Source organism: Mirounga angustirostris, unplaced genomic scaffold, assembly GCF_029215605.1.
Source record: "Mirounga angustirostris isolate CCGP_5_RB_7025 unplaced genomic scaffold, mMirAng1.0.hap1 SCAF_4, whole genome shotgun sequence".
NCBI classification, from domain to species: domain Eukaryota; kingdom Metazoa; phylum Chordata; class Mammalia; order Carnivora; family Phocidae; genus Mirounga; species Mirounga angustirostris.
Genome location: NW_026991712.1, coordinates 118,481,043 through 118,553,131, shown reverse-complemented (window position 1 = coordinate 118,553,131; position 72,089 = coordinate 118,481,043). Strand labels below are relative to the sequence as shown.

The window sequence follows — 72,089 nt, the reverse complement described above, 5'->3', positions numbered from 1 at the left end:
ACCCCATAGAAATAGGATAGGGCCAGTTACATAATTATGGGAACCTAGCACAAAATGAAAATGCAGGACCCCTTGTTCAAGCAGCAGTAAATAATATTATTAAAGCTACTAAAATACAAAGCTCTTTCCTTTCTTCTGTGGTCTTTCTCAGCTTGTCCTGGTGTTTTCGTTATTTAAAGTTGTTCTAAAAAAAGATAAATTACAATTTTAAAGTGCTTATATGACTTTACTATTCATCTTTATATGTACAATGGGAGTCCTAAATGCAAATGTAAGAACACCTAGCTTGTATGTGGAACACACGATCTGTATTTTGTAGCTTATACATGCATGTATATTTCATTCTTGCCAGCATGAAACACAGTGCGCAAAACCAACCAAGTTTTTTTATTTCACATCTTGTTATGTATTTTCTACATTTGGCTTCCCTGTGAGTAAGGAGGACTGAAAGAAAAAGGGTGGCCCTATTTTTCCCTTTCCTTCTATATCATCATTTTCAACATAAGTAGTTGGCTAACAAAGGGAAGTAACAAAAATAAGAAAAAATACAATAAAATTTCTTGGTTGTTTGTATTTCATAGAATATCATTGCCTTCTTTCTTGTTCAAAGAAAGTTCTGGGTTGAACTGAAAGCTCGGCCTCTCAGAGCTGTCAGGGAGACACCTACTCAATTGTAGACATAATATGTTCACCTGGTACTCACTTTGAGTCTCACTGAACTCCAGTGCATTGTGGGTCCACCCGAATTCTGTGCTTATGGGACATCATGAATGCTTTATGCAAACCGAGTTGCAAGGAATGGCGGATGCACATACTGCATGTATTTCCTCTACTTAAATGCATGACTTCATTTACAAAACACAAGCTCAAAGACAAAATTAATAAGAATTCCAAGACAACTACAGCAAAACATTAAACCAAGCACAGGACATTTCTGAGTAGAGGGTCATATGTGACTACACAGATCACATCTGTGAAGCCAGACCTGGGAAAACACAAACATCAAAGAACCAGAGCAGGGCCTTCTAAAGGAAAAAAATGTCATGCCAAAAGGCATATAGGGGCGCCTGAGTGGCTCAGTCAGTTGGGCATCCGATTCTTGATTCCAGCTCGGGTCATGATCTCAGGGTCGTGATACGGAGCTCTGTGTTGGGCTCCATGCTGGGGATGCTTAAGATTCTCTCTCTCCCTTTTCCTCTACCCCTCTTCCCTCCACCCCACTCACACACTCTCTCTCTTAAAAAAAAAAAAAAAAGAAAGAATAAAGAAAAGCTATATGGATGGCAAATAAGGCTTGGAGTTAAGTAAGTTGCCTGCAACAATTGGTAAGTGACTTCGGTAGTACTTAAGCTCAGTTAGTTGAAATCTGGACACCAACCTCTTTAATTAATTTACCTTAGTCCCTCATGAAACAGAAACTTAGTTGTGTGAACTGGATCAACACTGTACAAGCCTTATATTTTCAGATGTTCTTTTCCCCATAGCCAAGAACTTCCAGGCTGATTCATTGGCAGACTGGCTCCAGCAACATAGTTGCCATGATACTACTGCTGTGCATCAAACATTAGCTTGATGAAGAGAGAGGAGGCAAGTGACTTCTTAGTAGTAATAATTAGAATACATAGAATAATAAAAATAACAAGAATACTTATTATTATTTATTAGTAATAAGGAGAATAGCAAACATTTATTTAGCACTTACTATGTGCCAGGTACCGTTCTAAGAGCTTCTGCTCTGTTATCTCACTGTTCTTCACAGAAACTTCATGAGGTTGGTAATATTATTATCCACACTCTACAAATGAGGACGCAGAGGCAAAGAGTGCTCCAACAAATTGAGTATGGTCACACAGCTAGTTAGTGACAAGTGGGCATTTTGAACCCAGGCAGTTCTGCTACTTTGAATCATCTTTCTCTTTTCATAGATCCATCTCTATATTAGTGAAGTCTGTTTGCAGACAGGTGTAACTAAAGCAACTGACCCAGACAAGATGATCAGTAAATATTTCTAGAAAAATAGTACAATGAACTTTAACAGCCTTTTATCTGACATAACTAAAATCTCATGTTAAGCAGTTTTTCATGCATTTTGTTTTTCAGAAAATAATTTTTAACTGTTTCCTTTATAGACCTAATTTTTTAATCATGTAGCCAAGGCTCCATAAGGAAACACATTTTATTTTTAATTCAATGTCCTGTGTACCTTCCTTATCTACACTTACATTATATCCAGGAACCAGAAAATAAGAGGAAAACCCTGCAGACTCACAGAACTATTACAAGAAACTGTTCTCAACATAGCTATTAACTTTAGAATTGAGTGTCAATCAAATTTGCTAACTTAACGTACAGAGGTCATTGCCTAAGTTGTTTCTTTGTTTTGTTTTTCTGTTTTAACACTGGTTAGTATGTGGATCAAATTTTCTAATATAACACAACCTAGTTACTGTCCAGTAGTTTGTACTATTGCTCTGTTTTACTACAGGACAGGACTGGGTATATGTGGGAACTCATGTATCAAATGTGCATATCTGGTACTGAGCTGGCAGTTCTGAATAATGAGCTGTGACAAAGGTAACCAAGAATAACAAAGGTCCTAAGCACCAGGATTGATTGTTTTATTCAGTTTCCTCAACTGGAAATAAGGGTATGTTCTAGCCCTAATTTTCTGTGTGCTATGAGCAAACCCATTGATTGGTAACAACAAAATCCATACTACTAAATTAAAAATATATATGGAACACTATTTTTACTTTTCAAACTAACAAGATATCTTTAAATGTTAATATTTATAAAGTGCAATGAGGTGTATACTCTCACATACTATCCTGTGAATTATAAGTTATAAATGGGCACTGTCTTTCTAGAAAGTAATTAGCAATGTCAAAGGCCATAATTATCTTCACCCCTTGACACATCAGTTTATGTCCAGATATCTATCATGAGGAAATAACTAAAATTGCCAACAAAGATGTTTATAGCAGCATTATCTGAATGATACCCAAATTGGAAAACAATTCCAATGTCTAACAATAATAATAAAGTATGATGTATTCATGTGGTGAAATTCTACTCCATTTTAAGTGAGATTTATAAAATATTTTACTGACATAAGAAAATGAATGTCAATTTAAATATATGTATATAACCACTCACTAGTTATGGAATATTGGGCAAGTTACTTATCTCTCTGTACTATAGCTTCTTTATCTGTAATGTGGGAATAATAAGTCCTATCACAGGATTGGTGTGAAGATTAATTGAACAAATATAAATAGAGTGGGTAGACCAGGGCCTGGCACAGAGGAATCACTAAGTCAATATTAGTTACCTCATCACCTCCATCATCATCTTCATCCTCATTCCAAATACCACCAGCATTTTTCATAGAGCTAGAACAAACAATTCTAAAATTTGAATGAAACCACAAAAGACCCTGAATAGACAAAGCAATCCTGAAAAAGAAAAGCAAAGCTGGAAGCATCATGATTCCAGACTTTAAGCTGTATTACAGAGCTGTAGGCATCAAGACAGTATGGTACTGACAAAAACAGACACATAGATCAATGGAACAGAATAGAAAACCCAAAATAATCTTTTGGTAGAATGCTTATAGTATGTTGTTTTTACATGTTTACAAAATTGAATATACAGTATAGTCTTAATAGTTTAACAAAAAAAGTGTATAGGTATATATAAAATAGTAGATAATTAAAATTTCCTTCTTTAAGCCTTGTAATTTTTTCCAATTTTTAATAATAAATATTTATAATCAGAACAAAGATTTTACACATAAAAAAGAAACAATCTACATAGTACAAAAGCCAAAACATGTTGAGAAACAAAAAACAGAATTCTGAGTGATCCCAGAAATTCAAAATGGCAACAAAGAATGAGCACTGGGAAGACAGAACAAAACCAGAAATGAGGAAAATGGAGAATTTACAGCTCTGCAGCATAAGGACAACATCTCAGCAGTGCCTTCAGGGCCACTGTTCCATGTTAAAGATACATGGGACACCACACACCTCTACAGAGATTAGCAAACTTCCAAGAACATTGTATTAGTTTCCAGAGGAGACTCCAAAGGTTGATTTAGAGAATGATGATCCCAAGTTTGCACTGAACAAATCCTAACATTAATTAGAAGATGCCACGGAGAGGCAAGCCCAAGAAACACTCAGAGAAGATGCCAAGGAAATGAGCTTTCTCCACTCCTTTGCCCCATCACTGATTACCATATGAATTTATTTAATATTGCTTACTAAAAATAACTGAAAATATGTCACTTCCCTCTGTGAAAATATGTTTTTGCCTCAATAAAATCTGTTCCTTTGGATGAAGACTTATCCTGGTGCCTACTGGAGGGCATTCATAAAGACTGTTGCCACATGCACTCACTCAGGTCTCATTACATTACCTAAGTTATTTTTAATACATCCTACTCAATGTATTCTCTTTTAGAAAGATAGGCATGAAAATAGTTAAAACTAAGTTTTCAAACTATATGAATTAGGCATCAGTTATCTGGAAATTTCAATGACTTTATTCCTGATCCATTATAGACAATCAAGGCTATCATATACCCTACAAATAATAACAAGGAATATCAGATTGGCTGACACTGCCTATACCACAGCCTAATGCATCTGCCAACCAGGGTGTTTTCCATTCCAGATTTTAGGAAATCATCCCCCAGATAGTTTCAGAATCTGATCTGGATTGAAAAAGTTGCCAGCAAAACTAATTACACATTGGTTCCTTAATCTGTATTGCATTTTGCACTTTCCAAGTTATTAGTCCTGCATTATCCTTAATCTGAAGTCAGGCTGGTTCCAAGTTCTCTCAGGGACTTAGTTCCTGAGCAAGAAATGATTCAGTTGCTTTTCAGTAAATATTTGGATCAAATGGAGAGGGCTCTTGGCTACTCTAGTTTCATTATAAATCAAATGGAGAGTTGCTGCTTTGGAAATCATACAACCATGTGTTCAGAAAACGAAAGAGAAATGATTCAATATAGGACAAACCATATTACTTAAAATTACTGTACCAGTGGAATAATCCAGGTCAGTGAGATTTCAGGTCACATATATAATTCAATCAAGCTCAATGGTACCTATTTCTTCAGTCTGTCTATTGCAATATGGTTCCTTTATCTTTCACTTCTTCTCTCTATGAAGTGTCCTATAAATCATAGATTCAATGGCACACAAATAATAAAAACAGTATCATTTGGGACACATCCAACAGTACTGGATGGCCTTCCACAGGTTTGAACGATGTCTCCCTGAAGTGGCACAGAGCATTTGGTTGTTGTATGGGCAATTGTACAGGGCAGGAAAACTGGAGAAGGCAGATACAAAATTGCTCATTTGCCACAGTGCATGAACCTATTTTGTTATCCAGAAAAACTCTCAATTCCCCATTTATCTTTGTATATAAATGAATCCCCTCAAAAGTCTGCATTTAAAACTAATTAACCTATTCCCCTCCTGCCACTCCATAAACAGTTATTAAATAAAGTTATCTTAATAGATATGATTCTTGGGGCACCTGGGTGGCTTAGTCAGTTAAACATCAGATTCTCGGTTTCTGCTCAGCTTATGATCTCACAGTCGTGAGATCAAGCCCCACATGGGGCTCCATGCTAGGGATGGAGGCTTGATTAAAATATTCTCTCTCTCTCTTCCTCTGCTCCTCCCCCCCAACTCATGTGCCCTCTCTTTTTCTCTCTCTCTCTCTCTCTCAAAAAAAAATAGATATAATTCTTAAATCAGGAGACCTAGCATCTTGCTAAATCCTTATCCACCATGAGCTACCTGGTTGGAAAGCCTAATGAGTCTGAATCAGAATCCTGAAAATGGTTTTGGATACTTTACATTCTTAAGAGTTCTCTGCTTGAAAAGCAAAAAATTCACCATCTAAAATGATTTAAATCATCAACTAAAAAAGTAGGTCTAACAGAAAAAAAAAATCTATCATATTTTGATTAAATTCATTGATAATAAGTGACATAAATAACTCTATGTAAAAAGTCAGTGTTCCTCTGGAATTGTCCTTAAGTATTTGGGAACTTGTAATTGATGCTTATTTTGACTAGTATCCAAGACACAATCTGATTTTTTTAAAAGTCCTGACATGCAGAGAAGATAAAGAAAATGGTTGATTCCTAGAAATGTTTCTTGTTCCACCCAAAGAACAAATTCTTTGTTCAAAAAGCATTTTTTAGACTTTATCTGGAACCATTAGAATATTGGTAAATTCAACAAGCTGTTATTAGCTTGATGTACAAAAGAATTCTTCCCTTTTATTCCTCTCAGAAGGAGCTTCTACATCATTAGACACAGCCCCAAGGACTGAGGACCCAGAGTCTCACACTTGTTGACTGGTTGACATAGGTCACTGTTATACAAGCCCAGAAAGTGTATTGATACCACCACAGGACCACTCTAGGAGTTACCATGGTCAATGTCCAAACTGCTTAATCAGGACCATGGGGGAAAACATAGTAAGAGTGGGGCCCAAGGAGAAAACAGGTTGCTGGTATAGAAAATAGGATTTTCAGGAGCCAGTAATTAGTCTTCAGGCTGTAAGATAAGAGTAGGTAAGTTTGCTATAAAAATGATGGAACAGTAAAGGAAACTGAAATGTCTTTTTCTTTGCCTATGTGATAAACTATCCCAGAGAAAAATAGTGAATACTCTTTCTCTGTAAAATATGCCCCGCAAAAAGAAAAGTCCAAAACTTTTCAAAATAGGGGAGTGGGGGGATGGGGTAGCCTGGTGATGGGTATTAAGGAGGGCACATGTTGCAATGAGCACTGGGTGTTACACGCAAATAATGAATCATGGAACGCTACATCAGAAACTATGATGTAATGTATGGTGACTAACAACATAATAAAAAAAAATTTTATTTTATTTTATTTTATTTTTTGTAGTTTTTATTATGTTATGTTAGTCACCATACAATACATCATTAGTTTTTGATGTAGTGATCCACGATCCATTGTTTTCGTATAACACCCAGTGCTCCATGCAGTACGTGCCCTCCTTAATACCCATCACCGGGCTAACCAATCCCCCCTCCCCCCTCCCCTCTAAAACCCTGTTTGTTTCTCAGGTCCATAGTCTCTCATGGTTCATCTCTCCCTCCAATTCCCCCCGCCCATTTTTCCCTTCCTTCTCCTAATGTCTTCCATGTTATTCCTTATGTTCCACAAATAAGTGAAACCATATGATAATTAACTTTCTCTGCTCGACTTATTTCACTTAGCATAATCTCCTCCAGTCCCATCCATGTTGATGTAAAAGTTGGGTATTCATCTTTTCTGATGGCTGAGTAATATTCCATTGTATATATGGACCACATCTTCTTTATCCATTCATCTGTTGAAGGGCATCTCAGCTCTTTCCACAGTTTGGCTATTGCGGACATTGCTGCTATTAACATTGGGGTGCATATGGCCCTTCTTTTCACTACATCTGTGTCTTTGGGGTAAATACCCAGTAATGCAATTGCTGGGTCATAGGGTAGCTCTACTTTTAAATTTTTGAGGAACCTCCACACTGTTTTCCAAAGTGGCTGTACCAACTTGCATTCCCACCAACAGTGTAAGAGGGTTCCCCTTTCTCCACAACCTCTCCAACATTTGTTGTTTCTTTCCCTGTCCATTTTGGCCATTCTAACTGGTGTAAGGTGGTATCTCAGTGTGGTTTTGATTTGGATTTTCCTGATGGCTAATGATGATGAACATTTTTTCATGTGTCTGTTAGCCATTCGTATGTCTTCTTCAGAGAAGTGTCTGTTCATCTCTTCTGCCCACTTTGACTTGATTATTTGTTTTTTGGGTGTTGAGTTTGAGAAGTTCTTTATAGATTTTGGATACCAGCCCTTTATCTGTAGTGTCATTTGCAAATATCTTCTCCCATTCTGTGGGGTGCCTCTTTGTTTTGTTGACTGTTTCCTTTGCTGTGCAGAAGCTTTTTATCTTGATGAAGTCCCAAAAGTTCATTTTTGCTTTTGTTTCACTAGCTTTTGGAGATTTATCTTGGAAGAAGTTGCTGTGGCCGATGTCAAAGAGGTTACTGCCTGTGTTCTCCTCTAGGATTTTGATGGATTCCTGTCTCACATTGAGGTCTTTCATCCACTTTGAGTTTATCTTTGTGAGTGGTGTTACAGAATGGTCGAGTTTCATTCTTCTGCATGTGGCTGTCCAATTTTCCCAGCACCATTTATTGAAGAGACTGTCTTTTTTCCATTGCATGTTTTTTCCTGCTTTGTCAAAGATTATTTGACCATAGAGTTGAGGGTCCATATCTGGGTTCTCTATTCTGTTCCATTGGTCTGTATGTCTGTTTTCGTGCCAGTACCATGCTGTCTTGGTGATCACTGCTTTGTAATATAGTTTGAAATCGGGCAACGCGATGCCCCCAGCTTTGTTTTTCTTTTTCAACATCTCCTTGGCGATTCGGGGTCTTTTCTGATTCCATACAGAATTCTGATTCTTCCATACAAATTTTAGGATTGTTTGTTCCAGCACTTTAAAAAATGTCATTGGAATTTTGATTGGGATGGCACTGAAGGTATAGATTGCTCTGGGTAGCATAGACATTTTAACAATGTTTATTCTTCCGATCCATGAGCATGGAATATTTTTCCATCTTTTTGTGTCTTCTTCAATTTCTTTCATGAGTGTTCTGTAGTTCCTAGAGTATAGATCCTTTACCTCTTTGGTTAGGTTTATTCTGAGGTATCTTATGGTTTTTGGTGCTATTGTAAATGGAATCGTTTCTTTAATTTCTCTTTCTACAGTTGCGTTGTTAGTGTATAAGAAAGCAACTGATTTCGGGCGCCTGGGTGGCTCAGATGGTTAAGCGTCTGCCTTCGGCTCAGGTCATGATCCCAGGGTCCTGGGATCGAGCCCCGCATCGGGCTCCCTGCTTGGCGGGGAGCCTGCTTCTCCCTCTCCCTCTACTGTTCCCCCTGCTTGTGCTCTCTCACTCTATCAAATAAAAAAATAAAATCTTTAAAAAAAAAAAAAAAGAAAGCAACTGATTTCTGTGCATTGATTTTGTGTCCTGCCACATTACTGAATTGCTGGATGAGTTCTAGTAATTTGGGGGTGGAGTCTTTTGGGTTTTCCACATAAAGTATCATGTCGTCTGTGAAAAGAGAGAGTTTGACTTCTTCTTTGCCGATTTGAATACCTTTTATTTCTTTTTGTTGTCTGACTGCTGTTGCTAGGACTTCTAGTACTATGTTGAACAACAGTGGTGAGAGTGGGCACCCTTGACGTGTTCCTGATCTTAAGGGAAAGGCTCTCAGCTTTTCCCCATTGAGGATGATATTCGCTGTGGGTTTTTCATAGATGGATTTTATGAGCTTGAGGAATGTTCCCTCTATCCCTATACTCTGGAGAGTTTTAATCAGGAAAGGATGTTGTATTTTGTCAAATGCTTTTTCTGCATCAATTGAGAGGACCATATGGTTCTTCTCCCTCCTCTTATTAATGTGTTCTATCACACTGATTGATTTGCGAATGTTGAAGCACCCTTGCATCCCGGGGATAAATCCCACTTGGTCGTGGTGGATGATCCTTTCAATGTATCGTTGGATCCTATTAGCTAGGATTTTGTTGAGGATTTTGGAATCCATATTCATCAGGGATATCAGTCTGAAATTCTCCTTTTTGATGGGGTCTTTGCCTGGTTTGGGGATTAAGGTAACACTGGCCTCATAGAATGAGTTTGGACGTTTTCCTTCTATTTTTTGAAACAGCTTCAGTAGAATAGGTATTACTTCTTTGAATGTTTGGTAGAATTCCCCAAGGAATCCATCAGGCCTGGACTCTTGTTTTTTGGGGAGGTTTTTGATCACTGCTTCAATCTCGTTACTGGTTATTGGCCTATTCAGGTTGTCAATTTCTTCCTGTTTCAGTCTTGGCAGCTTATAGGTTTCCAGGAAGGCCTCCATTTCATCCAGATTGCTCAGTTTATTGGCATATAGTTGTTGATAATAATTTCTAATAACTGTTTCTATTTCCTTGGTGTTAGTCGTGATCTCTCCCCTTTCATTCATAATTTTATTAATTTGGGTCCTTTCTCTTTTCTTTTGGATAAGTCTGGCCAGTGGTTTATCAATCTTATTAATTCTTTCAAAGAACCAACTTCTAGTTTCGTTGATCTGATCTACTGTGTTTCTGGTTTCTAATTCATTGATTTCTGCTCTAATTTTAATTATTTCTCTTCTAATGCGTGGCTTAGGTGTCGTTTGTTGCTTTTTCTCTAGTTCTTTAAGGCGTAGAGTTAGTTGGTGAATTCGGGATTTTTCTATTTTTTTGAGTGAGGCTTGGATGGCTATGTATTTCCCCCTTAGGACCGCCTTTGCAGTATCCCATAGGTTTTGGACCGATGTGTTTTCGTTCTCATTGATTTCCATGAATTGTTTAAGTTCTTCTTTGATTTCTTGGTTGACCCAAACATTCTTGAGCAGAGTGGTCTTTAGCTTCCAAGTGTTTGAATTTCTGCCAAATTTTTTCTTGTGATTGAGTTCCAGTTTTAGAGCACTGTGGTCTGAGAATATGCAGGGAATAATCTCAATCTTCTGGTATCGGTTGAGACCTGATTTGTGACCCAGTATATGGTCTATTCTGGAGAAAGTTCCGTGTGCGCTCGAGAAGAATGAGTATTCTGTTGTTTTAGGGTGGAATGTTCTGTAAATATCTATGAGGTCCATCTGGTCCAATGTATCATTCAAAGCTCTTGTTTCCTTGTTGATTTTCTGCTTAGATGATCTGTCCATTGCTGAGAGTGGAGTATTGAGGTCTCCTACAATTAACATATTGTTATCAATATGACTCTATTTTGGTTAACAGTTGGCTTATGTAGATGGCTGCTCCCATGTTGGGGGCATAGATATTTACAATTGTTAGATCTTCTTGTTGGATTGACTCTTTAAGAATGATATAGTGTCCGGGCGCCTGGGTGGCTCAGTTGGTTAAGCGACTGCCTTCGGCTCAGGTCATGATCCTGGAGTCCCAGGATCGAGTCCCGCATCAGGCTCCCTGCTTGGCAGGGAGTCTGCTTCTCCCTCTGACCCTCCTCCCTCTCATGCTCTCTGTCTCTCATTCTCTCTCTCTCAAATAAATAAATAAAATCTTTAAAAAAAAAAAAAGAATGATATAGTGTCCTTCTGTGTCTCTTATTACAGACTTTAGTTTAAAATCTAATTTGTCTGATATAAGAATTGCTACCCCAGCTTTCTTTTGAGGTCCACTGGCATGGAAGATAGATCTTCATCCCTTCACTTTCAGTCTGGATGTATCTTTAGGTTCAAAATGAGTCTCCTGTAGACAGCATATGGATGGGTCCTGTCTTTTTATCCAATCTGCAACCCTGTGCCGTTTTATGGGAGTGTTTAGGCCATTCACGTTGAGAGTGATTATTGAAAGATATGAATTAATTGTCATCATGTTGCCTGTGAAGACGTTGTTTTTATAGATTGTCCCTGTAAATTTCTGTTGTAGATCACTCTTGGGGTTTTTCTCCTTTTATAGAACCCCCCTTAATATTTCTTGCAGGGCTGGCTTAGTGGTCACATATTCTTTCAACTTCTGCCGGTCGTGGAAGCTCTGCATCTCTCCATCCATTCTAAATGAAATCCTTGCCCGATAAAGTATTCTTGGCTGCATGTTATTCTCATTTAGTACCCTGAATATGTCTTGCCAGGCCCTTCTGGCTTGCCAGGTCTCTGTGGATAGGTCTGACGTTATTCTGATGTTCTTCCCTCTGTACGTAAGGAATCTCTTCCCCCTAACTGCCCTTAAGATGGTTTCCTTGGTTCTAAGATTTGCAAGTTTTACTATTACATGCCGGGGTGTTGGCCTGTTTTCCTTGATCTTGGGAGGGGTCCTCTCTGCCTCCAGGACTCGAATGTTTGTTTCATTCCCCAGATTAGGGAAGTTCTCAGCTACGATTTGCTCAAATACATCTTCTAGCCCTCTCTCTCTCTCCACTCCCTCCGGGATTCCAATGATTCTGACATTGGAACGCCTCATGGTGTCACTTATTTCTCTGATTCTATTTTCATGGATTCTGAGTTGTTTTTCCCTGGCCTCCTCTTTTCCCTTTTTATCTATTATACTGTCTTCCAGATCACTTATTCTCTCTTCTGTCTCAGTTACCCTAGCTGTTAGATTATCTAGATTGGATTGGATCTCATTAATAGCATTTTTAAGTTCTGCCAATTCACCTTTTATTTCTGCCCTTAGAGACTCTATGTTGCCATTAACTGATTTCTCCATTCTAGCCATTGTCTTCACAATTGCTAGCCTGAATTCCATCTCTGATATCTTGGTTATGTCTGCATCCATTTGTAAATCTGCAATGTAAGTCATAATCTCTGAGTCTTTTCTGTTTTGGGGGCTCCTCCTCCTAGTCATTCTGTTGATGGGTGTTTGAGGGAATGTATAGAGTCGAAATTATTGACCAGAACCCAAGCAAGATGCACCTGTTTTCTTGGGACCTTAGGGTTGTTGGCCTCTTGTTTTCCCAGCCTGTCTTCTGCGGGAGGGGCCTGCCGCGCTGTTACTCAGGCAACCCTGTTTGGGCGGAGCCCTGCGCCCCTGTGGCAGGGGATGGGCTCAGTGGGAATCAGTCTTTGGGCTTTTGTTCTCTGGCGCCAGGGCTTTCCACATCTCTTCAGCAAGTCAGAGCAGAAGAGACCGTTTCCAACCTCTGCCTCAGAGCAGAGAGACCTCAGTCTGTTCTTCAGTGAACTCTCCAGGTCACACTGTCTCCGTTTCTGTCCCTGCTGCTATAAACTGCAGCGGCCTGGGTCGTGCGCCCCTCCCCAGGGCTCCCAGTCCTCCCTCCAGATCGGGGCACGTCTTGGCCCTTTGTGCTTCTAAAACCGCCAGCTGCTCCCAGTTCGTGCGCGCATACGCGCGGTATTCCGCGCTTGGGGTTTCCACCCCGGGGGCTGCCCTAAAGTTCCTTCCCAACGCTACAGGTCTGCGAGTCTGTGCCCCGTCCGCAGCACCTGAGGCTGTCACTCACTGGTGGTGTAGGATCCCCACGTCCAGGCACCCTCCTGCTGCCGTTTATCCTCCGATGTCTGCCCGCAGAATCACAGCTCTCTGCTTTGTACCTCAAAACCAACTGCCTGCGATATTCCGTTTGTAGAGATCCAGATCTTCTTACATCTCAGGCTGGTTTCGTGGGTGCTCAGAGTGGTCTGGTAGATATCCAGCTCAATTCCGGGGACCAGTTGAAATAGGGTCCCCTACTCCTCCGCCATCTTTCCCCCCCCTCAAAAAAATTGTATTTTATGTGCAAAAACTTAGAATGATCTTGCAGACATCTCCTTGAAACACATCCAACAACTTAAAACCACTGCTAATTTTCCCAGCCTCAGAAGAAAGAGAGAACAGTTGTTCCTAGTTAATGTGTCCTATGCTTCTCAAATTTGACTAATCACTTAGGGAGCTAGCTAAAATGCAGATTATGGTTCAGTGGGTTCAGGGCCCAAGAGTGTTCAAAAAAAAAAAAAAAAGAAGTCTTCATTTCTAACAACCTTCAGATGATACCAGAGGACCTCAGTTTGAGTGGCAAGGATTGAGACCGCCCCACCCTTCTCATCTTTCCTGTCTGACCCCGCCCTCCTTGCTATTGATTCACCAGTATAAGCGCTTGACTCAGAACAAGCTAATCAGAGCTCTTCTCCAGGATTTCTTTGAACCGGAACTAGGGAAGATGATCCTTGTCTCTCCGGCAGCGAAGCTATATATTGTGAGGCTCAGGACTAGTTTCTGTCCATTTTTCCTGCTGAAAGGGGGAAATTGCTCTGGGATGATGAGGCCAATAGAACAAAAGATGGGCAAAAACCCTGGCTACATTCATATCCCTAGTTTCCCCAGTTACCACTGAACCTGAGCTCTAGGGTCAACCTCACCTTCGCAACACTATGTGAAATGTGCCTAATATTCTTTCCTATATAAATATATATGACTAACTTATTTGAGTTGGTGTTCTGTCACATGCAACCAAAGAGTATGCCTAAAACATTCATACAATTAATATTTCAGAACATAATTTATCTCAATCCTCTTTTTCAAGTTGAATAAACCATTCATTGTAATCTTTATACACAGAACCTATTTCCTAAATTTTGATTCTTACTTACTGGTCTGAGTCTAGTACCATCTAGCACCTGGAACATATTTGCTGACTTGGATTCATTTAGTCACTAAGCACAATTCATACTGTATAACAAGTACCATGCTGGAGCTGGGACCACATGGTCCCTGCTCTTCCAGTGGCTTACAGTTTACTCAGGGAGAGAGACAAAATAATTTAATGTGATGTGACATGATGTGATATAATTACAGGAGCTAAAGGAGAAAGGATCACAGAAGAGGTGCCACCTCGTCTACGTCTTGAAGGACAAACAGAAAGAGAAGAAGGAAATTTCAGTCAGAAAGAGCCAAATAGGCAAAGGCATAAAGATGAGAGTTAGAATGTTCCCTTTAGCGAAATGTAAATGTTTCCGCATGCCCAAAGCAGAAAGAGGAGAGGGCAGGAGGCTGAGAAGGCAGAAAGCAATGAGGAAGTAACTAAGCTACAAATCAAGGAAGGCCTTAAATAAAATGACAAAGATCTTGTGCTTTTTCTTGTAGGCAATCAGGGAATGATAGTAAAATAGTTGCAGCAGGACAAGATCATGTTTTATTTAAAAAGATTGTGCTGTAGAATATATTGAGAGGAAACAGGATAGAGACAGGAATTCTCTGAGGATCTCTGAGACTGCAATCTGAGCTAGTGAGCTACTATGCAAAATTATAGAGAGGCAAAATAAAATCTTTCAGGGTCAACTGATTTTGTCTTTTTCATATCCCTGTTGCAAATACCTTTATTACATTTTCTTTTACACACAGATAATTTGGGAATTGTTATAACATTATCATTAAAATGTGTCCCTGTAGACAGCATATTACTGCATCTTTTCAAAATCTAAGCTGAAGTGAATTTAATGAATTCACACAAGGTTTATTTGTTAAAAATTTTTTCTGCCATCTTCTTTTATATTTCCTATTTCACCTATTTCCTTTTTGTTTCTTCTGTTCCCCTTCTTTCCTAACTTCCATCAGATAGACTGAATTCTACTCAGCTGGTTTGAAAATCAGACATTATACATTTAGCCTTCTGGTGGTTATCACTACTTAATAAGACCCATTCGTATATTTATTAGTCATCTATTTCCTATAGTAATAGAATTCGAAAGCTTATCAATATCCACATTCCCCTTATCTCCCTCACTTTCAACAGAAATGCCTTAGCAGTCTTTATCTCTCTCTGCACTCCAACAGCAACCTGCCTCATGTTGATATTTTCTAGAGTTTAAATTATAAATAGATAGGTTTTTGTTGTTGTTGTTCTTTGCTTATTTAGGCAAGAAATTTTACTAAATTATTTACTAGCATTTAGTTCCCATATCTTATTTTTTAATGTTTTAAGTTTTTATTTAAATTCTAGTTAACATACAGTGTAATATTGGTTTCAGGAGTAGAATTTAGTGATTCATCACTTAGCATCACTTATATACAACACCCAATGCTCATCACAAGTGCCCTCCTTAATCCCCATCACCCATATTTTATTGATTCATCTTTATTTGTTTTGCTTCTTGCTGGAGAATTTCCTCCAACATCTGTTTTCAGAGTGTGTATTAGGTAATCTAAGGCCTAGTATTTCTGACATTATTTTTACTTCATTCTAATATTAAAGTGATTAATTTAAAATATGAGGTTTTTTTCTTTCAGTATTTTGAAAATAGTATTCCATTGCTTCTTGCACTTAGGATTTCTGCTGAGAAGTCTGAGCTAGATGTATAGTTGGTCATCATCAGAGTACAAAGGATAACTGAAGCCATGTGTGTGAGTGAGATCACCCACTGGAACATAGAGAGGGGGAAGAGAAGAGAGCCAAGAATGAACTCTTGAAAAAAGCCAACACTTAAGTGAGAAGAGGGGATAACGAAAGAGGCATTGTGAACTAGACTGAGAAGGAACAGCCAGAGATATACCAATATAATCAGGAATGCATCATGTAGACCAAGAAAGGAGGCAGTTTCAAAAAAGACGGAATGGTCAACAACATCAAATACTACAGAGAGGTGGAGTAAGATTAAATACTCATTGCTCACTGCATAAAACAATATATCCAAATTTACTGAGTTCTCTTTTTTAAGATGAGAAAGGTTTGGATTGCTTTCAAATGCTGTTGAGAGGGAGCAGAGATCAGCAGGAAGCCAGTAGAGAGGGAGAAAGAGGAAAGAGAGGGGGAAATGATGCTTTGTTGAGGTCCTGGAGGAGACTGGAGGACAAAGAGCACAGGTACATGGAGATTAAAAGGTGATTATTGGTGTTTTCTGGGGCATGAGGAAAGGGACAGTCCAGATAAAGGTATATTTGCAGACGTAAAGGCAAGCATTTGGGGGAGTTCATGCTAGTAGCTTCTATTTTCTTTGTGAAATTAGAGTTAAGGACTTTTGCTGATAGCTAAGGAATTAAGTGAGTTAAGACCAATATTTTGGATATCCCTTTAGACTAGAACAAAGAACAAAAACATCTTCTAGAGCAAACAATATGTTCTTAAACATGCAGTTGAAGCATTATATTTCTTTTCCACAACTCTAATTTTTTTAACTGTTTATTTTAATTCCAGTTAACAGTGTTATATTAGTTTCAAGTGTATGATATCTCCAGCAAGAAGCAAAACACTTCCATGTATCACCTGGTGCTCATCACAAGTGTATTCCTTAATGCCCATCACCTGTTTAACCCATCCCCCCCACCCACCTCCCCTCTGGTAGCCATCAGTTTGTTCTCTATAGTTGAATGTCTGTTTCTTGGTTTGTCTCTTCTTTTTCACAACCCTTAAAGGGAACTGAAGCAAATTTCTTCTTGTGGGTCCATTCTGATTTGTGTTTCTGGTGAGAGAAGCTTTAAAGTATAAAACTTACTTCCTGTTCTTGGCTCTGTTTCTTGTCATATGGACAAAGTCTGCCTTCATAGGAGAGAATGGAAGTGACTCAGAGAAGTAGCAACAAAGAAAGGAGAGATAATTTTTAAGTCCCTGGTTTTGGCTGTTCCTAAAAACTAGCTACATCTTGACCTTCCCATAATTCCAGGTTCAATCCATTTTTGGGTTCTCTGAGTCAATAACCTCCACTTAATTCCTTAAGCCAATTTGAGGTAAATTTCTATTTGTTGGAACGGAGAGTTTACACTAGTAAATGATAAGTGCAAATGAACAAGACAGATAGAAACATTACAGGAGTTCAGAGGAGAGAGATTTCTTTGGCCTGGGAGGTCAAGAAAGATTTAATGACCTTACTCGGGGTGGGACAAGGACTAGTTCAAGTTTGTAGAGCTAGATAAGCAGCCATCGTGACAAGTGGGAGAGGCATCCAAATGCTAAAGGTGCATAAACTCAAAGTGAACTTGAACTCTACAAATGAAAGTAAATGTGGAAGACAGAATAATGGCCTCCCAAAGATGTCCATGTCCCCACAATAGTGAATGTGTTACCTAACATGGCACAAGGACTTTGCAGTTGTAACTAAATTAAGGATCTTAAAATGGGGAGATTATCCTGGATTTCCAGGTGGCCCCAGTGTAATCACAGGAGTCCATATAAAGGAAATATGGCAGTGGGAGAGGCAGAGAAGATGTGATGATGGAAACAGAGACACACAGAAAGAGGAACTTAAAGATGCTATACTTTGGGACTTAAAGATGAAGAAAGAGACCATGCATGAGCCAAGGAATGCAGGTAATCTCTAAGAAGTTGGAAAAGGCAGCCATCTGAAACAGATTTCCCCCTAGGGCCTCCAGAAGAAACCTGCTCTACTGACAGCTTAGTCCAATGAAACCCATTATCATAAGATAACCAATTTGTGTGGTTTTAAGTCACTACGTTTGTGATAATTTGTTACAACAGAAAGAGGAAACTAATACAGTGGGATAGGAGTGATTTGATTTTAAAAGATATGTCTCCGTTCTCATTATATTTAATCCTAATGTTCAGACTTTCCAACCAGAGCCAAGATGCTACACATATCCATTGGCAAGAACTTTACATATCTAGCTTTGAACACAGAGCCTGGTTTATCAAAGGACATTAATAAATAGATTTGTTGGGTAAGTAAATGTTCTAGTCTAATTAATTCCAGATCTCTGTTTCTAGGAATACCCCCCACCAAGTACCAACTCACACAAACACACACAACAGATAAATAAATGTGTGTGTGTTCATTACAGGTCTTTTCTATCTAGATGAGCCTTTATTGCCTCAAACTTAATTTGTCCAAAACTGAATTACTGACTTTGCCTCCACCTCCCACTCTCTAATCTGCTTTCTTTTTTATCTTCTTCCTTAAGTGAGTGGGAATTAGGAGTCCCAACTCTCCACCTAGATAGCCAAGCCCAAGAAAACTGGGAGTTACCTGGTTTTCGCTCTCCACTCTCAGTCACCAAATTATAGAGAATGTATCTTGTAATTACCTCTCAAATCCATCTCTCTCCTCTCTCTCCCTGCCGACACCACCTTCGTTTGGGCATTACACTCTCATATCCAGGTCAGAGCAAAAGCTCATCATGAGCGGCCCTGTAGGCAGCACCAGCAGCAAGACACCCCAGCCCCTGCCTGACCCATCCTCTACCTGCTCCCAGAGTTCTACCTATCAGTACACTCTAAGTAGGTCTTAAAAGCTTTTTGAGGTTCTTCATTGACTCCATAATTAACCCCATGAAGTCTAATCCTTGTTGCATGGCATTTCAGGTCTCTAACAGGAGCTCCTGAGGGGTACCATTGTGCCATGGTCACTACTTCACTCCTGACACCTGGCACGTGGTCAGGCATCTAGTAATGACTAAATAATTCTTTAAATATAATCAGGTCATTCCCCACCTTATCCTTTACAATATGACAATACCAAACTTATCATTGTTCCCCAGACGGTCGATGCTATTTCAGCCGCATGACTGCCGTTCTGTTCCCCCAGTCAGGAAGGCCTGCTCCCCACTGTTACAAGGAAAACATAGTCAACTACCAAAATCCTGTTGAAGCACTGCTTCTTCTTGATCTTTTCTCAAGCCACCTACCCCACAGGCCTCAAATTCTCTTCTCTGTACTTGTTCTGAGCCTCACTTTTCTCATCATAAAATAAAAACATTTCTTCAGCACTTACTATGTGCCAGGTAATCTCCTAGGCACTGGAGATTCGGTAGTGAAGAAAAAAGATAAAATGCTACTACCGTCCTATCCATGATGCTGATGCTAGCTAGAGTTAAAAAGAATTCATGTTCTAGGCACTATTCTAAGCAATTTACAATATAAACTCATTTAATCCTCACAATAACCCAGTGAAGTAGAAAGTGTTATTGTTCCCGTTTTACAGATGAGGAAAGTGAGGCACAGTTTTAGCAACTTGCTTAAGATCTCCAACTGGTAAAAGTGACTAATCCAGCATTCAAATTCAGGCAGTCTTATTCTAGAACCTGCACTCTCAACCACAATGTCATATATATTTCTGTAACATATTGCACTGCACTAAATTGTAATCATTGATCTCCATATCTGTCTACCATGCTAATCTGTGACTTCATTAAAGCCAAGGACTATGTTTAATTTGCTATGGTATTCCTAAGGGCTACCATAGTGCCTAGTTTACAGTCATAGGGACTCAACTAATGTTTGTTGAACTACTGGCAACCCCAGTTGCAGTCAAAGTGCTGAATAAAGGAGAGAACACTGTGTTAAGTGCTAAACTTATGAACTTAAATATGTGAGATAAAAGAAAAATGTTAAACCTTCATCCTCTTAAGTTCCTAATTTTTTTATTGTGCTACAATATGCATAACATAAAAATTTATGATTTTAGCTACTTTTAAGTATACTACACTGCCACATTAAGTACATTCATTTGTTGTGCAACTATCACTACTATCCACATCCAGCACTTTTTCATCTTCCAAAACTAAAACTCCATAACCATTAAACAACAATTCCCCATTCCCCCCTCCTCCTAGCCCCTAGAACTACCATTCTATTTCCTGTCTCTATGAATTTGACTACTCTAGGTACCTCATATAAGTGGGCTCATACAGTATTTGTCCTTTGGTGACTGGCTTATTTCACTTGGCATAATTTTTTGAAGGTTCATCCATGTTGTAGCATTAAAACTGAATAATATTATTCTATTGTATGCGTACTCTGCATTTTGTTTATCCATTCATCCATTGATGGATACTTGGGTTGCTTCTACTTTTGGCTATTGTGAATAATGCTGCTGTGAATATGAGTGTACCTATATCTGCTCAAGTCCCTACTTTTAACTTTTTGGGGTATAGACGCAGTAATGGGATTGCTGGATCACATGATAATTCCATGCTTAATTTTTGAGGAGTCACCATAGAGTTTTCCATAGCAGCTGCATTATTTTACAGTTCCATCAGCAATGCACAAGGAAGGGTTCTAATTTCTCCATCCTACCAATAGTTATTTTCTGTGTGTGTGTGTGTGTCTATGTTTGGATAATAGCTATACCAATGGGTATGAAGTGATATCTCATTGTGAAGTTCCTTGGGTTTTTGGACCAATGTTTATTTTTCTGGTCACTCTTAAGTCCTCTCTAAATCTCATACTACTCTTGAGTCCTAAACTGAAAGAATACTTCCTTGAAATCATATGAATGAGGGACATTTCCCATAGGATAATATTCTCTTCATTTATACATAATGATATGGAGGTGCTGAAATAGCTTGTGAAAATATTTTGTGGTCAATACACAGCTTTTTCCTACTGTGTCAGTCCTAATTTAGCCTTTGTCCTCTCTTTAATGATATAGTTCATTTTGATCCTATTCTGTTTCTGTTCATCCAGCTCTCTAGGCAAACGTATCCAAGAGTCACTGGCATGTTAATGAAGAAACATATTACTTAACTGCATTTTTTTTAATCTAGGTGCAAATTTTAAAACATTTTGTATTATACTGTTGTCATTATAACTTTATGAAGTTATAGATATATTTGCTTTAATCACTGTCCCAAGAAAATTTACTTTTAAAAAGAAGGGGAACAGATTTTATTGATTTCATGTGTGAAAGACACTTTGCCTAAAGAAAATTAAAATCGATTTTTTTTTACAACTTTCCTAATAAAATATCTCAAAGTATATAACAATAGGTTAAATTTTAGAACTCTATCTAGAGGAAAAGCTCAATGCACAAAACAATATATTTCACTAAAGAAGGAGCTCAGTAATTTTGAACTTGATTACTTTGAAGCACATATATGCAGAAAGAAGATAAACAAGCAGCTCAACCAATAATTAATTGGACAAATGGTTCAATGAAAGAGGACTACTCCTCCTCTCCTAACCATCCCTACCTTAGGTGGCAAGGATCAACCAGAAAGAAGAGAAGCATCTAAGCAGGTTTTACAAGAATATTTAGAAAGTCATACAAAGGCATCAATGGTACAAGTTGACTTTGTACCAAGAACAAGGCTATGCCTACCAAAGAAATGCAAAGTGTAAATATCTAGCAAAGAAACTAAAAGTATGAAGGATTGTGTGGGTGCCAGGAATGCCACCATAAGCCTATTTTACCTTCTCATAGAGGTGATTAATCAAATGCATTTGCATCAAAGTCAGACCCACAAAGTAAAAATGTGTCAACTATGGTCAATATGATGAACGCCAGTTCTCAAAATTTGATGTTCATATGTATCACCTGGAAGTCTTGTTAAAAATGCAGATTCTGAGTCAGTAGGTCTGGGATAGTGCCTGTGATTCTGCATTTCTAGCAAGTTCCTAGCTGATGCTAATATAGGTGGTCCATAGCCCACAGTTTTAATAGCATAATGTACACAATCAGAAGGCCTGAAAAATCAGGTGAAAATTGAACTCTCTACGGCTTTTGGTAAAGCATTTGCTTTTCTGATAAGAGAGCAGACATTGTTCAGGCCACCATATCCCTCTGTTTACAGATACAGGACCTGTCTCTGCAGCAGCCACTTGCAATCATGAGTAAAAAGCCACCAATCTAAGGTTGGTAGAGAAGAATGTAGAAATTGCCTGTGTCTTTGATGTCATCACTAAGCCACTGTACCAGCCTTGGACTGCCTTGTAAAGAAAATAAATCCATATTTGGTTAAGCAACTGTAGGGGTCAGGGGCAGGCTGCCCCAAGATAGGCCACTTTGACATGAACATTATTTGGAGTTAAAAGTCATCAAAACCCTGCACATGCAGGAAAAGCTCTCCGCCTCCCCCTCAACTGCCTAAATTTACATTGGAGAGGAGAGCCTATACCTGGAAGAAAGCGATTAACAGAGACTCCCCTTTATCTAAGAACTTTATCTGCATATAGGGAGACCTCTGTTTTTCAAACCATCTCCTTTCACCTTCCTGCTACTGGCCTTCCTCACCTTTGTATCCTAAGCTCCTTATATACCCTTCTCCTTAGCTCATATAAGCTTCATGTTGCCTCATTTTCTTTGGAATTTCATATCTGTGTGGATTCCCTCTATGTAAGCCTATTAAATTTGATTTTCTCCTGTCTCATATCAATTTGATTCTAAGTCTAGCTAGAAGGACCTTGAAGGGCAAGCAGGTCTTCCTCCCTGACACCACTATTAATTAGGTGAAAACACTCTTAATTAATACATACAGGTTAGAGATACCAATGTGTAAACTATGGACCAAAACAAAACAAGACCAAAAAACCCCAAAAAACAAAACAAAACTAGTAGGAAAGGAAGTAAGAAGAGAAAAGGACCTGGGGAATCCACTGAGATAGGCTTCTTTGAATAAGCAAGGATCTACTGCAGACTAGTGAGTCCCAGCTTTTCCAGAAATAACCCACAAAGAATATCTTTTAATGTCAAAAGAATGTCAGTGATCTGCTTTCCCAACTCCCATACATAACGATAATTGATATTTATTGAGCAGTCATCACGTATCAGCCAGTGTTCTAAGTGTTCCATATGTATATATTTTTAATTCAAGTCTTAAAACTATTCTTTGAGGTGAGTTTAATATTCTCCTCACTCTACTAATGAGGAAATTGAGGCATGGAAAGATTAAGTGGCTTAACCAAGTTCACTCACTTAATGATAAAGCTGGGGTTTGTATTCAGGCAGCACAACTCCAAAACCTTATATTCTCAACCACTTTGTCTTATTGCAGCCACAGAAGATAAGACCTCTGGTATCTGTGGCTTGAAAAAGGAAAGCATATATGCATATGGATTTGAACACCCATCTCAATAAACTTCAGTCCCCCTGAAGAGCTTAGTCCACAGATAGGAAATTACTCTCCTAATCCAGTGCTGCCATTAACATCTCTAGGTTGTGTTCTCCAGATTAGAATCATTTGACACTTTAAATTTTCAATTTTAGAATCAGGTGTTTAATATAGCTATGAATATAAGCAATCCCTGTTTGGATGCAAAAATTCTAATTGTAAAATAATTTTGGGTCATCTTAAAGACAGCAGTGACCCAGCCTACTTTATCAATCAATTAGAAAAAGAAGCATTGCTGCTCAGACTACAAGAGCAAACACAATTCTGGTATGGTTTACCAAAACCATACCAATTCTGGTATGGTTTATTTTAAAAATAAAACAAAACAAAAAATAAGACTAGTAAAATTAAAATAAGATAAAATAAAACATTAAAATCCTATCCATTCTTTAAGACTCAGATTGATTCCCTAAATCCATCTTTAGCCCTGACTCAGAATTCCTTGCTCCTTCTGTCTGGCTACCGCATATTTTTATTACAGCATTTATCACCTTGTATTCTAGATCTTCATAGGTCAGTCTTCTTCACTAAACTGTAGATTTCATAAGGGCAAGCACTTTTTTATCTTCTGAGCTTATCACAAAGGAAATCCCCTGTAAATATTCCAGGAACAAGTCTAAAGACTATATGACGTGTATATACAGTCATAACTTATTTATCATGCTTTGTTTTATTGCACTTCCAGATACTGTGTTTTCTACAAATTGAAGGTTTGTGACAACCCTGCATTGAGCAAGTCTATTGTCACCATTTTCCCAACAGCACTTGCTGACTTCATGTCTCTGTGTCACATTTTGGTAATTCTTGTAATATTTCAAAATATTCATTATTATTATATTTGTTACCATCATCTGTGATCAGTGAACTTTGATGTTAATATTGTAATTGTTTGGGGGCAACATGAACTGTGCCCATATAAGATGGCAAACATAATTAATAAATATTTTGTGTGTTCTGGCTCCCCAATGACTGACTGCCCCAGCCATTCCTCCATCTCTCGCCACCTCCTCAGGCCTCCCTATTCCCTGAGACACAACCAATATTGGGTTAGTCCAGTTAAGAAACCTATAGGAGCCTCTAGGTGTTCAAGTGAAAAGAAGAGTCACATGTCTCTAACTTTAAATCAAAGGCTAGAAATGATCAAGCTTAATGAAGAAGGCATGTCAAAAGCCAAGACAGGCTGAAAGCTAGGCCTCTTGTGCTTAACAGTTACCCAAGTTGTGAACACAAAGGCAAAGCTCTTGAAAGAAATTAAAAGTGCTACTCCAGAGGACACATAAATGTTAAAAAATAAAACAGCCTTGGGGCGCCTGGGTGGCTCAGTCGTTAAGCGTCTGCCTTCAGCTCAGGTCATGGTCCCAGGGTCCTGGGATCGAGCCCCGCATCGGGCTCCCTGCTCGGCGGGAAGCCTGCTTCTCCCTCTCCCACTCCCCCTGCTTGTGTTCCCTCTCTCGCTGTGTCTCTCTCTGTCAAATAAATAAAATCTTAAAAAATAAAAAAATAAATAAATAAAACAGCCTTATTGCTAATAAGGCATTAACTACAGCCCGGATGATGGCAAATCTGTTTACAACATGGTTTACTGAATGTTTTAAGCCCACTGTTGGGACCTGCTGCTCAGAAGAAAGTGTTCCTTTCCAAAATATTCCTGCTCACTGACAATGCACCTGGTTACCCAAGAGCTCTGATGGAACTGGACAATGAAATTAATGTTGTTTTCATACCTTCTAACACAACATCTACAGCCCATGGATCAAAAAATCATTTTGACTTTAAGTCTTATTATTTAAGAAATATGGGTCTTAAGGCTATACCTGCCTCTGATGAATCTGGACAAAGTAAATTGAAAACCTCTGGAAAGAATTCACCATTCTAGATGCCATTAAGAACATTGGTGGGATACCTGGCTGGCTCAGTTGATAGAACATGTGACTCTTGATCTCAGGGTTATGAGTTCAAGCCCCATGTTGGGTTTAAAAACAACAACAAAAAACAAACATTCATGACTCATGGAAAGTGGTCAAAATATCAACATTCACAGGAATTTGGAAGAAGTAGATTCCAACCCTTGTGGATGACTTTGAGGGATTCCAAGTGGAGGCAGTAATTGCAGATGTGGTGGAAACAGCAAGAGAACTAGAAGTAGAAGTAGAGCCTGAAGATGTGACTGAACTGTTGCAGTCTCCTGGATGAAGCATTGCTTCTTATGGATGAGCACAGAATGTGATTTCTTGAGATGGAAACTACTGGTGAACATGTTATCAAGATTGTTGAAATGACAACAAAGAATTTAGAATATTCCATAAACTTAGTTGATAAAACAGTGGCAGGGTTTGAGAGAATTGACTCCAATTTTGAAAGACGCTTTATTGTGGGTAAAATGCTATCAAACAGCATTGCATACCAAAGAGAAATCATTCATGAAAGGAAAAATGGATCAATGTGGCAAAAATCATTGTCATTTTAAGAAATTGCCACAATCGGGGCGCCTGGGTGGCTCAGTTGGTTAAGTGACTGCCTTCAGCTCGGGTCATGATCCTGGAGTCCCGGGATTGAGTCCCACATCGGCCTCCCTGCTCAGCAGGGAGTCTGCTTCTTCCTCTGACCCTCTTCCCTCTCGTGCTCTCTGTCTCTCATTCTCTCTCTCACAAATAAATAAAAAATCTTTAAAAAAAAAAAAAAGAAATTGCCACAATCACCCCAAACCCTTCAGCAACCACCACCCTGATCAGTCAATAGCCACTGACATCAAGGCAAGACCCTCCACCACAAAAAAGATTATGACTCACTGAAAGCTCAGATGACGGTTAGCATTTTTTACAATATTTTAAATTAAGGTATGTACATGGTTTTTCAGACATAATGCTATTGCACACTTAACAGACAGTAATATAGTATACACATGACTTTTATATGCACTGGGAAATCCAAAAATTCATTTGACTTTATTGGGATATTCACTTTATTGTAGTGATCTGGAACTGAGCCTGAAATATCTCTAAGGAATGGCTATAATGTGTTTCCCAGAAGACTGCTTATTCTTCCCAGTTATAAAAATCTAGTCTTCTGGATTAGGAAAAGGAAATTTTAATATGAGAAATATGTGAGAATCTGGTTTTTGCACTGGAATTTTCACCATTTATTTTTAATAGTCTTCCATTGATGGAGGGCTTGACAGATTATGAGTTGGCCTCTTTACCAGGGGAAATTATATGTCCTCAAAAATACAGCATAGGGGTTGTAAATATGGCTTGGGAAGCAGAACAGGGTTTCAGCTTGGTTCTGACATCTATTAGCTGTGGACTTTGGGCAAGGTATTAAGATTCAATTTTCTCATTTGTAAAATAAGAAAAGTATCTATTCATAGGTTTATTATGAGGATTAAATGAGTTGACAGATTCAAAGAACGTCACATAGTGCTTGGCACATAGTAAATGCTCAGTAAATATTATTTGAAAAGTTAAAGAATGACACTCTATCTTAGGTTCTGTTCACCAGAAAGATCCTGAGACAAGGATTTGTGTACAAGCAATTTACTAAGGAAATTCTTGAAGAAAAAAAAGTAAGGGAGAAGAAGCAGGACAGGGAAAGAATAAATCAAGCAGGTGTGCTGATTACAGGCAAAGTCCAATGGAAGTGGTTTCAGGCTGATCCCATAGGGATCTTTAGTGTATAAGTTACATCTTGGAATTTGTTTCAACCTGAAGCAAAGGCACTGAGATTTCATCTCTGCACCTGTTATTCATTGGCCAAGGACCACCTGGGAAGATGTAAGCTACCTCTGGCTGTCTGCATAGATGGACAAAGCAACTCCAGTAGCCTAATGGTCATTCTCCAGAGAAGAGTTGTCTCACTGTGGGCAACTGGAAGCAAAAGCACCCTGATGCAAGGGGAGAAGGAGCATTCAGGAACAGTAAAAGGAATATGAGCAGATTGGGGCAGAGCACCAAGAGTATCTATCATCATACCCCAAGGTGTAACCAACCAGGAAAAATATAGCTCCCCCTATGTCTTTCTCTCTCCTGGTTATATAAACTTGGACAATTTACTTAACATCTCCGGTCTCTGTCTCACCATTTGTAGAAGGAGCATGATAATATTATCTCAAAGAGTGATTATGAAAATAAACGGACCAAAAACCATGAGATACCTAGGAATAAACCTAACCAAAGAGGTGAAAGACTTGTACTGTGAAAACCATAAAACACTGATGAAAGAAATTGAAGATGACAAAAAGAAATGTGAAAACATTCCATGCTCATGGATAGGAAGATCAAATATTGTTAAAATGTCTATACTACCCAAAGCAATCCACATTTAATGCAATCTCTATTAAAATACCAACTGAATTTTTCACAGAGCTAGAACAATTTTAAAATTTGTATGAAACCACAAAAGACCCCCAATAGCCAAAGCAACCTTGAAAAAGAAAAGCAGAGCTGGAGGCATCACAATTCCAGACTTCAAGTTATATTACAATAAGCTATAGTACTGGCACAAAAAGACACACAGATCAATAGGACAGAATAGAAAACCCAGAAATGAACCCATATGGTCAATTAATCTTCGACAAAGCAGGAAAGAATATCCAATTAGAAAAAGTCTCTTCAACAAATGGTGTTGGGAAAACTAGATGGCAACATGTAGAAGAATGAAACTGGGCCACTTCCTTACACCAAACACAAAAATAAATTCAAAATGGATTAAAGACCTAAATGTGAGACCTGAAACCATAAAAATCCTAGAGGAGAACATAGGTAGTAACCCCTTTGACATTAGCCATAACAACTTCTTTCTAGATATGTCTCCTGAAGTAAGGAAAACAAAAGCAAAAATAAACTATTGGGATTTCATAAAAATAAAAACCTTCTGCACAGTGAAGGAAACAATCAACAAAACTAAAAGGCAACCTTTGGAATGGGAGAAGATATTTGCAAATGACATATTGGATAAAGGGCTAGGAGCCAAAATCTATAAAGAACTTATTAAATTCAACACCCAAAAAATAAATAATCCAGTTAAGAAATGGGCAGAAGGCATGAACAGACATTTCTCCAAAGAGGTCATATGTCTGACAAACAGACACCTGAAAAAATGCTCAACATTACTCATCAGCAGGGAAATACAAATCAAAACCACAATGAGATACCACCTCATACCTGTCAGAATGGCTAAAATTAACAACACAGGAAACAACAGTTGTTGGTGAGAATGTGGAGAAAGGGGAACGCTCCTACACTGTTGGTGGGAATGCAAACTGGTGCAGCCACTCTGGAAAACAGTATGGAGGTTTCTCAAAAAGTTAAAAATACAACTACCCTACAATTCAGAATTGCACTACTAGGTATTTACCCAAAGAATATAAAAATACTAATTCAAAGGGATATATGCACCATGATGTTTATAGTAGCATTATCTACAATAGCCAAATTATGGAAAGAACCCAAATGTCCATCAACTGATGAAAGGGTAAAGAAGATGTGGTGTATATATATAATGGAATATTATTGAGCAATAAAAAAGAATGAAATCTTGCCATTTGCAACAACATGGATGGAGCTAGAGTGTATTATGCTAAGTGAAGTAAGTCAGAGACAGACAAGTACCATATGATTTCACTCATATGTGGAATTTAAGAAACAAAACAAATTAGCAAAGGGGAAAAAAAAAACAGAGAGGCAGGCAAACCAAGAAACAGACTCTTAACTATAGAGAACAAACTGATGGCTACCAGAAGGGAGGTGGGTGAGGGAATGGGTTAAATAGGTGATGGGGATTAAGGAGTGTATTTGTTGTGATGAACCCCAGGGTTGTATGGAAGTATTGAATCACTATATTGTACACCTGAGACTAATACTACACTGTATGTTAACTGAAATTTAAATAAAAACTTAAAAATTTTTAATGTAAATTAATAAAAATCAAATAAAAATTTTAAATAAATCAGTTCTTGAAAAGTAGCAGAGTATCTGACCTAGAATGGATACACAACAAATATTAGTTCTCCCTAATTCTTAACAGATTCATATATATAAAAAGAGTGGATTATAGAGATCACTTTGAATACACGAATTTGTAAGTACTTCCTCCTGGCATAAAATTCTTTGGACAAACTTTCTGTTGAAAGCAATTTTATTCAAAGGATTTTTCTCCTTATGGTTTTTTCAATTCTTCTGATTACATGAAGAGAAATTCTTCAATTTAGGAGTCCTACCTTACAATATTTCTGTATCCACTAACCTTACAACTTCTAAAAAGAAAGGGGTGCCTTGGGCTCAGGGCATAGCTAATTTAACAAATAGCTGCCGAAGCAGCAGCCAGGAAGAGTAAGGAGGGGCCGCCTCAGTGTTAGTGAGCAGGAAGCCATTAGAAGACGTCATACTGGGCTAAAAGCCAGATGTCCCTGGTTTGAGCTTTGCCACTTACCTTCCTAGGATATGTGTTCTCTTCTAAAACATCAGTAGTTCAACTAGATGATCTGTCAGGTACCTTCCAGCACCAAAATTCTACTACATGGATATTCAGAATCTCAACTCCTAAGTCCTGAAATTTGGAGGGCTTCCTATGTATAAAATGTATAGAAGTTCAGAGAAGGGAAATGACAGGCTGGATTGAGGAAGTAGAATTCAAGCTAGATATTGAAGAATAAGCAAGAACTAGAAAAATAAGTGTGGTCTAGGGCATAATAGTGGAAAGTAAAAATAATTTTTCACAAAATATGAAACTTTTTTTGATTAGAGGGAAAGATTTATTATAGATAGTATTAGGAAATAAAACTAGAAATTACAAATTGACCAGACTGTGGTATATTCTGAATAGTAAGGACAGAATTGTGCCAATCTAAAGATAATAATAAGCTCTTGAAGAATTAGAGAAAGGAAGGGCTCCTGGTTGGCTCAGTCAGTAGAACATGCAGCTCTTGATCTCAGGGTTGTGAGTTCAAGCCCCATGTTTGGTGTGCAGTGTATTTAATTAAAAAAAAAAAAGATTTTGAGAAAGGAAAGGTGGTATTGTACATAAGATAATTTGGTGATATGCAAGATGAACTGGAGCCAGAAGTTATTGTTGGCTAAGAAATCTGTAAGAAGGCTGCCAAATTGCCTGGTTATGAGATGAACTATCCTTAAAAATTGAGGGGTTTATACCATTAGATTAATATTGTAAAGCAATTAGTTGAATGGGCATAGTTCCTCTAACAGTGAGAGAAAATGGAATCATCTCCATCTGTCCATCCCCATGTAGAGAACGTGTAGGAAAGTAGACTTCCCTTGATTATGTACGACTATATAGCTCTTTACAACCATAAATACATCTCCTTTTGGGTTTGAATATGCACATTTGGGAGTAGGGAAAGGAAAGAGTTTAAGTACCACTTTGTGAAACAGAAAAAAAATATTTGGAGTTCCAGGAATTTAACAATCCTGGAAGGAAAGAGTGAGAAGCAGAGAGTGAGGGAAGGAAAGGGGAGCTGGGCACTAGGTACAAAAAAGGATATGAGATCCCCTTAATTGTGGCATGTCCCAAGAACATAAAAGAACATGTGATTTCACATTGTTCCCCACTTAATGTATTGGGCTTTAAAGTGACAAAAAAACAAAAACAAAAACAAAAACCAGCCATTTCCCTTTCAGAGATTGGAACTGATTTGGAAATAGACCTGGGAGTCAGGTCACCAAAATATTGACTATATCAATGGTGAAGCTGGACTAATAAATATGACTTGACCTAAAGCCACAATTGGGATTTCTAATGCTTCTCTCCAAGTCTAGAATTTAGACACTTCCTGTGCCATCCCCAAAACATAGTCTGCAAAACACAGCCTGCAAAGTTATCTGACTAGGTATGGAGAGAATCACAAACTCACATAAAATGGACACTAGTCATAGGGAAAGAGACTGGTTTCCAGATCTGGCTCTAGAAGGCAGGAATGGACCCTGACCCATGTGTGCTTAGCACAACAAATCTAGAATAGGATACATATACTGTGGACTGGCAGATCCAAAGGAGAAGGAGGAAGAAGTATCATTCCATCCAAGAAATCAAAAGTGAAATCATAGACCATATGCTTGCCTCAATATAACAATCCAAATCCTCTTCCCATAAGGAAAGAAACGCTATTATTCTCTTAGCATGTGATTGCCTCATAAAAGTCCCATATGAAGAAACCTCTGTCAATATGGTAATCAGAAGTTTCTCTCCCTGGATAATTCAGAGTTGTTCAGTGAAATTCCCAGAAAAGAGGAAAATCTGAGATGGGATGTTAAAAAGAAAGAAAGAACATCAAATTAGTATCCCATTTTCTTAACATTCAACCTGTGAGGAATACAAGGAATTTCTCTCATTGATAAATTTAACTTGGGAAAAGACAAATCTGTTTCTTTTATAGCTTTTGGGAAACAGTGTTACTTATTCAAATGTGAATCCACTTTGGTTTAACACAGCCAATAAAATGTGTGTCAGAGACAGAATGAGAGTAGGATAGGGAATTATTAACACAGTAAAGGTAAATTTTCCTGAGATCCTAAATGCACAACCAAGCTGTTAATACTGCATAACAGAAAGTGTTACCCACTGGAATCAATTATTATTCAAATTTTACCAACTATTTTCCTTTTGGAGTTAAGATCTAAAAATTAAACTTTACAAAAACTGTATTTTGAAGCTGAATAAAGATTTTTTATATATATTAAAGGTTTTATACAGAAACAATTCATAGTAATTACATTTGCAAAAAAATTTACCAATTTTGTAGTATTGCTTGTATCAACACAGAGATCTTATTAAAAAGTGAAATAAAAATTAATACCACCAAATCTGAAATTACTATATGATATTTAAGGACATTGGGAAGATTTAAGCAAAACAGCCCCAGCATTAAGTGGTCCAAATATCCCCAATCTGGTGTATAATCAAAGAGGAAACTAAAATCAAAAACTATATAATAATAAATGTCAAATACATCAGTGAAATAAAACAGGCTATCTAGACTGGAGTATGTTATGTTAAAACTTGTGGGACATGGCCAAAATAATATCCAATGTACTTGTAGTATTTATTCCTAAGCAACAATAAAATAAAAATAAATTAGCCTACAATCAATATAAGAATCTAGAAAAATAACTACATTATAAATCTAAAATGAAAGCAATGACTAATAATAAAAGAAGTTAATGAAATAATGAGCACCACCAACAATAATAATCAAAAACATCAAAAATAGTTTTTTAAATGTATAATTTCTGGGGCTAGTAAAGGTATAGGGAGAAAACTTTGTCTTACATTATATAATCCCCCAAATAGAAATATAAATACCTCTAAATGTTCACCAATGAGAGAACTCTTAAATGACAGTTAATCTATATCATAAAATTATAGTCATTATTTTAAAATAATGAAAAAAATAATAAATAATTAAAAGAATGACATAATTCTATATGAACTACCATATACTAGGTTTCCAAATTTCATCCATGTACATACCAACTTCAGGATTGCTGTCATGTTCATATAACCATTCTATAATTTTCTTAATATGTTTAAATGTTTCTAAATAGATGTTTACATTTTCTAAATATGTTTAAATCTTAATATATGTTTCATTTGAAAAAAGAAAAATAACCTGGTATCATTATAACAGTAATATCTGTGAAATCATCAGTTTGATATGTTGGTTAACAACTATATTTTTCAAAGTTCCTTGTCCCAGTAATAGATAATGAAACCCAACCCTTTTGAGTGCCCTAAGTGAGCCTGTTTGCCTGAGCAGGATTTTGTTTAGACCAATTTAGCAAAGTCCTTTCTGATTTGTGACCAGCCAGCTTCTGCCCAGGATGTCTATTCAGGTTGAGTTGATGGAGACAGTGGCCCTTGTGGCTGGACCAGCCAACCGAAAATCTGTAAGGGGCAGACTAGCAATGAACAGAGATGGCTATGAGACACCAGAGCAGCTCCCCACCTTCCTTTTTTATGAAGAGTATTATAAATTCAGCAAGGGATATAGATGGAAAATAAGTCAAGAGCATACATTTGTCTCTAATTCCATGGAGATCCTTTTTCAGGACCCATGAAGCATCATTCCTTTCTGTGCCACCAGGAACAGAGGGGGACTGTTACAAATACTCATCTATTTTCACAGAGCTGCATGTGCCCAGGTCTTGCAGGGAGCTTTTCCTAATTCCTCTGGCAAAGATGAAGCATCTTTCCTCCAACCTTATAACCAAGAGTTTCCCAACTTTGTTGAGGGAGTAATAGCACCTCCTCAAATATCATGCAAATGCCAAGGGGATCTGAGTCCCTCAGGTTTCTCTAAATTTCAAAGGTTTTGGACAAGCTTCTGTTTAGCCATTGTGATATATCATTATTTGGGGTTAAAATGATAACCATTCACTAATTTAGTCAGTCCATCAGTCAAAAACAATTTTCTGAGCACCAACTCTACAAGATGGGTGCATGCTTGGTTTGCTTGAAGCCCCTCAAGCTAGAATTCAGGGAGAGGTGGGGGGCAATAGAAGAGAGGTCAGCAAGGGAACCAGGGCAAGACTGCCTCAGATATATTTCTTAATGCTCAGCCCCTACGCCCTATAAGTAATCACATTTCCATGGAGTTGCCAGTATAACAGCTCCATCCTGTATCTTGTACAACATATTAATTTCATAAATGTAAAATTACCCCATAATATTCCTGAAGGAATGGAAGGACGGTGTAGGATGCTGCCTAAAAGGGCAAAAGTCTGGGCACATGTGATAAAATGCCTCTTGTAAGAATGTTGCTTGTTCAGAATGCAACATGATTACCCTCCTACTGAAACTCTTAATTTAAAGATATTTTCTGGTCTTCTATTTCCAGTTCTCTTTGGGTTTCTGATGAGTTCTGGTTCCTTTTGCTTTAGAATTAAACATTATTTTATCCATCATTAACAATTCCTAACCTGACCCCCTTTCTCCTTTTTTTTAATCTTATATTATTTGCCTTGTAAAACCATATTGCTTTGCTGTAGAATAATTAAATCTATGGGGCTCGGGGTAAGAATGCTGCGTTCAAATCCTGACTCTGCCATTTACTAGCTATGTGATCTTGGTAAGTTACTGAAACTGTGTACCTCAGCTTCCACACATAAAATGAAGATAATATTCATGCTTAACCTTAAGAGAGTTATAGTGAAGATTGAGAGAATCTCTGCCCTAGTAAGCACTAAATAAATGTTAACTATCAAAATTATTCACTCTGCCTCAATAATAATTAGCACATACCAGATTCTGTTTTTGTTTGTTTTTGTTTTTTAGAGTTTATTTTTTAGAAAGTTTTAGGTTCACAGCAAAACTGTGAGGAAAGTACAGGGAGTTCCCATATACCATCTGTTCCCACATATACACCAGTCTCCCCACTATTAAAACTCCACACCAGAGCAGACTCTTTTGATATCCTTGCATAAAAACCCTCTGCCCCTCCTCCCCCACTCGCATTCTCTCTCTCTCTCTCTCTCTCCCAGGAGTCCTTAAATAAATAAATCTTTAAATAAAATAAAATAAATTTTAGGTTAGTTTTCACAGCCACCTTACCTAAATTGGTGTTATTTACATTTAAAATTTTAAATTCTCTTCCATTATTTATACCCTTGGTAAATAATCTAAATATTTATTAAGTCCCTCTGTAAAACTGAATAACATCATTACCATTATTGTTTCTATTCATTTCATTAGAAAATTTTATTAATTTTCACACTGTACTGTACAGAAAATACAAAGTCTATGTCTATATGCAGGAAATGAACCAGAATTAGAAAGTACATAAAATATTTTTCAAGAGGAATATGTGCAATTTTTTATAAAAAGACCTGATCTCAGGATGCCTGGGTGGCTCAGTCGGTTAAACATCTGCCTTTGGCTCAGGTCATGGTCCCAGGGTCCTGGGATTGAGTCCTACACCAGTCTCCCTGCTCGGCGGAGAGCCTGCTTCTCCCTCTGCCTGCTTCTGTGCACACTCGCTCGCTCTCTCTCTCTCCAACAAATAAATAAATAAAATCTTTAAAAAAAAAAAGATCTGATCTCTTCTTTGTTTTAGGTCACTTTTACAGTAACATGCAATAAAATGATTGGTGTAAACTGAAGTCAAACATTTTGCTACATATTATAACACTGACCTTTATACAGGCAACGTCCCAACATTGATAAGGTTTAGGACTATATATATGGAGAGAGAAACAAAGTGAAAGAAAAGCCTTTTGAGCAAACCAACTTTGGGGCCAGGAAAGCCTTGACAGGAACAATGGGGTTATTAAGTTTTATCTTCCTTTTAGTCCTATACCTGCTGCAGGGATCTAATACTTCCCTTGTTCAGCTGAATAACAATGGGTATGAAGGCATTATCTTTGCTATAGACCCTCGAGTGCCAGAAGATGGAAAAATAATTGAACAGATAAAGGTAAGAAAGAAATGGGATTTCTTCTATTTGAATTGTGGAGAAGAAAAAAAGTTAGTAGTTAATAATTATGAACTTCTGAATGTTACAGGAAGTTTAAAAGCAGCATGGTACAGTAAAAATAATGCTGGAACGGCAGAGGGAATTGGAAGTTCTAGGTGGGGTTCTACCCTGTCTCACCATAAGACCAGAGACAAGGCACAGAGCCTTTCTGATCTCAGTTTCTTCATCTATAAATAGCAGTTGAACTCATCTGTTCTTTAAACACTTATTTAATGAATACTTATGACAAGTCAGGGAGATAAAACAGTGAATTAAAAATTCCTTGCCTTCGTGCAGTACACATTCTTTTTAGATGATATAGATAATAAAAACATGTAAAAGTATAGCAGGTCAGATGGTAGTAGGTTGCCATGGAGTAAAGTAAATCAGCAAAGGGGGATAGGCGGTGTTGGTGGGGCTGGGTAGGAGGAGAACGTGGGTTACTGTTTCATGTAGGGCAGTCAGGGAAGGCCTCACTGTTGATGGTGACGTCTGAGTGGAGACCTGAGATGAGTAAGGGAAGAACCCATTGAAAACCTGGAGGAGGGAACAGCAGGTGCAGCGAGCATACTTGATGTGACCAGCAGGAGGTGATGGCCAAGAAGAAGGGTGGGGAGAGCTGAACATGGAGACAGAGGGCCCAGACCACTGGAAAGACTTGGGCTTTTACTTCCATGGAAGGTTTCTGAGCAGAGGTCGGTGTGCTCTTTCATGCATGTGCTGGGATCACTCTGAGTGCAGTGTTGAAGAAATTCTGTAAAGGGCTCTTCTACTTGTCATTCACCCTGTATAGCTCTGTTGTAGCATAGAGGTATGGAGGGACACCAGGTAGGAAGCTGTTGTGGTGAGAAGTGACGGAGACCAGGTATAGGGATGTTGTGCTAGAGATCATTAAAGTGGTATAATTCTGAACATATTCTGAGGGTATCAGACAAATTTGCTGATGGTTTAGATGTGGCATTGGGGAAGTGAGGAGGGAAAAACAGAAGTCAAGGAAGACTTCAAGGGTTTTGGTCTGAACACTAAGAAGGATGGAATTATCATCAGTTGAGAAGGTGAAGACTGTAAATGGAAAAAATTTGGCAGATGGGAGATCAGGACTTAGTTTGAAGCATTTTGAATTTGAGATGCTTATTAGATATCCATATAGATGGAGATAGGAATCTGAATTCAAGGGGGATATCTGGGTGGAGATAAAAATTTGGGAGTCATCAGTGTACAGAATGAGATTTAAAGCCATGGGAATAAATGAGTTCACTAAGAAGTACAGATGGAGAAGGAAAAGGTTCCAAGACTGAACCAAGGAATTTGATTTCTAAAGTTTCTTCCAACTATATCATTTCACATAATAAAGAGATTGGTGTTACAGTCATGCAAATTAGCTCTGTCTGTCCCTGACATCAACATTTACTAATTCCTTACATTCAGTTCCTCCACTGCTATATCCTTATGCTCACTGATTTAGCCTTCTGCATGGATGTTGCTATCCATCAGAAGCTGATGTGTTTGACCTGGGTGGTGAGCAGGTGATTCTGTGGCTGCCATTTATTACTCATTCTGAATAAACTCTTGAAGCATAGCTGTGTTCATTTATTGATAATTTTTGAATTCCAGGAAAATATAAAGATTCCTTTACTGAAGAGCACAGGCTTGAATAGCAGTTAATATAGCTGATTCTGAATGATGGCTTCTTAGTGTTCAGGAATAATCAGTTTCAAACTTTTCCAAACATCAGAAATCAGTATTTGAAAGAATTATTTGTAGGGGCAAAAAAATTTATTAAAATGTCCTCTACTGAACACCACAAAAGTTCAATTATTAGTAGGTAGACATGCCTCTAGATTACACAATGTTTCCTGACATTCTCCCAGCCCTCTACAAAGTCCTTGCATTTATATTATCAGGCAACCTTGTGAAATTCTCTCATCCACATTATAGAGAAAAGAAAACTCTAGTTGGAAAAGTAAATAATTTTCAAGGTCAAATTAAATAGCACAATTACAGCTGAGATCCAACACATGGGCTTTGAAGGCTGACAAATCTGGGTTTGAGTTCTGGCTTATATAAGGTAACAAAGATTACTCTTTTTTCTAACTGGTGAACCAATTTGCAGAACCAACTTACTTTGGGGATATTATCTGACCATAATAAGATTCATGCTGAATTTACTCATAATTCATGACCTGAGATGTCAACTGTCAACTTTCCTTATTCCTTTTATTCATGTGTCTTCTTGGTTTGAAAGTACTCATTTTTTTTGAAACATTGATAATACTAATCATCTTTGATCCAACTAGGATATTATAGGAATTCTGAGAAGGAATTTTGAAAGAATATTATAGAAATTTTGCTTGGAAAGCCTGTGAGAAGCATTATTTTCCATCCTAGTATGCCCTAAGGGATCATAGTCATCTGACACAGGTCTGTAAAATCCTTCAATGACCTGAGAATATACCACTACCCAAGGCAGTTGCACAGAGCTAAGGATACTACGAAGTAAATGGAATACCTTGGAGTTATACAATGCACAACCCACACAACTGTATGCAGTTTGTTCATGTTATCTCCCTGACATGCCATAAAACTGTATACTTCTCCAATCTGTACCACAATTCAAATCACCATTTATAATTTTTATCTCATAGAAAGAGAGATAGCCATCGCTTCAAGTAAAATGTGACAACTGGCTGATATCTAAATATTCCAAAACAAAAATGAGGAAAGGATCCTTAGGGAATAGGCAGAGAATTCTTTTATCCACTTTAGGTCAGTGATGAAGTAATTCCCAACCTACTTTAGGAGATCTCTGAAACCCCTTTCCTAACTCTTAGCTAGTTCTTTGGGCATTCAGTTCTCTGCACTCTGGCTTCTGACTGATCCCATGGCTATGAACCCAATCAGTTTGCTGATCTCTTCAATGCATATGAGTCAGCACACTGGACTCTCTTCAAGAGAACAAGACAGAGAGCCCTGGGATTCCTGAAAAAAGAATAAATCTATTGTGGGCTTGTGTCAGGTCAGGAAGCATCATGGAGGAGGAGAGCCCATCCTGAAGGAAACAACACTGTTGACTGGGATATTGCCAGCAAGATGAAGAGTTTGATATTGTCATCCAGCACCCAGGATCCTTCAATTATCCAGTGGTTTTGATCATGTAGAATAGATCACCATTAAGAAGCATTCATCCACCTATTTCTCCCACTAGTTATTAAGTTCTAGAAAGGGACTATCTCCCTTATTAATCATTGCACCTTTGGGTTCAAGATACTGCACAGTATAAAGTGATATTATTTTCAGCTTGTTGGCAGAGCAGCAAGCTCTGCCTATGATTAAAAAGCTCTGCAACTCCTATGAATTTTTCTATCATTCCACCCCTGAGCCCCCAGTCCAGCTGCTTCTCCTGGAGAGTGTGAGTATAATGAAAAACCTCTCCTATGTCCCATCCCTACAGACTGTTCTCAGCTTGCATTAGCTAAGGCTGGTCTCCACTAAGATTTATTAACAGTAATATCAACCAGTTTTATGACTGCCTATGTGTAGGGTACTATATAACTCATTTCATGTTTATGTTAACCTTAAAGAAAGGCTGTAATAGTCCATATAAGAAATGAAGAAACTGAGCTTTAGAGTGGTAAACTGGCCAAGCTCTATTACCCAGAAGGTGCTAATGCCAATATTGGAATCAAGTAGATGACTCTAAAGTCTAGGCCTTTGTAGGGGTGCCTGGGTGATGGCTCAGTCAATTAAGCATCTGACTCTTGATTTTGGCTCAGGTCATGATCTCAGGGTAATGAAGTTGAGCCCTGTGAGGGGCTCCACACTGGGCATGGAGCATCTCAAGATTCCCTCTCTCCCTCTCCCTCTGTCCCTCCACCACCACCAACCGCCCCCCCCATGCTCACACGCATGCACTCTCACTCTCTCTAAAAAGGAAAAAAAAAATAAAGTCTATGCCTTTGTCATTTTACATAATTTCTCTTAACACCAAACAGAAGCATTTGCCCTTTGATGAAGGGTTATAGAAAACTCAAAGCCTTTAATGTGTAAGATTAAGATATAATTTGGACTGATAGTTAGCAGAGCTAGAACTGTGTGACAGAGACTCTGCTCACTAGTCAGTTGCTTTGTCTATCCACTCTTAAATTGGGAAATGCCTGTGGTGAAGCTCTGCTCATTTAGTCCACTGTTACTTGGCCATCTTCACATATTTTTTCCTTTAATAACAGGACATGGTGACTACAGCTTCTACTTACCTGTTTGAAGCCACAGAAAAAAGATTTTTTTTCAAAAATGTATCAATACTAATTCCTAACAACTGGAAGGAAAACCCACAATACAAGAGGCCAAAACATGAAAGCTACAAACACGTAAGAGTCAAACGCTTCTCTTAAAAAATCATATTTTCTGGTGATCCCCAGTTTTGCAGCACATTGATTGTTTTAGAGTTTTTTAAACTAAATGTTATCATTTCTATTTCTGATGTTTTAAAATTTTTAAACATTTTTAGGCTGATGTATTGGTTGCACCACCTACCCTCCCTGGTAGAGATGAACCATACACCAGGAAGTTCACAGTCTGTGAAGAAAAAGGAGAATACATTCATTTCACCCCTGACTTTGTACTTGGAAAAAAACAAAAGGAATATGGACCGTCAGGTAGGAATTTTTGTTAAAACACATGTTTTGCAAATGATTCTAACATGCAGCTTTGTATCCAGGTTAAGTGTACAGGCCTTGGAGTCAGAGTCTCTAGGTTCAAATCCTGACTTATCAATTGTGTGTGACCTTGGACAAATGACCTAGTTTCTCTGTTCTTATTTCCTGTAAGACAGTAAATAGAAGGTTTCCTACCTTATGGAATTGTTGTGAACACTGAGTTAGATAATCTATATAACTATAGTCAGAACAATGTCTACAAAAATTTGAGCACAGCACAATACATTTTTAAGGCATACTTTTTAGATTTAAATTTTTCAGTTCTCCACAGCTGGATATTAATCAATCACAAGCTGCCTCCATGGAAGGCAGATGTATGGCAAGCTAGAAAGAGCCAGGATGCCAGTTCTTGGCCAAGAGAAAACACTCATAGGCTGCTAGTTGCTGATACTATTATTCAACCTATTTGGTTTAACCAGATGAACTGTCTATAAGTGATCATATTTACCTAGAAAAATGACAATTTCATCTAGTTCAATCTAAAAGTTAAAATCATTGGTTCAAATGAACTAAAGCATATTGATACAAATCATTGTTAAAGGAAGGCTCAACTCACATGTCACCATTCAGTGAAAACCTTCCTAAATCCTAAAATCTCCTTCTCCCATTGCCCTTTCAATGAGCACATAATAAGTCTCTTGTCTCTGTCGAATGTTCAGCTAGCCCTGGTCCTCATTGTCACCTGGGCCTATTCCCCACCCCAACTTAAAATCTCTATCATCCTATCCCACCCCAATCTTATCTGTCCCTCAAACTTTAGCTTGACCATGCCTGTTCTCCTTGGTACCTCTAATCCTTCACCTTTCTAACCTATAGTCTCTTTCCTGGCTGGCATATCCAGCACAATCAGTCATTTCAACTATAAGTATAAATACCTCAACTCCCTCATCATTCATATCCTTATGTTTCATTCAACTTGCCAAATCCTCTGTACTGAGTTTCCAGCCAGTTTCCTTTGGCTCCTGTTAATGTATTACCAAGACTGTGATAGAAAATTATAAAACTAATGGTATCATTATATAAACAGGTTTTCCAAGCTCAGAGAAGCCCTCAGAGCTACTCAACAATATTTGAACCTACCTCTTCTTGGCTCCCTTTTTCATTCCCCATAGCAGTTCTTCTAAAACTTCTATTTTTCTCAAGATCTATAATCACTCTTTTCAATCCCATCAACAGATCCCTATAGTCAAGCTAATTAACATACCTCCTCACACAGTTACCTATCCTTTCCATTTTATTTTATTTTATTTTATTTTATTTTATTTTTTATATTTGTGGTGAGAGCACTTGAAATCTACTCTCTTAGCAAATTCAAGTGGGCATGGGAGGCAGGGCAACCTGCCATGCACCAAATCCTTGTTGTAGTCGCTGATATGAGGGCTTTTTCCTCCCATACTGAAAGGTACAATTTCACACTTACTAATCTGGTTCCATTTGCCTAGAAAACCTTAAACCAGGGTTTTTAAAGTTCAGTGCACGGGGGAATAACTTAGGGATCTTGTTCATATGCAGATTCTGCTTCAGAAGATCTAGAGAAGGTCCAAGATTCTGCATTTCTTGTTAGCCACCAGGTGATGCTGATGCTTCTGGTCCAATGAACACATTTTGAGTAGTAAGGACTTAAAGAAGAAATGTGACTTATGCATAATACTGACACTTCCCCCCTACTTTTAGATCTCATGAGTTAATTAGAGTTAGAGAAACACACATTACAGTAGAACAAGACTATATGTCCAAATTCCTCTTCTCCATATCTATACCCTCTGAAGTTTTTCCTAATATTGCTAAAACAGAAATTCTAGTTGTTTCTTCTTCCTGCATTTCAAGCTGTGGATTTACCTTTATTCTTCCATTTACCCTAAAATCCTTAGCAAAAAAAAAATTTTTTTTTTAATTCCAACTCCCTCTCTTTGAGCTTTTCCTAGTCAAGGATTACATCTTATTCATCTTTGTATTTCCTAGTACTTAGTATAGGCTGAATATATATAATTAATAATAATTTCTTTCACATAATTAATAGTTTATGTGTTAAGTACTATAAACTAATCATTTTATTTGGACGCAATCCAAAATGCTATATCATCTATACCAGTGTTTTTCAATCTTATTTTTCATTATCAACTTCCTCAGGAGCATTTATAGACATTTTTTAACTAATCACATCCTAATGAAATTTTAATATCAAAGATATGTTATATATCTGTTTATGTTGTTGGTAGGAGTAAGCTTTGGAGAGCTAAAAACCATTGTAATATCTAAGACTTTTTGCCCCCCAAGAGCCAAAACCCAAAGTTCAGTCTATTCTGCCCATAGCATATACATCATAAATATTTTGTTGATGTAACATGTTGGGTAATAAAAAGATGATATACTATATAATATAATGAAACATGCTTTTTTATAAATAAAATATAAATGTTAGCAGTTATTTAAAACCTAAATATAATTTTTTATTGAAAACGTTTCTTAAAATATTTGAGGGAAATTTTGTCACTTGAATTATGATCTTGTATTTGAAATATTTTCCTACAGATAGACTGTTTGTCCATGAGTGGGCCCATCTCCGCTGGGGAGTGTTTGATGAGTACAATGAAGATGAGCCTTTCTACAGTGCTAAGTCAAAAAGAATTGAAGCAACAAGGCATGACCATTTAAATTTTCTTAATTACTTTAGGCTATAACTTCTTAATTTTCTTAGCTTGATTTCTTTTAAATGCCAATAATTTTTTTTACATCCCAATGCAGATAATAGATGCGATATCACAAAAGAGTGCTTTTCTGGGTTTTCTTCTTCTTTTTTTCTTTTTGTCTTTCTTTCTTTTACTTTCCTTATTTTTAGAAAATGTACCTTAAAGTAGCTGGTTGTCTATTTAAAATACACATAACTTTAAGAGCATTTGGTAGCCAATTTGGCATATTTTTATACCTCTCTACCACAGCTGCCAGAACTCATTTGTGCTGAAGTTATACTCTGTATAAGGGGTTATATAGTATACGCTAAATCAAAATTATTTATACTACACAAGGACAAAAAAAAATGGTTAAGAAATAGTGGTAAATGCACACTAAATGAGAAATCAATCTTCAAAGAGCCAGACAAGGATTTCTTAGGATTTGTAAAGTTCATTTAAAAATACAGATCTAATAATATCACATTTAATCATAGACAATCCTCTTAGTTCTGAGATCAAGAGAGCAAAATGATCGCTGGTAACTGGTTTAAAATTAGATGCCATCAACTTAATCAATCTTAGATGCCCTGTTGGGTCTCTGTGGACTTATCAGAAAAAGTATAAACTGAAAGATATTTGATCTCAGTGAAGGCCCTTCCTCTGCCCAATTGCTCCACCAGTTTTAGCACACGTATTTAAGGAGTATTACATTGATTACATTTGTCTATATCATATTCCCTCTAAATGTCCAGTCTCTGCTCTAGAATAGTCATCATGGTTGTTAATGCAGATACCATCATGAACACTGAGTTCTGGGGCAATAGAAGCATGCACATATTTAGGAGACTCCCTAAATGACTGAATGAAATCTAGTAATTGTTTCTTTTTTTTTTTTTAAAGATTTTATTTATTTATTTGAGAGAGAGAATGAGAGACAGCACAAGAGGGAAGAGGGTCAGAGGGAGAAGTAGGCCCCCCGCTGAGCAGGGAGCCCGATGCGGGACTCGATCCCGGGACTCCAGGATCATGACCTGAGCCAAAGGCAGTCGCTTAACCAACTGAGCCACCCAGGCGCCCTAGTAATTGTTTCTTAAATCTGAGCTGGAAACACATTGAAAAGATGGGATACATTCACATTCTAGCATATTTGTCATAATCACTGCTATCTGTGGCCAATTCCATGCAATAAAACATATGTCAAAAACGTCCCTACCAGTAAAGACTACTGTCTTAGGCAGTACCTCAATCTTTCCTTCAAGCCACATTTCACTTTGGATAAAAGTGCTCCTGAAAAACCAAACACTTGTAGCTATACCACATCACATTCTTTTGGAGATAACTTCTTTGAAAAGAATTCTACAAAGAACTTCAAGCTAAGGTAGTACCAAGAATAGGTGTTTTCACAAGTTGCCCTTTCCAGATACCAACAGTGTATTTATCATCACAAGGCCCCCAGGAGAGATGTTTGGAAAACGGGACTCTCCAGCCATTAGTATTAACAGGAGAGCAGCAGCTTTAATCACAACAGGAAATTCAGCCATTGCATACACTAGACATCCCACTTAAAATTTCTTTCTGCAATTTATTGAAAAACAGTTAACTGCTCTGGTAGGAACCCTTCAATGTTGCTGTCAAACAGGATGTATATGGTACATAAATAAGAATAAAGATCTTGATATACAGGTCATTATTAAAAAACTTGATAGAAAGACTACTTAAGATTTTCAAAAAATTTAATAAATAAATAAAATCTTTAAAAAGGGGGGGGGCACCTGGATGCCTCAGTTGGTTAAGCGTCTGCCTTTGGCTCAGGTCATGATCCTGGGGTCCTGGGATCGAGCCCCGCATCAGGCTCCCTGCTTGCAAGCCTGCTTCTCCCTCTGCCTCTGCTGCTCCCCCTGCTTGTGCTCTCTCTCTCTGTCAAATAAATAAAATCCTTAAAAAAAAAAGATTTTCAAAAATTTTAAATGTTAAGTTGCCTCAAAGACTAATTGTTATATATTTTCAGATGTTCCACAGGTATTACTGGTATAAATAGAGTTTATAAGTGTCAAGGAAACAGTTGTATAACTAGAGGATGCAGAATTGATTCTAAGACAAAACTGTATGAAAAAGATTGTCAATTCTTCCCTGATAAAGATCAAACTGAAAAGGCATCCATAATGTTTATGCAAGGCATTAATTCTGTAAGTATGCCAACTGTAACTTAACAGCATATATTTATATTCAAAAGACATGTTATCATGTTTATAAAATATCTGGGCAGGTTACCTGAGAGATTAGACATATTAATAATAGAGTTCTTTAAATATTAACTGGCATATGGTAAGCACAACTATTGTTAGCTAGCTAGTGTTAGCTGTTATTACAATTATTCTAAATCTATGTTACTATTATATGATTCCTCAATGAATCCTATTTCATTAAATAAATGACATATTTGCCAAAAAGATCTTTTATTTTTCAGATTTGTTGTTGAATTTTAAATGCATTGTATATAAAAAGTTTTTTTCACTTTATTAACCTTTCAGGTTGTTGAATTCTGTAATAAAGAAAACCATAACAGAGAAGCTCCAAGCCTACAAAACAAAATGTGCAATTCCAGAAGTACATGGGAGGTGATCAGCAATTCTGAGGATTTTAAAAATACAACATCTTTGGTGGCACCACCCCCTCCACCTGTCTTCTCATTGCTGAAGATCAGAGAAAGAATTGTGTGCTTAGTTCTTGATAAGTCTGGAAGCATGAGTGTAAGTTTGTGGGCCCATTTTTCCTGGATGTAAGGACACAGAAGTGACTGAATAGCTAAGAATATTCTGAACACTACATGCTTGTTCTAAATTGCATGGTGGCATAAGTACTATCACCTCCTATGATCGTGACCTCAAGAGGGGCAGTGAATATTGTAATGAAAGAAGTGTCGCAATAGAGTTAAAAAGACCTAACCCAAGATCCAACTCCAGAAAATGGAGAGTTTATTGAGAGGCACTTTTAGACTCTTTATTTTTTTTATAATGTTTCCATTTCTTTTTTTTTTAAAGATTTTATTTATTTATTTGAGAGAGAGAATGAGACAGAGAGAGCATGAGAGGGGGGAGGGTCAGAGGGAGAAGCAGGCTCCCTGCCGAGCAGGGAGCCCGATGCAGGACTCGATCCCGGGACTCCAGGATCATGACCTGAGCCGAAGGCAGTCGCTCAACCAACTGAGCCACCCAGGTGCCCTAGACTCTTTAGTAAAACCTCAGGATCAGAACTAAAGACTTTTAACATGGACATGCTTTCTACTGGAAACACTTAACAGACAGGAGGAGAGAGTGGATTAGGGCCTCTGAACTCCATTCCAAGTCAAGGAACAAGACCAACCAGGAGAACTGTTAATGTGGCTTTACCTTATTTGTATCATCTATATAAATGACCTCTTTATATTCAAAGACACAGGCAAAAAGCATCACTATAATGAAGATACAGTCAGATTCAGCCATTCATTTCTTCTATCATTCAGTGAATGGAAGGCATTGTGCCAGGTTCTAGGAATAGAACTCATATCCTTAAAGAGTTCACAGTTGAAAATTTTCTCTCTCTTCCCCATTACCTGGTTAACTCATACATATTCTTCAAATTTGGTAGAGGTACCCATTTCCTCCCGGATGAGATGGGCTGGGCTTCTAGGCTGGACTAATGGTCCTTCTGCCGGTCTCCCACAACGACCTGTGCAAACCTCTATTACTATATATTATATTGAAATTACACATTTCTCTCCCACTAGACCGGGAGCTCCTCTAGGACTTGAAGCAGTGTTTTATTCATCTTTGCATCCCTTCTGCCTGGAACGGGGTTTATCATGTATAAGCACTGAATAAATAATTGTGGAAATGGACTACAAATGAGCAAATATAATGTGATAAGGCACCCAGAAGGATGACATATTTGAGGCAGAACAGAACATGCTAAAGATCAAGAAAAATGTCTTCAACAAAAGGGGCCTGGGTGGTTACTGAAAAGCACAGAAGATGACACAGCTGAATGAAATAATCCACAACAGTAGAGTTTCAGAAAGAGCATCAGAATGCTAGAAACCTATACATAGAAGTGTCCTAGGAAGTGTTGCTGGCGAGAGATGAAGTTCCTTATTGGGAAAAGATGAGCAACCTCCTTTGGACAAGATAGACAAGATACAGGTAGAGCTAAGTTTAAAGGTAAAACAAAGTGGTAGAGAGAGCCCTCAAAGATGGAGACGTAAGAGCAGTTTTTCACTATGGCTTGGTTCTAGGTAGTTCAGAGGGAAATTTGGATTGTGTTGGGGGGGAGGGTACCACAGATCAGTTGGTGATAAGGGACTGGAAAAGACAAATGTATGAAAAGACTTACGTCCTAGGCATTCATCTAGGAACGACGGATGTGAGTTTTAATGAGTTCTTTGATAATTAATTCCAATTAATTCCATTTAATCCATTGGTAGGGAAGTGGTGAGGAGAGGTTAGGAGCAGAAGAGGAAATGGGGGAGGTAGGTACTGGGCCTCTTAGAATGTAACTGCAGCTTGAGTAAGTTTCATCTTCTGGGAAGTCCCCAAGTGGATGGGGAGATTTCAGTCTCTAGATGGAGTCCATGATAGTCTGATTTAATACTGTGGGATCTGGGGAGCAGTTCCATCTTGACACAACTGGAACAGAGGATCCCAGGAGTTATTAGGCAGTCTCTAAGATGTGAGTCATCACCCCCCGATTCCAACCCAACCCCCACCTTATCCTCCACCTCTAATTTGGGTGCTTAGTAGCCAAGAATCAGCTCTAATTAAAGCCTATGTTCTTTACTATACCGTATGTATTCCATAATACACATAACTATATTTTTCAATTTTATCAACTGAAAGAAAATTGCTTTCTTTAATAACACTAATTGCTATTGGTAAAAAATTAACAACAAATGTTATTCACTCATTTTATGTGATCTGCTATTATTTTCCAATTGAAAACCCTTTGGTTGTTTTTATCTTTTTTTATTCAGGGTCTTAATCGCCTAAATCGAATGAATCAAGCAGCAAAACATTTCCTGCTGCAGACCATTGAAAATGGATCCTGGGTGGGGATGGTGCACTTTGATAGTACTGCCAACATTAAAAGTAATCTAATCCAAATAATAAGCAGCAAGGAAAGAAACAACCTCTTGGAGAGCTTACCGACAGCAGCTAGTGGAGGAACTTCCATCTGTGCTGGAATTAGATCAGCATTTCAGGTGAAAACCATACTGCAAATGTAGTTTGTTTGTTTTAAAAAAATACTTAATGCCACATTCTGCAGTTATATTTTTGGTGTCTAGTTGACCTGAGTACTCAGACTGAAATGTCTTTGTCATTTAACCCAAGTAGAATTTTTCACAGCCCTCCACCCACGTAACTTCATTTGAGCAAACATTCCCTGCAGCAGATAGACAGAAAATTTTTTTAAAAAGTTATTGATTGCAGATTCTATTATTTTAAAAGATGCTATCTCTTCTTTTCTGCACACTTTCATTTTCTCTGTACATTTTTTCTAGTATCCTGTAAGTCTTTTGATCTAGGAACACCAATAATTATGTTCTGATTGTATCTGCAGGTAATTAGAGAAGTATACCCTCAAATCGATGGATCTGAAATTGTCTTGCTGACCGACGGGGAGGATAACTCTGCAAAGAATTGCATTGATGAAGTGAAACAAAGTGGGGCTATCATTCATTTGATTGCTTTGGGACCATCTGCTGATCAAGCCGTTATAGAGATGAGTGCTATAACAGGTGAAATATGACCCATATATATAAGTCTTTTGAAAGCAGTGCATAAGTATAAAGGCTCACAACAATTTCTCTCAAGTTCTTGCCCTGCAGGTGCTGTTCCAGGACCTTGGAACCAGGGTCAAACCAGACCTGATCTCTGTTCTCAAGGTGCTCACAGTCCAGCTGGCTGGAGAGACAAATAAAACTACTAATCAAATAGCATAATCAGATGACACCTCTCCATGATAGGAGAAATATATAGAAATAAAGCACTATGTGAGCAGAAGAACCATTAATTCTCCCAGGGTTATATACAGTCAGAGAAAGAAGGCATGAGAGATGAGGTGACTTCTGAGCTGGGCCTTGGACAAGGTGTTTACTTTTTCTGGAGAAAGGAGGGGTGAGAGAAGATGATCAGGTTATGAACAAAAAAATCATGTTGGATGACAATGCAAGGCACATGGAGAGATAGTGGGAAATCCATGAAACCAGAGCATAGGCTATGGGGTTGGAGGTGGGGGCAGATGGGATTAACAGAGGCTCAGGCTGAATAAATCTAAATAACAACAAAATTTCTAGATGAACTACAGGGTAGATGCTATCTTAGGTATAGAGACATAGTGAAAATGGACCACATGTTTTCAGTGCCTTCTTAAATGTAGTAGAATAAACAAAATTTATAACATTATGAATATTAATTATTGTATTGGGTTGACTTCTAATGCTACCAAATATATACTTGCTTTTTAATGCTTAGTTGCACAAACTCCCATCATTTCAAAGTACTTTTATGGCCATTATAAAATTTATTTCTGTCCCAAGTGTCCATCTCAATTTGTCTCTATTGCTTACTGTCTTTCTATCTTCCCATTGCCAGTTATTGTCAGGATACCTCAATATGACAGTTCTTTAACCTTTCTGAACTGATTCTGACCCACTTTGGCTGAAAAATCTGAAGGCCAGAATTATCATAACTGTATCTTAAAAGTGAATAATTACCCTAAAGAGCTACGCAGTCTGTGGGCTCTAATACATGGAATTGTAACATCTTCTTTCATATTCTGTGATTTTTTTCACAGATTTCAGTGAGGAATATTTCTACAAGTGAGATATAAAGACCACTTATGTTTCCTAGTTATGACAGTTTTTTTTTTTAAAGATTTTATTTATTTGACAGAGAAAGACACAGTGAGAAAGGGAACACAAGCAGGGGGAGTGGGAGAGGGAGAAGCAGGCCCCCCGCCAAGCAGGGAGCCCTATGCGGGGCTCGATTCCAGGACCCCAGAATCATGACCTGAGCAGAAGGCAGATGCTTAACAACTGAGCCACCCAGGTGCCCCTAGTTATGACAGTTTTAAATTAACATTTCATTGTTAATCTTTACACATACCTGACTTTGTTCTATTTTAATAATATATACTGCAACTATGATTTTGTATACCCTGTTACCTTATTAATCACTAAAATGTGATAGGTATGTATTTTCTAGAGAGCAACCTACTTAATGTATTTACATTTTAGGAGGAAACCATTTTTTTTCTTCTGATGAAGCCCAGAACAACGGCCTCATTGATGCTTTTGGAGCCCTTGCATCAGGAAACACTGATCTTTCCCAACAGCCTCTTCAGGTCAGAATTACCACTCTTCGGGTCTTTGTGTTTACATTTAGCCATAACCAAAAAATAAATCAGTTGTTATAAGTTTTGAGTCCTATATTTTTCTCAAAGTAAATTTTTAATTAAAATTAAGATTTCAGTATGAAATAGAAATCATTCTTTAGATATGACTAAATTAAGTAGTAAAATCAATATATTTTTTTTCTTTTCCCACAGAGGTTCGTTAAGGGATAACATCAAAACTCAATAATGTTAAATTTTCTGCCAAAAATAGACTTTGTCTCATAATATAGCTTTCATTTTTCTATGAATGCATAAAAATATCTCACACTTCCAAGATTTCCCCCACCCTTCAATGCTGTGAAATAGATTTAAATTAGATGAATGCACTCAAGAACCCAGTTTGGAAATGGAAACAGTATATCTTGGAAATAATTTATCAGAAAAAAAGACAGTGAATAATCATTGTATATCTACAAGTTTAGGGCTTATCTTACTTCTTCAACTACTTTTTTCACTGACTTTTTATTTTATTCATCTCTCTTCTGAACTCTACTTCTTTTCTCATTTGTGTTTCAACAATACCATTTTCTATTTAGATTCAAAAATTTTGAAAACTTCCTTCTTCATTCTTCATTCACATCCCATGTAAAATGTCAACACAGCCTGTTTCCTTAAAAGTATTTTTTACAAAATTGTTTCTGTCAATACCCATTCCCACCAAGTGTGTATCATCTCATTTCATCTTCCAGTTCATCAAATCACTGTCCACATTACAACTTGCCATGATCACCTAAACAAACCTATTTTCTTCTATTCTCCAACAATGAAGAGCAAGAAGGTATAGGATTCAGAGTTAAGACAATATGTGCAGATTGGTTTGGAAGTTGGGTTTGTAGCTTCACCTTGAAAACAGTTTAGGGGCGCCTGGGTGGCTCAGTTGGTTAAGCGACTGCCTTCGGCTCAAGTCATGATCCTGGAGTCCCTAGATCGAGTCCCGCATCGGGCTCCCTGCTCGGCGGGGGGTCTGCTTCTCCCTCTGATCCTCCCCCTCTCATGCTCTCTGTCTCCCATTCTCTCTCTCAGATAAATAAATAAAAAAAAAAAAGAAAGAAAGAAAACAGTTTAAAAATTCATCTGAGATCTAGTTTAGCAGTGTATGGAGAATAAACTGAAGGAGAATAAAGTTCATTTCTGAAGGTTCCAATCTGGATGACTGAGAAAATGATGATAAAATTGACATAAAGAAGGTGAAGTGATTTTGAGGATATTATTTTCTGCTCTATTTTAACCTTGGGTTTTGAGTGGATGGTGGGACATTAAAATGGAATATTCCAAAGGAGTTTTAAAATAAGAGAGCAGAATGTGGGAAATCATCCAGAAAGGAGACACATGCATGCAGGATATGCTCAAAGTTTCAAGAATGGCTTTCTAAATGATGTGGAAAGAGCAGAAAGTTCTGTCCCCCTCACTTGAAATGCCTATAGGTTCTTAAGTAGAGAAATAACAAAAAGAAAACTAATTTTTGAAAGGTTAACCTGGATTTGTGTACATGATGTATAGGTCTTGGGAGAGAATAGTGAGAATAGTTAGAGGTACATTGCAATAATCTGAGTAGATGGGAACCTGAATTTGGATGGTGGCAGCTAGAATACAGAGAAAAGGCTGCATCTCACTCTTTACTCAGTTATTTTCCCCTAGTACTACTATGTAGCCAAAGCCTTCCAACTTAGACTTTCCTGATGGGGTACGTGAAAAAGTCACTCACATTCAGATTTAACTTGATAATATTTGGTCCACTCAAAGACATGTCCACTTAACATAGGACTGAGATTTCTGTCATTGCAATGATGTCTTAGTGGTAGAATTCACTCCCTTCTATCAGCACTGGTGTGAAAGTATTTTTGGTTTAAGACTGGTTTAGAATGGAAATGAGATTTCCCATCATTCCTGAAATGACATACTTATAGAAAGTACTTTCTTGGTCAGTGGATAAACTTGGCTTTCCTTGACAAAGAGCTACCCATAAAGACTTGAAAAACTTTCTTTGAAGGTCCTCTCAGAGAACATCCTATCTTTCACATCTCTTTTCAGGATTCCAATTTTCACAGTTTGCCCCATTTCCACTCATGAGATATGTTTACTGTCTGGTGCTACTCACTCTATTCATGTGTGAAAATTATTTCAAGATTTCACATCAGGAAAATATCCATGTTTGCTTGTCTCATCATTTGCTAGTCCTGATTTTCTCTCTTGAGGTCCCTTTTTACTGTGTCCCTACTCAAATACTCTAGCCACCAGCAGTAAGTATTTTTTTAGGGGCGCCTGGGTGGCTCAGTCGTTAAGCATCTGCCTTCAGCTCAGGTCATGATCCCAGGATCCTGGGATCGAGCCCCGCAGCGGGCTCCCTGTTCCACGGGAAGCCTGCTTCTCCCTCTCCCACTCCCCCTGCTTGTGTTCCCTCTTTCGCTGACTCTCTCTCTGTCAAATGAATAAATAAAAATCTTTAAAAAAAAAAAAGTATTTTTTTTTAGTTCATCATTTAGATGGATAAACTGAGGGTAACACACACACACACAAACACACACACACACACACCCTATAGCTAATTCTTCTTTGAGGCTGTAGCACTCTTTATTGCTAAAGACTTGGGTGGATGTTTGCCAAGACAATGGAAAAAAAATAATAGGGTCATATCTCCAACTATAAAACCCATTCTCTTGCTTTGATGCTTTTATTATACTGTATCCTTTCCTGAGACTCTGTATTTCCACACTATCTGACTGTCACATCCCAATCAGCTTTCAGAGAGATCACAAGCCTAAGGTAGGATGCCCTATATAAGCTTGTTCTTAGGCCAGAAATTAAAAACTGCATGAAAAATGAAAACAGCATAAAATTGCTCTCTTCTCCAGTCATTAATTTTTAAAATATATTTAAACAGCTTGAAAGTAAGGGATTAACACTCAACAATAATCCCTGGATGAATGGCACTGTAATAATTGATAGTACTGTGGGAAAGGACACATTCTTTCTCGTCACATGGCGTGGACAGGCTCCTGTTATCTCTCTCTGGGATCCCAATGGAACACCAATGAGAAATTTCACAATGGATGCAGTTTCCCAAATGGCCTATCTCAATATTCCAGGAACTGCAAAGGTAAGCAATTAGCTTTTACATTTTCTCCCACACTTGTTTTGTAGCTGAAAATACATTGTTCACTATCACAACTATAGGTGTCAATATTTGTATCGTCTTCAAAATTATAATAAGATAGAATGTACTTTCTATGCCTATGCGGTCTCCAAAATTATGGTGGCAGGAAAAGGAAGAAAGAATGTATACATTAGGAGAAAGAGAAGGGAAAAAAATTAGGTAGGCTAAAAATAACTTTAAAGAGGCAATGAAGGGAGAATCTGTGCAAGTTGGTGTTTAGATAGCTATACAGTCATTCCTTATTGCACTACCAGATCATAGAATCTGTGGACTTCGAGGTTAAAGAATAAGGCCAAGACCAAGGCAAACTTTCCCAAACTTATTTTTCCCAGCTGAGATTTCCCAACCTTTGGACATCATGCATGACAATAGCCAGGATGCCCTGTCTAAACTGCCTCAGTTCTCCTCCTTTTACCCTCAAAACTCAAAACCCTGTATATTCTGTAACATACTTATAAAATTTATTTTAGAATTGGATAGTGAAAACACAGAAAAGCTTGATCTTGAATACTTACTATATTTCCATTGAATTTTTAGGTGGGTGCTTGGACTTACAGTCTTCAAGCCAAAGCATACCCAGAAACATTAACTATCACAGTAAATTCTCAGGCAGCCAATTCTTCTGTGCCTCCCATCACAGTGAATGCTAAAATGAATAAAGACACAAACAGTTTTCCCAGCCCAATGATTGTTTATGCAGAAGTTCTACAAGGGTATGTACCAATTCTTGGAGCCAATGTGACTGCTTTCATTGAATCAAATAATGGAAAAATGGAAGTTTTGGAACTTTTGGATAATGGTGCAGGTAACTCAGTTTTTTATGAATAAGCCTGGAATTTCATAACTCAGGATATGTTATGGGTCCCTGCAGCAGTGTGGGGCAGTAGGACAGACACCAGAAGAATTGATGCAAATTATGGATGAACAGCAGGACCAGCAGGAAATTCTGTCCACATAAAACTTATGAAGTTCTTAGCAAGTGTCCTGCACATAGTAAGCACTCAATAAATGTTATTTACTGTCATTATTATTTTGTCATCTGGACAACCAATGTCTGTTACCAGTCAGGAAGGTCTCATTCAGGAAGTTGAGAACAGCATCAAGAATTCCAAACAAGTGTTTCTTAGGCGGAAATCATTAAGAAAGTCTAGCCAGAGTTAGTGAAGCACAAGCAAGCAGATGGGGTTAAGTGATAGAACTTGAGCCCCTAGCAGAGAAGGAGGGAACAGGTAAGAGTAATTCCCAACAGCTGGAAAAAAGTGCAAATGTAGTCTCGGGAACTGAGGCCCAAGGGCAGGTAGAACTGCCAAAACAGATGGAGACATGACTAGAGTATCAGATACCAGGTCTGAATGGCAGAAAACAAGACACAGAGTTGGCCATGCTCTGTCTCCCTGGTCTGTATGGGTAAATAGTACCTTTTTCCCAGACTCTCAATTGTTCTGGGAACTGATCCTTCTTTTGAGAGGGCAGTGAACAAGGAAATTACCATACTGATAACCTTCTAAGTTGTCAAAATTTTCTATCAGTATGTTTTGCAATATAATTAATTCAGTCAATTTATAATCTTATCATCAACTAGAGTATGCCCTGTGAAAAATTTAGAAGGTAAAATTGTTCTTTGGTGTACCTCAGTGCCATCATCTGGTATAATATTTTCCTTGACTATTTCCTGACTTTTCCCCTTTTCCCAACCCCTTCCATGCTACATTAAAACTTAACCTGCATCTTGTTTCATTTCTCAAAGTTTTACCAGATGGCTACTGGTATGTCTTTACCTAAGAAAGTGTTGGTGATAAACAATGACTTGGAGCAGGGGTTCTCAAACTTTAGCATGCAAGGAATCACCTGAAGGGCTTGTTATAAAACAGAATGCTACGCCCTTCCCTCGAAGATCTAAGTAATTTGCATTCCTAATATGATCAAGAGGCATGCAGGTGGTGCTTGTCCAAGGACCTCATTTCAAGCACTGCTGTCTTAGAGTGTTAAACCCCCTGAGAAATGTGTTTGCAATTTAATGAATAACTCTAGTACTGGTGATATCAAGAAATATACTTATGATACAATATTCCTGAGCTCCCCTAAATGTTTATTCTAATAATTAATGGGGGTTTTCCACTGCCAGACCAGGGAGTTAATGGATCATAGAGCAAGAGATGAGGATACAAAAACAAAACAAAACAAAAAAGAGTAGTTGAAGAGAAGTCAAAATAAGTTATTTTTAGGTGACTACGGTAAGAATTAAATCCTATGCAAAGATACTTTTTCTTTAGTTGGGATCTTTTTGATTTGAACAGGAGATGAGATAATTATGTGTTTAGAATAAGTAAGAGCTGCCAGAAAACCATTTGGCTAAACTATGGTAAGAAAAGTACTATAATAATCTTCATAGAAGCTAATAAAGTGAAGGTATTTACTATACATACATAAGCATATGATTTATATATATGCATATATATAACACAAGGGTATATCAATTCAACAAGATATTGGTTAGTAGAGCATAATGGAAATATTCCCCAATGGGTCAACCACAAAATAGCCTGATTGAGGGGATGTGCTTATAAAGTCCATAGGCTTGGCTTAGAAAGTGCATTAATTTTTCTTTTGCTTTACAATAAAACTTTATGCCTTCATTTTTATAACAAGGTGCCGATTCTTTCAAGAATGATGGGGTGTACTCCAGATATTTTATGGCTTATTCAGAAAATGGCAGATATAGCTTAAAAGTACGGGCTCACAGAGGGGCAAACACGGCCACACGATACTTAAGGCATCCACTGAATAGAGCCGCACATATACCAGGATGGGTAGTGGATGGTGAGTAATGATATCTGATATCTGGCTTGAATAATTTTGAGTTCATGATTAAAGCTTCAAACATTTTACAACTCAAAGTACAGCTTTTCCCATTTCTGAAATGAAGTTCTCAGTCATACTGTGTTTGCCTCCAAAATAACCTAAGCTTTGGTATAGTGTCTGGCATTTAGTAAGCACTCAATAAATGTCAGCCATTATTATATTAGTTTGGAGCACCAAACCAACATCAACAACAATATATCAAATTTCTAACTCAAGATAAAGAAAACAGGTTAATGTGTTATGTACCTAAGTACAAGCTTGTGGCAGAATTTATTTTTCAGGTTACATAGATACCTGGTTCCGTTTACAAAGATACCTAAATGAGTATTTATTTTCAATGTTTTTATTAAGTCAAAAGCAAAAAAAATGTGTAGCGTAAGATAACGATTAGGATTAAGAATGCATTCTTTGGGGCGCCTGGGTGGCTCAGTTGGTTAAGCGACTGCCTTCGGCTCAGGTCATGATCCTGGAGTCCCGGGATCGAGTCCCGCATCGGGCTCCCTGCTTGGCAGGGAGTCTGCTTCTCCCTCTGACCCTACCCCCTCTCATGCTCTCTCTATCTCATTCTCTCTCTCAAATAAATAAATAAATAAATAAATAAATAAATAAATAAATAAATAAATAAATAAGAATGCATTCTTTGTTAGCTTTCCTTCAGCTTGTCCCTTACCTTGTGACTTTTAGGGCTTCCCTGTTGGCAAGTGGAATATAACTGGAAGTATTATTCTGTAGCACTTGTAGCAGGGAGGAAGGGAGGAAGCCTGGCACAAGTGGTTTAAAGGGAAACAGTAAAACGTTCCCCAGGTTTATTCCTAGCTTGGAGATAATTTGAGAAATAAAGCAATTATTTTTTTAAAGGGCATATATTGAATTATATAACATTATTCCCATTCAGTGCAGCCTTAATTCCAAAGTGATTGTTATCCGATTCTATCCTGCAATAGCCTGGTCAGGATGCTAAAGAAAAAATTCTGCCACCAATTGGATGCTTATGACTTTGTCACCAAACTTAGTAAAATGTGACTGTGTATATACATATGAAAAAAGGGGAGGAGCAGGGAGATGTAGAATGAGGAATTCAAGTCATTGAGTTCTAAAAATACTAGTATAGGCTTGCTCCTTAAATATAGCAAATTTTTAATACAGGAAAAATTGAAGGAAATCCACCAAGAGCCGAGATTGATGAGGATACTCAAACAACCTTAGAGAGTTTCACCAGAACAGCATCTGGAGGTGCATTTGTGATTTCAAATGTTTCGAAACTTCCCTTGCCTGACCTGTATCCACCAAGCCAAATCACAGACCTTGAGGCCACACCTGATGGGGATGAGATCAGTCTGACATGGACAGCACCAGGAGATAATTTTGATGTTGGAAAAGGTAAGGATGAAGTGACATGTAGTGTTGATTAAGTGAAAGGTGCTCACTGCAAAAGCAAGGGTATAAGGGTAGATGGGAGGGGAACAATTTTTAATTGACTTCTCAGTGAAGGATTAATTTTGTAATCTGATATTTTCAAATCAATCAAACATGATACATTATAAACTGATCCCACTTTTCAAACAAAAAACATAGCATTTAGCAATTTAAAAGTCAGAATTAAGCTTTCATTGAAAAATTAGTAAGGCTTTGGCTATGAGTATAAGCTTTGCATAACTAAACATTTTTGAGGGGAATGGATAAAAAGAAATTTAACATGATACTCTCCAGTTTCTAAGCTATATGTAATTTTTTTTTCTTAGCTGAACGGTATATCATAAGAATAAGTGGAAGTATCCTGGATCTAAGAGACAATTTTGATAATGCTCTCCAAGTAAACACTACTGATCTGTTACCAAACGAGGCCAATTCCAAAGAAACCTTTGCATTTAAACCAGGAAATATCTCAGAAGAAAATACAACTCACATATTTATTGCCATTCAAAGTGTGGATAAAAGCAATTTGACATCAAAACTATCCAACATTGCACAAGTAGCTTTGTTTATTCCTCAAGCAGAACCTGGTCCTGATGAAAGTCATCCTAATTCCGGAATTAGCATTTCTTCTTTGGTATTGTTAGTGGTTGGATCTGTGGCAATTGTTAGTATTATTTTAAGTGTCACCATTTGTATCTTACACAAGAAAAAAAATTCAAGAAGACCTAAAACAGGATTTTAAAAAACATCAACAACAAACTGAAGAATATTTCTCAATTTTTAAATTCATTCTGTGTGACCATGAATTCATAAAAATAATTTTAAGAGTTCTAGAAGGGATACTTTGATTAAATATAAATATCCAGGGGTACTGGGAAAATTGCTAAGTTAATATTAAAGTCCAAACTTTTTATTTGTTATTTGTCATTAAGAATGATATGAATAAAGATATTTTTATATTGATATCTGATATTCATGTTGATTAGCTGATATAAAAGTTTTCTAGAATGATAATTCAAATTCCACCAAGAAATTAAAATTATCTATTTCAGGAGTCAAAATGCAAGTGTAAGAGAGCAAATAAATGTGAGAAAAAATGAATTTGGTCTTGGTACTTTTTTTTTTTTAAAAGATTTATTTATTTATTTATTTATTTGAGAGAGAGAGAATGAGAGAGAGCAAGCACATGAGAGGGGGGAGGGTCAGAGGGAGAAGCAGACTCCCTGCCGAGCAGGGAGCCCAATGCGGGACTCGATCCAGGGACTCCAGGATCATGACCTGAGCCAAAGGCAGTCGGTTAACCATCTGAGCCACCCAGGCGCCCTGGTCTTGGTACTTTTAAGTATAAATTGATATTATTGCTTTCCCCTAAAGTCTCCACTTATATACTAATATATACAACATGAATAAGTTCATATTTACTATAATTCATTGACATGGAAGATACTAGCAAAAATCAGTAACTATCTGTCAAACCACAGTTTTTCCTTATTTCAGGTCAATATAATTATATATATATATATATCCCTTTTCACTTAAAAAGCCATTCCTACCTGTGTACTTTTTCTTTTATTATAGGAAAGAATTACTGAAGCTACTATCTATTGCCCTTGCTTTCAGATACGGAAAACTAAAAACTTTAAAATATAGTATTTTAATTATTACTCAAAATTATAGCCTAAAAGTCACAACCATAGTAATAAATGAGATAAATTAAATTAAATCAATTAAAGGGAGAATGTAGCTTGAGAAGAGCAGGTTCACATTGTAGGCCATGGCCAGACCTGCCAGAGACCATAATGATACAAACAAAATGGGACATAAAGCACCTACCCTCTTGCACAGAAATTCTTTCAGCACAGTAGAAAAACATAGTTACATGCTTTATGGAGAAAATGTAGGAAAGGGTTAAGTATAAGATACCTGGTCTTTTACCAAGCAGGGAATAAAAGCCTAAAATTCTGTTGGCAACAGAAATAATACATGACAGCCAGACATCCCCTATGTCCTTTCTACCCACCCTACTGTTCTAGAAACAAAGCCCACCAACCAGGTTACTATTCTCCCTGATGTTCCAGTACAATAGGTATGCTCAGGTAGGTCTCAGTAGTGGGCTCTCAGGTCAGACTTCCAGGTCAGACCCTACTTTAATTTCCAGATCTGCCTCAGTAGCTAATTGCTGAATTAGTAAGAATCAGACAAACAACTGAATGGTTACATTGTTATAGTCAGTACAGGCTATATAATTCAAGGGGCCTAAGGCAAAAGAGAAAATGAGAGATCCCTGTTCAAAAATTTAAAAAATTTCAAGATGGCAATGGCAAAGCATTGAATGAGACCTATTCTCTGTGCAAATGCACAGGTCTCATGCCCTTGAAGCCATTCTTGGATGTAGTCTAGAATAAACTGGTGATAGTATATATAATATGGGATCTCTGCATGGGCTTTCTCTTATGGCCACATGGCATCATTCATAGTCTAATAGTTGATCCAGTTAATCACCAAAAAAACCTACCAGGTTTGGAAAAGGAACCTCAGGGCCATCACCTCTCACAGGGAATCTAGCTACAGAAAATAAATCTAAATTGTCCTAGTAAAGGAAAAGAGGCAGCCCTAAGTGAAGGAGGACAACCGTTGTACCAACCTCAGAGAATCAAATGATTGCAGGATTCCTGAATAGAAAAAAGGCTTACACAGCAGCCACCCAACTGTCTGCTGTCCCTAGAAGCAGGCAGTGGACAGTGTCACAAGCTAAATACTGAGGGGTGGTATACATTCACAATCATAGCTGCTCAACCAGGACTGAGGGAAGTACCTTCTGATGCTCTTATTCATACTATTTGTGGTGGCTGGTGTTCCAGGTTAGAATGATCTAATAAAGCATGAATAAGTTATATTCCACTTGCCAAGATATTTTTCTCTCATTGAGAGAAACACAGTGCCAGATGAACATGTACTGTGACACCAGCATAAAGTGGGTCTAGGAAGAGCACAGCTCATAACAGTGAAGTGAGCCAGGCCTACTGTAGGCCAAAAAGAAAAGTATGTACTTAGTTTCCAAAATGATTTCTAAAGATCCACAATTCCTATTATTATCATTATTTATTATCTCCTATTACTATTATTATTATTGTTATTATTATTATCATCATCATACCACAACATGGACTTGGGTAGTCACCTCCTACATTGAATCTTGGCTGTCCCAATGACTTGCTTTAACTAACAGAATATACCAGAAATGACAAAAGCTTCCACTTGTGTGTTCTTGAGAACCCTGAGCTTCCATATACAAACTTCAGCTACGGTGATGAAGAGAGCACTAAAGAGGTTCTGAGACTATATGGAGAAAGAAAGAGGCCAAAATCTCTACTTCCCAGTCAAGCCTCAAGACGATTCAATTTGCAATCACCAGATTCTAAGCATGACCAACAAAGGAAACTCCCTTTTAAGCCCACTCAACAAAAAGACATGGAGAAAATAAAATGGTGGTTGTTTTAAGCCACTGAGTTTTCAAATGGTTCAGTCCATAGCACTACAGGAGTCAAACCTCTACATGATTCCATTTATAGTCACCAAACTTCAAGTAAGACCAGCAGAAGAGCCACCTAGCTTAGCCCAGTCAACCCAGAGAATCATGAAAATAGTAAAATGGTTGTTTCAAGCCACTAAGCTTTGGGATAGTTTGGTCCACAGTAATAGATAACTGAAACAATAATGGTATTAGAGTTCCATCAGGGAAACAGAACCACTATGAATATTACAGAGTAGGGAATTTATTAAAGGAGTTAAGCTGAGGAATTAAAAACCTGAAGAAAGGAGTTGGAGGATCCAGAAAAAAAAAAGTTACTGTCAAGCCTTCCTGAAGCACTGGAGTTGGTTTTTGCTGTTAGATGTTGGGAGCTCAGCAAGACCAAGAACTGGAGTAGGACTGTGAATGAGGCTCATATAGAAAACCGCTGCCTTGGCATAGCTACCACATCTGTGGGTTTGTTGCTGAGCGTCTTGTGGTGGTCCTGGCATCATTATAGTCAGCAAGGCCAGCATTCAGGAAGAAGAGTTGGAGGATGCCAGCCCATCTCTTTCTTACTGCCTCTTATTGCCTCACCTTCAGACATGTATGGCTGCTGCTTTACTTCTGCCTTCTAAATTTCAAGTGAATGTCTCTTTTGACCAACTCTCACCCAAAATCATGCGGTCTCTGGGAAATGTAGTCTAGTTTCTCCAAATTGCCTCAGAAAGGCCACATCAAATATGGAAGAATGCAACAGTGACAATTGTGGAACAGCAAGGAATTTCCTTATATGGAGGTGTGTGGAACCTCCCCCAGACTAAAAATAAATAATTTACAAATAATAAATATACACATAACTACGAAATAATCATAGATATGACTAAATTAAATGAATTAAATTTTAAAATAAATAATCTCAAAAGACAGCAAGCAGAAGGCTATGAGCTCCTGTGACCTGGTGGTCACTCCACATTGGTGGCATTGAATACAGGACACGGAAGCACAGAGGTAGTCATTAAGCATAACAACACAAATTACAAATGACCTACATATAAGGGCAATTGTGGTAAAGAAAGAATGAGTTGTAAGTAAACAGGGAAAGTATGTATACATAATCCTTTCAAGAATCTTGACTGTGAAATAAAGCATAGAGAAGGAGTAGAAATTAGAAGAGGTAATGTGTGGCTAAGAGAGGTTTGATTTGTGGAACAAGGAAGGGCTATATTTTATTATAAGTACTATAGAAATATTTGATATTTTAAGCTTCGTATATGTAAATTGATAAAAAAAATTTTTAATTTTAAATCTTTGGAGACAGACTTTGGTATAGAATTGAACTATGGTTAAGCCTTAGTTTTCTTTTCTGTAAAAATCAGATACTAGTACCCACCTCCAGTGCTGTATGAATCCCATTAGAAAATCGGAGGTGATTTGCCCCATTCCTGCACATAGTTAGTGCCCAATTTATGGCAGCTTTATGTTAAGAAGGTTTGTATTGCTGTATCCCAAACTCAGGGATCCTAGAGCTGAGAGCCACTGTCCAACAGTCAGTTTATGAGGTCCTACTATTTGCCATCATTCTGCAGTAGGTGCTGTGGAAAAGTGGTGAATGAAAAAGACACTCAGTCCTCATGGAGGTTACAGTTTAGCAGGAAAGCCCAATATTAGAAAAATCACAAAATATAAATAATTACATGTTTTCAAAGTGGCCTGAAGCACCATTAAGTTACTGAATGAGATTCATCAAGTCCATCACAAATAAAATCCTCACCCATTCACACATCTGATCCTCCATTCATACTCAGATTTCCCAGGAGCACTCTTGTTTCTGCCCTCAGTATGGGACCTTTCCTATTGAAACAGGATAAAATTTAGTACTCACCCAGATTCCATTTTCCTGAAATCAATCATGAAGGCCCAAATCTGAGAACAAAAAGTGTTCCCAGATTCCAAGAATGAGATAATCTAGGCATCCCACATTTCAAGCTTAGAATATTGCCAGCCACATTCTCCTTACAGTAAGAGAGAGGTCCTGGGTCAGCTGAACACTGCTATTACTACTCACCAATCCCACTACCCTAACCATTCCCCAGTATAAGAAGAGAACTAGGAGAAAAGGGGGGTTGGTCTGTTAGTGGTAAATCTCAGGAAGCCACATAAATTAAGAGATGGTAATTCTCTCATACCAATATTGCTGAACCACTAGATGAGCAGAGTTCTAGATACTGCTAAGATTAAAGGAATGGGCAAGAAAAAGAAGGTAGAAAAGAGAGGTCTGCCAATGGAATCTCCTGCATGCATTAAGGATATCATGCATGTTTGATACATTAAAGAATGTAGTTTCTTACTGACTGAGGGGAACTATAGAAGATAACTGGGTTTAATTTACTTGGGATCTCCCATGCCAAGAAATTCTGTAGAGAGAAGAACCTTACACAACCCACCTAAGAACCTGGTAGAGACCAGGTTTTGAGCGCCCACCACTCTGAGTCACATCTGAAACCACACAACACCAGGAGAGCTCAAGTCACTGGCCTCTCCTATTCCTCCTCCTCAAGACTCACATAGAATGTTCCTAGGAAAAGGGAGAAGGAGCTAATTGAGACTGAGGCCATATACCCCCTTCTCCCACTATTTCAAGTCACTAAAGACAAGTCTGAGTTAGAGGAAGAGAAAGAAAAAAGCTGCAGCTCAAATAAAAGATACAAGTCTTAATACGAACAGGATTTGGGTATTAACCATAAAACTAGAACTGTTTGAATCACCAAAATTGACAATACTAATGGAATTGGGCTATGATGTCAGTAAGAGAATTTGCTACCCAAAGAGATAGGGGACCTCAGTAGAAGACAGCTCATTATTGCTACTGGAAAACATCATTTTTTCATGTTTATATCCCAATGAGTTAATCCTGCTCAATAAACGGATTTTGCAATAATTGATCACATTCAACAATATCGCTGAACAAATTTATGGTAACAAACCAACTGATATACAGACCCATTCCCTAGACATTAAACTCCTACTATCTTTCCACTTCATTCCCTCTTGTAAAAAGCACTTGTGTTTACCTCCCCATCCATTCTTCCTTCTGCAGGTAAAAGTCCAGTCATTCTCCATGCTGGACTTCTTGGCAAGTCTTTGTCTTCATCTCCAGTCAGCCCTTAACTTCTGGTGCCCAGCATGGCTTCTTCTTTTGGACTGGTACCATGTCCTTCAGTTTCTGTCTTCTGTTTCCATAGAATCCTAAACCTTATCTAGGACCACCACATACACAACTCTAAAGGGATCCATCCGAATCAGACCTTACATGAATGGCACTGCTGGAGTTTCACAAAGCACAGTCTCTATATCCTCATGTAGTAGTCCTACCTTTAAAGTGGACATATGAAAAAATAAGTATTCTTTGTAAATAACTTTATATTGCTACAAGAACCAGGAAGTTGTCTTAAAGCCTTAGCACCCATAATAACATTTTAATAAAACACCTGTTCAAATAATATTTGTTACAAGTTAATTATTTCACTTATGATCCCAGGACCCTGCTTTCTTTAATAATTTATGTGATGACCAGCACATTAGTTCCTGATGGTTTTGACCCCATGAGGAATATAAGCAAAGTACCTCACATTGTGTGTCCTGCTATTTGTTGTCACATGGTTGTCAAGAAATGAGGGAGTGTCTTTTACATAAAATTGTTTTAGAGGTATGTGAGAAACTGAAAAGTAGGAGTTTGATGATATGAACCTAGAGCCATCACTTATTCCATAATTTGAAGCTCTGGCTAAGCTTGGAACTAATGACTATGAAAATCTTTTGCTTTTCTCTAAATAGGCACGATGTCTCAAATGTATTTAGAAACTTAATCAGCCAGCTTCCTTCACAGAGGAAATCATTGCTTTCCAGATTCCAGAGAGTCTAATGTCAGGGAAGAGTACTATTGAGAAAAGTCCTTTTGAGCTTCCTGTTCCACCGCCACCCTCTGTGCCATCACCATGAACATCACAAACACACACACACACACATAAACACACATACACACATAATTTTGAGCCAATCTGGAGAATGTGGGTAGTTTAGAGAATTATTTGGATATAAATTTATGTATTTTGGTCAGGAAACAAAATAATTCTATAAAGCTGAGTTTATTTTCTTCACCTATATCTCCTTCTAAATTTCTTATCTCAATGAGAGAAAAATATCTTACTGCCCAGTCATTCAAATCAGAGACCAGGAGACCATCCCCTGATCCTCCAATTTCCTCACACTTTATATCCAATTAGTCAACAAGTCTTATCAGTGACATCTCCTTAACCTTAATCTCTCCCAGCATCACCTTCAGTGAGGCAGCTTCAGTGCAGCACCCATCATCATCTCCTGGATAAAGATGCTCCCTACCTGATCTCTCTGTCTTTAGTCTACCCACTCAGCACATCTACCACACTGCCCCCAAAGTAACCAGAGAAAGACTATACTAGCTCCTGAACTGCTTTCACAATAAAGTTTAAATACCATGAAAGCAGAGACTTACCTGTTTATACATCACTTTTGCCAAGCACCTAGCACAAAGGTACCACAATATTTGTCAAGTTAATGAATATTAGGTCCCAATCATTTGGCCGTTGACTCTACTTCCCTATCTCTTATTGTACCATACCCATTGGTCTCACAGCTTCAATCAGGTGAAGACTATTAGTTTTCCCAAAAGTCCACACTGTTTTACATTTCTGGGTCTTTGTCAAGGCCATCATGGTCCCCTTATCCTTCTCCACTTCTAACCCCACCATCGAAAGTCTCCTGGCCACATGCTCCTTTTTTTTTAATTTAATTTAATTTATTTATTTGACAGAGAGAGAGAGAACAAGCAGTGGGAGCAGCAGGCAGAGGGAGAGGGAGAAGCAGGCTCCCCACTGAACAGGGAGCCAGATGCAGGGCTCAATCCCAGGATCCTGGGATATGACCCGAGCCAAAGGCAGATGCTTAACTGACTGAGCCACCCAAGGCACCCCCACATGCTCCTCTTTTAAAATTCCAGTCCTACTGGATATTTACCCCAAAGATACAAATGTAGTGATCCGAAGGGGCACATGCACCCCAATGTTTATAGCAGCAATGTCCACAATAGCCAAACTATGGAAAGAGCCTAGATGTCCATCAACAGATGAACGGATAAAGAAGACGTGGCATATATATACAATGGAATATTATGCAGCCATCAAAAAAATGAAATCTTGCCATTTGCAAAGATGTGGATGGAACTAGAAGGTATTATGCTAAGTGAAGTAAGTCAATCAGAGAAAGACAAATATCATATGATCTCACTGATATGTGGAATTGAGAAACAAGACAGAGGATCATAGGGGAAGGGAGGGAAAAATGAAACAAGATGAAACCAGAGAGGGAGAAAAACCATAAGAGACTCTTAATCTCAGTTGCTGGAGTGGAGGGGGGTGGGAGGGATGGGGTGGCTGGGTGATGGACATTGCAGAGGGTATGTGCTATGGTGAGTGATGCGAATTATGTAAGACTGATGGATCACAGACCTGTACCCCTGAAACAAATAATACATTATATGTTAATAAAATAAATAAATACATAAATAAATAAATAAAATTCCAGTCCTACTGCCTCTCCTGGCTGCCTTCCCAACTCTCAAGGAGAATGGACCACTCCTTTTGTGTCATACTCTCCACTCTTCATATAGTATTCTAACCCCCAAATGCATTTACTTGATTACGTATCTGACAGAAGCACTCCTTTAGCCCCCTCAACTATACTGTGAGCTCTCTGGAGAACAGAACTGTATCCTGGTGAGAAGGAATAAAAGAGGAGAGAGGGAAGGGTAAAGTGCTGAATATGCAAACGAACATACAAATACAGAAACTTTCCCATTCCCTTTTTTTACCCTTCATATCCAACCTGTCACCAAGTCCTGTCAATTCTGAATATCTCAAAAAGCCAGCCACCTGTCTCTATCCCTTAGTTCATTCCCTCAGCATCTGTCACCTGGATTCCTATATAACCCTTTTCCATTTTGTCCTAGCCAAAAACATCCAGTCATGTTGGTAGTAAGGAAAACAGGGACAAAATACAGTCCAAACTCAGCTCCCAAGATCAAGGTTGAGGGAGCACTATTTGATCATTTGTCTGCCGAGAGCACATTTTTCTAATTCATATAAGTTGTTTTCTAATTCACACAAGACATATGTGCTAGCAACGTGGCCCTGTTTCCAACCATTCTTCACCCTACAATCAGAGTCTTTAGTCTAAAGTACAAATATGATCCTGTCACTCTCCTTTGCACTTTATGATGTTCAAGCCCCATGATATGACTGAATGCTTTCCATGTTCCACCTCCAGATTACCACTCCCATCTCAGGTCTCATACCTTTTCACACTGTATATACTGGGTTCCATCTACCCTTTATATATTGCAGGATCTATCAACCCCAGGCTGTGAAGTGCTTTTCATTCTCCTGGAAAGTCCCCTCTCCACCACCTCTCCACTTCCACATCCTGCAGTCACAAGGATAACTCATGCCCATGCTTTGAGTCTTAGACTTGGTGTCACTCCCCTGGAAGTAGTCCCTAACTTCTCCAATCCCCCTTCTGATTGGGTTCAGTTCTCTCATATCGCCTCATCCTCACCCTCGGCATAACACTTAACCCCTGTGTTTTAATTGACAATTTATTTGTCCCTATTTCCCTCCAGAAGGTGAGCTTCTTGAGGGCAGGAGACAATCTCTTATCACCATTATATCCCCAATGACTATCACCATGCTCGATAAATAAAAGCACAGAGGCGCCTGGGCAGCCCAGTCGGTTAAGCATTGAATTCTTGATATTGGCACAGGTCATGATCTCAGGGTTATGAGATTGAGCCCTGCATCGGGCTCTGTGCTGAGCATGCAGCCTGCTTAAGATTCTCTCTCTCCCTCTCCCTCTGCCCCTCCTCACCTCCCCCCATGCATGCTTGCTCTCTCTTTCTCTAAAAAAAATAAAAAATAAAAAAATGAAAGCACAGAATTTGTCTTCTCCAGACTACCAGTTGTAATAAATCCATCCCAGAGCTAACAAAAAGACCACTAAAGGAAACCAGTAGCAACCTTATTGTATGGGCTTAAGCCATAGGAAGACAATATTATACCCTTAGACAGGAATGTTGAGTCACCCAACTAACGAGGAAAAACTATCTTGAACTATATCCTTATTGTTACTGCAATAAAAAATCTTGATTTAACATTTCCTCTTAAGTAATCTTCCAACTAGCCTTCAGCCTCTATTTAGGTTGATTCAAATTTTATATGAATTTACTTCTGCCTAATCCTCCAATACTAATCCCTTCTGTAACCATGTTTATGTTCAGGGCTTTACTTTAGTCCTTTAAATCTATTTTAAAGATATCAAGGCCAGACTCATTCAAAAGCAACTAAAAACTTATTTCACACTTGAGAAATGCAGTCCCTCCCTACTCTGCAGTCAGCTTGTCACTCTTCCTGTACTTCTACATAAATAGCAATAACTGCTCCACCCAACTGCCTGAATTCAAATCCAGAAGTCATTTCTGTTCTTTGAAAATCCTGATTTTTCATTGCTGACTCCTTCTTTTCACATCTCTGTTTAAATATCTCTATACCTAGGCCTTCTCTGTCAACCTAATCTTAAGCAACAACTTTGTCACCATCATCTTTCATTACAAAATTCTCTGTATAGCTTTTAACACTAGTTAATATATTTTAATGTTCAGTGGAACATTAGAATGTTTATTGTTTATCTTCCCCAACGGAATATAAGTTCCATAAGAACAGTGACCTGTTGGTTTTGCTCACATCATGAACTATAACTGGACCTGGCTCATAATAAATCCTCAGTAATTAACTATTGAATGAGACAAGGGAAGAATGAACTGGTTATTTTATGTATCTTCTCTTGTATGAGGACATAAAATCAGGTCAAGGAGCATTGTTTTAAATATTTATGTTATATAATATCCTATCTATAACTTTTCCCATTCCTTCCCATTCCCAAGAAGAAAACTTTGGCTTCTGTCATTTGAAGGAGAAAAATAATATGATCATCTCAACAGATAGAGAAAGCATTTGATAAAATTCAACATCCATTCATTATAAAAACTCTTGACGAAGTGTGTATAGAGGAAACATACCTCAACATAATAAAGGCTTCATAGACAAACCCACAACTAACAATATACTCAACAGTGAAAAGCTGAAAGATCTTCCTCTAAGATCAAGAACAAAACAAAGATTAACACTCTCCAATTTTATTCAACATAGTACTGGAAGTCCTAGCCATAGCAGGGAAGAAAAAGAAATAAAAGGCATTCAAATTGGCAAGGAAGAAGTAACCTGTCACTAGTTGCAGATGATATGATTTTATATGTAGAAAACCCTAAAGACTCTACCAAAAAAAAAAAAGACTCCACCAAAGAGTGGTTCTATTAGTACTAATAAACAAATTCAGTAAAGTTGCAGAATACAAAATTAATATACAGAAATCTGTTGTGTTTCTAAACATTAATAATGAACTAGTAGAGGGGTGTCTGCATGGCTCAGTTGATTAAGTATCTGCTTTTAGCTCAGGTCATGATCTCAGGGTCTTGGGATGGAGCCCCACATCAGTCTCCCCACTCAGCGGGGAGTCTGCTTCTCCCTCTCCCTCTGCCCCTCCCCCTGCTTGTGCTCTCTCACTCTCTCTGTCAACTAAATAAACAAAATCTTTTTATTTTTATTTATTTTTTTTAAAGATTTATTTATTTATTTATTTGAGACAGAGAGAATGAGAGACAGAGAGCATGAGAGGGAGGAGGGTCAGAGGGAGAAGCAGACTCCCCGCCGAGCAGGGAGCCTGATGTGGGACTTGATCCCGGGACCTCAGGATCATGACCTGAGCCGAAGGCAGTCACTTAACCAACTGAGCCACCCAGGTGCCCAACAAAATCTTTTTTAAAAAAACTAGCAGAAAGATAAGAAAACAATTCCATTTACAACTGCATCAAAAAATAACTAAGAATAAATTTAACCAAGAAAGTGAAAGAGCTGTACTCTGTAAACTATAAGACATTAATAAAAGAAATTGAAGACAACACAAATAAATGGGAAGATATACCCTGCTCGTGGATTGGGAGAATCAATAGTGTCAAAATGTCCATAATATCCAAAATGATGTACAGATTCAATGTCATCCCTATTAAAATTCCAACAGTATTTTTCACAGAATTAGAACAAATAATCCTAAAATTTGCATGAAACCACAAAAGACTGATTGGCCAAAGCAATCTTGAGAAAGAAGAATGAAGTTGGAGGTATCACAATCCCAGATTTCAAACTATACTACAAAGCTATAGTAATCAAAATAGTATGGCACAAAAAAAATAGACACATGGATCAATAGAACAGAATAAAGAGCCCAGAAATAAACCCATGTTTATATGGCCAATCAATCTCTGACAAAAGAGGCAAGAATATACAATGGGAAGAAGACAGTCTCTTCAATAATAGTGTTGGGGAAACTGGACAGCTACATGCAGAAGAATGAGACTAGACCACTCTCTTACACCATACATTAAAAATAAACTCAAAATGGATTAAAGATTTAAATGTGAGAGCTGAAGTCATAAAAATTCTAGAAGAACACACAGGCAGTAATCTCTTTGGTATTGGCCTTAGCAACATTTTTCTAGCCATGTTTCCTCAGGCAAAGGAATCAAAGGCAAAAATAAACTATTGGGACAACACTAGAATAAAAAGTTTTTGCACAGCAAGGAGACCATCAACAACACAAAAAGGAAACTGAATGAATGGGAGAAGATAAATGCAAATGACATATCCAATAAGAGGTTCACATCCAAAATATACAAAGAATATATACAACTGAACATCAAAAAGACAATCTTATTAAAAAAAAAATGAGTAGAAGACCCAATAGACATTTTTTCAAAGAAGACATACAGATGACCAACAGAAATACAAAAATGCTCAACAGCATTAATCATCAGGGAAGCGCAAATCAAAACCACAATGAGATGTCATCTTACACTTGTCAGAATGGCTAGAATAAAAGACAAGAAGTAACAAGTGGATGGTGAGGATGTCAAGAATGGGGAACTTTAATGCACTGTTGGTGGGAATGTAAATTAGCGAAATCACTGTGGAAAATAGTATAGAGATTCCAAGAAAAATAAAAATAGAAATTCCATATGATCCAGTAATTCCACTTCTGTATACTTACCCCAAAAAAACCCAAAAACTCTAATTCAAAAAGATATATGCATTCCTATGTTTATTGTGGCATTATTTACAATAGCCAAGATATAGAAGCAACCTAAATGTCCATTGATAAATGAATGGATAAAGAAGATGTGATACACACACATACATATGCACACACATACAATGAAATATTATTCAGTCATTAAAAATAATGAAATTTTGCCATTTGCAACAACATGGATGGACCTACAAGGTATTATACTAAATGAAA

General features: G+C 37.8%; 1 protein-coding gene across 1 annotated transcript; it reads left to right on the top strand.

Annotated features, from left to right (window-relative positions):
* The first annotated feature begins 35,633 nt into the window (after positions 1-35,633).
* Positions 35,634-58,817, top strand: CLCA4 (chloride channel accessory 4). The gene is made up of 14 exons (XM_045899057.2): positions 35,634-35,789; positions 40,055-40,195; positions 40,336-40,483; positions 43,076-43,184; positions 45,224-45,401; positions 45,747-45,965; positions 48,221-48,448; positions 48,808-48,985; positions 50,486-50,592; positions 53,525-53,740; positions 54,335-54,602; positions 56,447-56,617; positions 57,806-58,039; positions 58,402-58,817. The coding sequence occupies exons 1-14, from the start codon at positions 35,634-35,636 to the stop codon at positions 58,815-58,817; spliced, it is 2,769 nt and encodes a 922-aa protein (XP_045755013.2).
* Positions 58,818-72,089: the final 13,272 nt, after the last annotated feature.

What these genes read in the sequence shown, in the direction of transcription:
- CLCA4 (XM_045899057.2), top strand. Translation starts at nt 35,634, where the DNA reads ATGGGGTTATTAAGTTTTATCTTCCTTTTAGTCCTATACCTGCTGCAG. An exon ending in TTTCCCAACAGCCTCTTCAG is followed by an intron (nt 50,593 to 53,524) that starts GTCAGAATTACC and finishes ATATTTAAACAG; the next exon opens with CTTGAAAGTAAGGGATTAAC. An exon ending in ACCAGGATGGGTAGTGGATG is followed by an intron (nt 56,618 to 57,805) that starts GTGAGTAATGAT and finishes TTTTTAATACAG; the next exon opens with GAAAAATTGAAGGAAATCCA.